Consider the following 72089-nt stretch of genomic DNA (forward strand, 5'->3'; position numbering starts at 1 on the left):
TGGTGGAACATATTTTTGCAACAGAGTTGTTGCATCTCTAGTGAAAAAGTATGGAGTTACACATAAGGTAGCAACTCCGTATCATCCACAAACTAGCAGACAAGTAGAAGTTTCTAATAGGGAAATCAAAAAAATATTAAAAACAACTGTAAATCCTGATATAAAAGATTGGTCTAAGCATCTAACTGATGTCTTATGGGTGTACAGGACTGCTTTTAAAACTCCTATAGGTATGTCTCCCTTTAGACTTGTATTTAGGAAACCTTGTCATTTGCCCATTAAATTAGAACACCGTGCTATGTGGGCTATAAAAAGCCTTAACTTCAATTTTGATGATGCGGGTGTCAAACGCAAGTTGCAATTGAATGAGCTTGAAGAAATATGTAGCGATTCTTATGATCTCGTGAAGGATTATAAAGCTAACATGAAATGTGTTCATGATAAGCAAATCTTGCGCAAAGAGTTTATAGTAGGTCAAAAGGTCTTGCTTTACAACTCCCGTCTACATATTTTTCCAAGAAAATTAAAAACCTGTTGGTCTGGTCCTTTTCTAGTTACTGAAGTCACCCCTTACGGGGCAATCACCTTTGTAAAGCCCAAGGACAACATTACCTTTCAATTCAATGGCCAACGGTTAAAACATTTTCACGAGCTAATGTCCCCTGATGTGGAGGAAGTCCTTTTACAGGACCCTGTCTATGAGGACTGACCTTTGTTGCTTGGTGTACTTCCTTTCACGTCCATATATTGGTAAGTGCATCATTCAGGTAACCGGGCCCTCCCTATAGAGTGTGTGGCTGTAAGTACCGAATCCTAAGTCCACATTTAACATAATTCACGTTTTCCACTCTTGCATATTTTCTTGGATTTTGAATCATGTTCCTCTATGGTGTGAATTATGTCCTTATTGCTTTTTGTTTTTCCTTATATGAATCCGTAGTTATAAAAAATAAAAATATATATATATATATTAAAACCATAAAAATAGTAATCTAGGAAGTCTCGGGAATCTGACTTTAAAAGACCCACGTTTAAAACAAATTTTCTAAACTCTATTGTCTAAAATTTGTTTGGGGGTGGGGTGTTGGTCTTTCCATCCGTGATTGCTCAACTTTCCATTTTGTTGCTTATGTCGTTTAATCATATTTTGATTCGGGTTGACATGATCTATAAATTTAGATTTCATTTGTTCGCATAACTTACGTCACGCACGCACTTTGAGATATTTTCCATCTTTTTATATGTCACCCACGGTTAGAGTAGCATGTTTTATAGATCATTGGATTGGAAATTCTCTCCTGATCGTTTCCATATCTCATTCGCAAAAATTGACTAGTAACGAATCGGCAATCTTAGTTTGAAGTTGCGCAAAAAAATCGGAAAATTTCGGAAATCAAATTGAGCTTGGGCCCAAATACCGCACACACGTGCGTCTCCTTCCTCAAAACAAAACAGTTCGCGATTCTCTTTTCTCACTTCTGCCATTAACAATTTTAAACCCTAAAAAAAAAAAACCACACCAAAAGTTTTAACCCACTCCAAAACTTCTCCACAACATCCCCACCACCATTTCCAACCTTTTGCACCACCAAAACATAAAAAGTTCAAAAAAAATACAAACCACCACCGCCACCACCGCGCCACCTCCCAAATTTTTAATGAGTTTGGTTCAACACCTCTCCTCCACCTTATACAAACCCACAAATCAACTCCAAACTTCAATGGCACAAAGACGAAGAATTTTGCCAGAACAAGCTTTTACTGCCGCCCACTTTACGCCGTTTTTTCGTGACGAGATGATTTGGTGGGATTGGAATAGGTTGTAGTATTCGACAGATGATTTCTACCACTCTGATTTGGTCGAACAATTCTATAAGAAGAGGGAGTTGGAGGGTCAGAAAATTTTTGTGAAGGTGGCTGGGACGAGGAGAGAGGTTTCTAGAGAGTTGTTGGCTCATATTTTAGGCATTATGCCTGAACGCCACCTCGAAGCCACTTTGCAGGAATCCCAGTATACTGGAGTTCCTACATTAATGAAAGACACTGTCATGGAGGGTCAGAACAATCCGAATTCTCATTATGTTCGACAGTCATCTCTGCGAACCAACCAACTAGCTATAGCTCAGTGGATTGGTAAGAACGTCATTAGGAAGGAGAAAGTCAGCAACATCAGTCTGACATGTCTGCACGTTCTCTGGATATTGCAGGAGAAGAGGTATAACTTCTGCATCCTCGAGTTTATTTTAAATATGATTAGAGGAGTTGGAAAGAGTATTGCGCCCTTCCCGATATTGATCACTAAGATCATGATGTCTTTTAGAGCTGTTACAAAATATGTTCGTATTATGATAAAATTGCATTCAAATGCAATTATTTATACGGAGTGTATCTAAAAGACTTGGAAGTTGCCAGAGGATAGGGTGGTTGATTCAGATGATGAGATGGAGGATATGACATGTTTGGATGAAAATGCTTTGGAAAGTTGTACTTCTGACTTAGAACGCATGTCAATGCTGCATAGTGGCTTGCGTTGCGTTTATGGAAAGATTTACGGGCTAGGCAGATTATAATTCGAAATAAACAAAAGAACCTTCAAACGAGTTATGAACTGCTCGACAAGGGTTAGGCAGATCTCCAGTATAATATGGAGACTCTCGTCCAGCGTCAGGATGCACATTGGGTAGAAATGAAGGCAGAGATGGAAACACAGCGCCGATTCCGAGTAGAGATGCTAGAACGCTTGCCACCCCAGGGGGTTTTTCTTTTGAGGAGGCGTCTGTGAGGCATGAGCGTCGTTGCAGAAGGACGGATGGCTCGGGCCCATCTTCATCCCAGGCCCCATCTTCATCCCAGGCCCAATCTTCATCTCAGGGGCCATCTTCATCTCGTGGCTAGTTGTTTAGGAATTTGTTGCTTTGATGTTTTTTTTATTGTTTTTATTTAGTTCGGATGATAAGTTGTTGAATTCAGTAGTTAAAATTGAATTCAGTAGTTAAATTTGAATTCGATAGTTAATCGTTATTTGAATTTTGATTTTAATTTAATGTGGTTATTTTCAAATTATGCGATGATTTTTGTGTTAATCCCACCTTCCCGAATTGTTTGGGGGTGGTATTATTTCTTTTATCATGTTTTTATATGATCCACGATTTTAGCAGAAATTTTGCGATGATTGTTGGGAATGTTGCCGAGATTGGCATGGATATGATTAGATATTGTGGTAGGATGAAATTTCAATGAGTTAGGAAGTTGCTAATCTAAATTCAACCTAAAAGATATTATGTTTGTTTTGGAATAAGGAATATGGGTTGTTTCCGTTTTAGATTTTGGAAATATTTTGTTTCCGGCAATTGCCTTAAGTTTTTTTTAGCAACTTATTAATTCGTTTTAGAAACTAAAACCCTATATAAACTTCCTTCATTCTCCACACAAAACCCACACATCTCACTTTCATCTCTCACCTTAAACCTCCAATTTTTCCTTTTATTTTTCACTTCACCATGCTCAGAACACACGGAGCGCGATGATAAGTGCTCAAAAAGTGCAATTTAATCCTCAATTATGCCTCTTGTTTAGCCATCTTAGTTGACTAATAGTGTTTATAAGTTATATTTTATGATTCTATAGGTGAAAAAGAGAGTTTTGTGGAATATTAGAGAAAAAAGGGTAAAACGGAGCAATTCAGAGCATTAAGGATCACATAGGAAGCCCGTGGACAATTATGGAGAAGGCCAATGAATTAAAGCTATTAAAGATGTGACTTGGACCTATTTTAAAGCCTATTCGGAAGCCCAAGGCCAAAGGATTCATTGCTTGGACCAAAGCCCGCAAAAGAGGATAGAATGATAGAGCAGAAGAGACAAAACAGACTTCCGCGTCTAGGACGCATGGATCGTGCATCCAGACGCATTGCTTGCGTCTGGGATGCATAGATCGTGCGACTAGACACATTTCTCGCATCTGAGATGCATGGATCGTGCTTTCAGATGCATGAAACGACACTGTAGCCAATTCCTTCTCAGTTTTGGAGACGAAGTTGGACTCTGAAAGAAGTCTATTTGTATTAGGAAACAAATGACGATTTGGAATGCTTCTAGAACTCATTGTAACCCCTATAAATAGAGGACCTAAGTACCTCATGTAATTTGCCAATTCACTTATATTCTTGTCTCCAGAACTTGAGGCAGAGACAGATTAATAATAAAAGATCGGTTTTAACTAGTTGAGTCTTAATAAATTAGTCTTTCTAGTCTTATGTTCTTCGACTCTTCTTCTTCTCGTTCTTCGTGTTCTTCCTTCTTTATGGAAGACTAATCTTCTCCTTCAAGGGGGAGATGAAGCCAATGCTTAAGGTTTAATGTTTCTTCCGGTTCATGGTGTTCTTTAATCGGGTTAGTTTTTATGTTTTTAGTTATTAGTTCCGCTGTTCCCACACTAGGGATGGAAGTATAGAATAGGGTTTATGTTTTGCAATATTAATATCATGCTAGTGTTCTTTACTTTTCTTCTAGTAGTATAGTTCTTTAGAGTTAGAAAAGTATTCTTTGTGTTGCCTTAGAAGGGGTAGCTCAGGGAGTGGCTGCCTAGGGGAAGTATTCTTTGTGTTTGCCTTAAGTGGTGATTCACTGAATGGCCGCCCTATTAGGAAGTACTCCTTGATGTTGCTCTCGGTAATACATTGAATGGCTGCCCGAGCTTACATAAAAGGAAAGAAGATATTAATAGCATAAGGAACAACCTTAAGTATAGTTAATTATTAACGATGTTTCGTCCAAGAGGGCATCGGCACTCGCTCGATTGCCTAATTATAGTCTACTTGTAAGAACAACCATGAAGCAGAAGGTCATAGATTAAAAGTATTGGTGGATTCTAATCTCTTGAATTCCCTCTCTTATAAATTCTCAATAGTTTAGTTAATTTAGTTTAGTTTAGCATTAGAATCTACAATATCTATAATCTTAATTTTTAATCCCTCAAACCCCCTTTCCAGTCCTGTCCTTCACATAACATACACTTAAAAGTGGAACGATACCCTACTCATCCTTTACTTCTTGAGGGATAATTAGGTTTTGATACGCTTCTATTTTGTTCAACGACCATCATCCATATACCATCTACATCATTTATCTATATCATCCATACACCATACACATACACAAAAAGAGGCAAGGTCACGCTACCCGCACCCTCCCAAGACAAATTGTGAGAGCGCCTAGCGCTGACACACCTGTTACTCCATTTTCACCTGAGCGCAACCCACGCCCATACAAGGCATAGTTTGAGCTCCACCCGCGCTCTGACCTCTGTAGGCACGAAAAATTCTGATTTTTTTGTGGGTTGTTCTAGGATCGTTTGTAGCTTTTCTAGATAGTAGTTTTGTGATGACATCTCCTACAGTCATACCTAAGCAGTCTTTCAAAAACTTGTTGGGAAGCGAAACCTATGGAGGTTGGTTCCGCGATAGGATCTTGCAGTTAGGATGGAGGCATCTACTGGTAAGTGATGACGACTCATATTCACCTCAGCTTACTGCATATTTATACAATAATATTAATTTCTATTGTAACCATGATGGAGAACAAAAATTTTCACTTGCAATTAATGACACAACAATGGAATTTAGTAAGAATTTGGTAGCTTTGATTTTGGGATTGCCTTTGCCTAATCCTACACACACGTTGGGATATATGACTGATAATGTATACCTCTATGACTATGCATATTTCCAAGACTATGCCTTTGCCTAATCCTACACACACGTGAGCCCAAAACTGTAGTTTTAACCCTTTAACAATAATACTTTTAGACCAATTATGCAAGTAATAAATAAGAGTTAATGTTGATTACGTGCTTTTATGTATTTCAGGCATTGGAGTCAATTATGTGCAGAAATGTGTCACTTTTGCAAAATAAAGGAGCAAGGGTTGGTTGCTAAGAATTTCTATAATTAAAGGCCAAGATTCAAGGAGAAAAGCCTTTTTAAATCCCAGTCAAAGTTGAAAAGTCAAAGTCAACACGGGTAGAAACAACGCACAAAAGTCAGCAGAACTTTCGAACACCGTATCATTGGACTCAGACCTCGGAATTGGGCCTACCTTATGTCAAAACGACCGTCATGGAAAGAGCTTTCCAATGGTCTAAACCTTGACCCAATCAGAGGAGCAAAAATGGATGAAACATCTGTTGAAGGAAAATCCAACTTAAAAGACTTCTGTGGACTGAAGAAATTGGGTTTTGGGCTCGATTTTCCATCCCAAAATATAGCTCCTCAGCCCATGCACGAAAAAGTGGATCTGGACTCCTCCATTTGAAGACACAAGACTTAACTCTTAAGCATAGAGTGGATTAGCTAGATCTATATTATAAAATAAAATTAGTTAGACTCCATTTATTAGTTTTATTTACTTGTTTTTAATTCAGTTGTTGAATCAATACTCATTTATTTCATTAGATCAATAAAGTTAGTTTGTTACTCATAATCTAGTTTTAATTATTAAATCACTTAGATCTAATTTCGATTATTTAGTTATTAATCATTTCTTAGATATTAATTTAGTTTTGAATTCTTGATTAGATCAATATAGTAAATTTATAATCTTTATATCATGTCTTGCTTAAATTCATATAGAAATGATAGTTCAATGACTCAAGGATAAAACCTCCATTAGAGGGATTTGAGGAAGCCTTGATGAAAACTTGATTTTGTTAGCTTAGAAATCATCGTGATAATCTATTCAATTCTAGAAAGTAATTAGTTCACCATGAGAATGGGTTTGATGGCTTCACATGTTAGTTATTATTTGGTAGAGATTGCCATGAATAAATAGGGATTAGAAATACCAGTTTGTTATGCGAAAGCATTGAATATTGGATTACGACATTTCTTTGTTAGTTGATTAAGTTGAATCAAGGTGGAATCGAATTCCCCTAATTCATTCTCTATTGTCAAGTTAGTATTTGAATTTCGTCATTTCGTTATATGCATATTGATTAGTAGTTTCCCATCGTAGTATATTTCTGTCGTTACTCTCATTGATTTTGATAGACTGATAATCGTAGTTAACTTAGAATTCTAAAGAACTAGGAGTGGAACGAATCTTCTATTCCAACTATATTGCAATAGCATCGAGAGTAGAAAACTTTGATAATATTAAGGTAGAAATAGTTTTAGTTTTACTTACGTTTGAGTTTCATCACTTATTAGTAGGTAAAACTATTGTTTTACCTTTTATCAGACAGCTCCAATAGCATAGTCGCTCACGTCACACATTAATTCAAAAGGTTTAGATTAATCCGGTGGTTGAATTATAGGAGCGGTAGTTAGGGCGGATTTTAAGGTCTCAAAAGCTTGTTGGCAATTGAAAGTGAAGTCAAATTTGGAATCTTTAAGCAGGAGATTTGTTAAAGGTCGAGCAACCTTAGAGAAATCTTGGATAAATCTCCTATAGAACCCTGCATATCCTAAAAATGCATGTATGTCGCGAATTGTTTTTGGTATAGAAAGGGAAGCAATTTTTTCAATCATAGCTTTATCTACTTTGATTCCGTCCTTTGAAACAATATGACCTAGAACTATTCCTTTTGTAACAATAAAATGGCATTTTCCCCAATTAAGAATAAGATTTTTCTCTTCACAACGTGCAAAAATCTTTTCAAGATTTGATAGACAGCTATCGAAAGAATTACCATATATTGAGAAATCATCCATGAAGACTTCCATAAAATGTTCTACCATGCCATTGAAAATGTGAAGCATTCAACGTTGGAATGTACTAGGGGCAATTCAAAGGCCGAAAGGCATTCGTTTATGAGCAAATGTACCAAATGGACAAGTGAACGTTGCTTTTTTTTTATCCGCAGGATCTATGACTATTTGAAAATATCCTAAATAACCATCAAAAAAATAGTAATATGCATGACCCGCTAACCGTTCAAGCATCTGGTAAATGAAGGGAAGGGGAAAGTGATCCTTACGAGTGACCGTATTAAGTTTGCGATAGTTAATGCATATTCGCCACTTTACTGGAATACGAGCGGAGATGCATTCATCTTTATAATTTTGCACAGCTGTAATGCCAGACTTCTTGGGAACAACGTGTACTGGACTCACCTAAACACTATCAGAGATAGGGTAAATAATACCTACATCGAGTAACCTTAAAACTTATTCCCATACCACATCCTTCATGGTGGGATTTAGACAACGTTGCAATTCACGTGACGTCTTTGCATTTTCTTTAAGATGTATGTGATGGGTGCACACACTAGGGTCAATGCCTTTAATGTCATCGAGAGACCATCCAATAGCAGAACGTTGTTTTTGAATGACATTAATTAAACAGGATTCCTGATCGTCAATCAATTGTGATGATATGATAGTTGGGTGATTACCATCTGGATCAAGATATATGCATTTTAAATCCGGAGGAATAGGCTTTAAGTCAGGAGTGGGAGGAGTGGGTATTAAAGATTCTTGAGGAAAGTCGCCTTCCATAAAGCAAACAAATTGATGTTCATCCAAGTCGCTTGATAGGACGGTAGTAGGGTCAATTAGTGGTATTGACTCTAATAATGCGTTTACTTCCTGTGTATAAGCATCAACATCAAATTCATAATCACCAAAGGAAAGAAATTGGTGTACTTCATCGTCAGGAAAAGAGTTTGTTAAATTTTCTTGTACAAGGGTGTCAACTAGGTTAACCTCACCATCATTATCAACCTCTGGAATTTGTTTCATCAACTTGAACACATTAACCTCGACCGAAAGATTTCTGAAGGACATGGCCATGGAACCATCCCTACAGTTTATGAGAGCATTAGCAGTTGCTAGGAACATATGCCCTAATATGATAGGAATGGAGTCACAGGCAATTTCTATATCCAAAATGACAAAATTGACAGGGATAGTAAAAGTTTTGGACTTTTACAAGGACGTTTTCCATAATGCATTTTGGATACTTAATGGAACGATCAGTTAACTGTAGAGTCATTGTGGTAGGTTTAAGCTCATGAAGACCTAGTTTTTTTAATAAATAATATGGAAGTAAGTGCACACTAGGCTTCTAGGTCTAGTAGCGTAGTAGCCGTATATTTGTCACCTAATGTGCATGGAAATGTTGGTCTACCAGGGTCCTTGTATTTTACTATACCATTGTATTCGGTGATAGACGGAAACTGTTTGGTAAGTAATGTTTGTTGAGGAACATTTGTTCTCCTTTTTGTGGTGCACATATCTTTCAGAAATTTTGCATGTTTTGGCAATTGTTTGAGGGCATTGAGAAAAGGTAAGTTGATTATTAAATTCTTAAAAGTTTCTCGAATTTCATCAAAAATTTTGTCAGGTTTATTCTTTGTCAAACGGGTAGGAAACAATGCCTTATGGTGGAATTTGGCATAAGGATCTGCATGCTGGTTTCCTAATTTTTGAGTTGTTGACTTTGTTGGACTTGGTGTTTCCATCGTCGGTTCATTATCGGAAGCAGATTCATTGGAATCTTTGGTTACCTTTGTTTGATCACCTGGCATACGTATTTGATTGTCAATGGTTTTGCCAGATCGAAGAGTATTTATTACATTAACCTCACCTTCATTTGGAGCATTTGTACCAGGTGCATTAGTGAGTTCAAAGGCAGTGCTTGCTGGCTCGGGTTCGAAATTGCTTGGCCAGGAAACACACATTTCTGACTCTTTTCTTGCGCTAATTGTTGAAGTGATTGTTCAATAGACGTTAGTATTTTAGATTGTTGGTTCATGTAAGCTAAGAAAGTCTCACTTGTCTTATCAGTAGCGAGTGGCATAGGTTGTGCAACAGGGACTAGTTCACAATTATTGCTGAGAAGTTGTTGATTATAGCCAGAACTGGGATTGGCTTGAACAAGGCTGCGGTTGTTTTGGTAGTTAGCATTGGAATTACTTTGAAATTGATTTTGACTTTCTTGGTATTGCTGATTATTTCCTTGGCGGTATGGAATTAAGTTGTTGGGTGGTCTAACAGGTGGATTGGCGAAACCTGGAGGCGCCATATGTTGGGTATTCGGGTGCCAAGTGAAATTCGGATGTTGTCTCCAAGGTGCATTAGGAATGTTGAATGCACATGCCTCTTCTGATGGTTGGGTAGGGGGGGCATATAACAAGGGACAATAAGCATCAGGATGGTCAAGACTGAGACAAAGAACACACGGGGAGGTGTTAACATTCATGACCTATTTTGGGAGTTGATCATTTACTTGAACTGCGAGGGCATCTACTTTTTTAGTGAAGGATTCTATCAGATTTTTTAATTCGAGATCGGGTTTTACCTCAAAAATAGATGTAGCTTTTGTAACAGTGTCCTTAGATGACCTAGAAGAATCATTGTTACCCCAATGTGTGCCTCTTATTGCTTGTTTTTCAAGAAAAGTATATGCTTCAGTATCTCCTTTGTCCATGAAGCAACCGTCGTTCATTATATCAAGGGTTTCTTTTTGATGATCGGAAAATTCATTAAAGAATGAACAAACAAGGACAGCGGTGTTGAGCTGATAATGAGGACATTCTAAAAGAAAATCAGTAAATCGACTCCACGCCTCTGTAAAGGATTCATGAGGATTTTGGCGAAAGAATTGTATTTTCTGAAGCATTTCAGTAGTTTTCTTCTGAGTATAAAATTGTAGCATGAAATCTTGCTCAAGTTTATTCCATGTGTCTATAGACTGTGGTTGTTGTCCTGCTAGCCAAACTGAGGCTTTATCAGCTAAAGTGAAAGGAAACAACCTAAGCAAAACTTGTTCAGTAGAGACGGATGGATGGTGAAATTTTGTGGCTACTTGTTAAATCCTACGAAGGTGATTGTATGGTTTCTCATGGTCTAAACCATGATAAACATGTAACAATCCAAAAACGTTAGCCAAGATTCTAAAATCGTCGGCAATATCCTCGAGTTTTATGCAGGAAGAAGGTCATTCCTGTAATGCAGTATAGAAGTCCGAAAGGGGCTTCTTAGTTGGTGGATTTTTGTCAGCCATAACGAATGAAGTTAATGGTGACAAGGGATCTTGATGATTTTTATTAACAGATGAGGAACTAGTTTGTGGTCAGACCTTACGCAAATGCTTATCGTATTTTCTCCTACGATAAGTATGTTCAAATTCTTTATTGTTACCAAACCGTAATCTCATGCAAGCATAAAATTAGATTTTATGCACACAAGGAACTTATTATTACTTGAATTTTATTATTTTTGGAAGCATTCAAAGTAAACAACGTAGGCCTAAGCTGCTGCTAACGTAGTAGTGAAGCTAGGAATACGTGTGCATAAACCAACAGCCAGGTCATAAAAAAGATATGAGGGAGGATTTCCATGCAAGCACGGCTCTAAATAAGTAACCTCAATCTTTCAAGTTTCCTAGACACCGTTGGAATATAATTAAGATTTATGGGATTTTTTTTTTAGTTAAAATTTATGCAAGGGATAAAGCCACTACATATTTATATTATTATTATTATTTAAAATTTATGCAAGGACCTTTTTTTTTTTAGTTAAAATTTATGCAAGGGAGAAAGTACAATCATACAATCATGCAAATATAACTCATACGTATAGAATTTAAGTACAATCATGCAAATATAACCTACTCATACATTACTAGATACAATAGCATATGAAGATACTCTACTTATACGTATAGAAATACTAATAGGCAAGGTTGTATCATCAATAAATACTTCAATACGTACAGGCAAATACACATCAGTAATACGTATATGTAGCCTAATAGGTAGATATATATTACGTATATGTATATCTACACTAACAGGCAAATTGTAATTACTCATACGTATCTAGATACGGTAGCATGCGAAGATATTATTCATACGCGCATATATACTAATAGGCAAAGATGTAACAGATACGTAAAAACTAAATAGGCAACTTAACGTATTATATATAGACTAATATACTACTCGTGTTTTGCATAATAATTTGATTTCGTCAATACTCATTGAGATTGCGAATGTCATATAGATAGCAGCTTCACCCCGTAGGGTTTAGAAACAACTTACCTAACTCATATTTTAACCCTCGTTGGAATGTTCTCCTCTTTCATGACAAAATCGACTTATTAAACAAGACAGTTTGCTCCTACATAAATAGATACTAAACATGCAACAATAGTCACTTATACGTATAGATAGATATAACCATGCAAAACAATACCACGGGCATGTATATATACATTAATATACAATTCATAATCACTTAACCGCATATATATATTAACGGGCGTATTCACATGATTCATATATATTTCTAACCTAATACGCAGATAATAGTTCATTACCTATGACATAATAAATAACACATGTGAATCATACAATAGAATATTAATATTAGAACCTGTTAGCATCCCGCAAGTCCGTCTAAGAAATGAAACAGTCGTTTCAACCCGTTGACGTCTCGAACACCACAAGGAATTGTGAAGTAGTTGTTGCAGTTTCAAAGACTTAGGCCCTTTCCTTGAATGAGAAAGACCAGTAGGTGCTGGTGTTGAAAAACAAGCAAGAATTGATAACATCAACCAGCATGCACGAGGTAGTGTTGGCGGATGCGAGTCAGGTATCGCGCACACGTAGTATTCTTTTACAGTAGGCTCAAATTTTTACAAGAGTCTTAGGTTAGTATGTAGAGTAGGCTCCAGGTCCTAACTTTTGTTTCCTATAAGTGCCACCAAAAAATAGATTTCGGATCAGTACCAAAACGCGGGAAAATTTTTAAAAAAAAAAAAAAAAAAACGAAGAAAAACGCAAGAAAATGAAATGAAGGAAAGGAATGAGATTGGGGGGGTTTCCCCTTGGAGAAATTCCAATTTGTAATCAATGGTCCTTTGTTCTTTAGAACTGCAGCGGTGCCATTTGATATTAACCCTTTTTGCAGTGTAAAGAATTGATGATTATTCTCCGTTCGGTGTTAACTCATGTCCTTACTCACGGTTCTTCGTTTGTTTAGTTCGAGTAGGGATTCGTTCCAACCTAAAGTCTAGGACAACATTACAACTTTATTGTGCTCTTTAGGAAACTAGTGAGTAAGTTTTTGATATATGCTAAGTCTTGATTGTTTTAATTCCTATCGGACACTTATCATGCAAATTAAATATACGAAAATAGATCGAAGTTGATGTTTGACAAGATAAATCAAAAGAGAGAAAAGGTAGGGGCTTATCCTACTCATGCAAGGTCTCACTATATTTCTTCTAGAATCGGATTACTACAATTTTTAATCTGTTTTGGGTTCATTAACAAACCCCAAACGGATTAAGAATCGATCCCTAGCGAGATAAACTCATCTCTAAGTCCATCTTGCTAGCATGAGGAGTTGAACTGATATTTCATCTCTGAAATACCATTTCAACTCCTAGACTCATACAACATACTCCTATCAATTAGAAGAACATTAGGTCAAATAGGACTCGCACGCGCGGCTATCCCAGGAATGAAAAGGGTGGCGCATGTGAGTCATTCTCAACCTCCGGGCATCAAGTTTGGCCGAACACTACCATTTTGGGGTAGGGTGCTACATGGGTCCTAAGTTCTAAGCAGTTAATCCTATTTCTAAGAAACATATATGAATCCTCATATGAGCATCATTAATCCTCCACCTTTGAGAGTTTTAGCTCATGATCCTTGGATTATTAAAAGATATGATATATGTATGTTGAATTTCAAGAAAAGAATAAGAATAAAATACAAGATACAAACTTTTAAGCTAGAAAGGAATGGCTTTTATTTAGAAACCTCATTTACCTTCCATTAACACTATTACACTAAGCTTAGTTCTAAAAAAGGAAAAATTACATTCCAACAAGAAATGAATGCTAGCTTTCTTTCTCTCTACTCATATGAGAGAATTCCTTCTTCATCCCCCCCCCCCCCCACCCACCCCCATATTAACTATTCTTTTATCTAAAAACTAAAACCATTTTGACACCTTGCATTTTCTTCATTATTAGCACCTAATTCCATCTAACTCCATTAATTGCATGCAAGGTGTCCACTTTGTGCCAATTATTTGCACATTTGTCTTGACTTGTATGATGACTCATCAAATCTTGTGGGTCCACGTGCTGTGTCCTGTGGCGGGCCGGTCTTTTGGCATTTTTACAACTTCCCGCATCTGCATAGAGTTCGTCGAACTGATCGTCTAAGCAGCTCACTTGCCAAATTCGGAGTCCTAGTTCAAGAGATATGAGCTTCAGAAGCTTGCAGTTTCTGTGCACGTAATCCCATTTCTGACTTGATTCTGTCCTGTTTGAGTCTTTGGGCTGTAGTCCGAATTTGTTGGGCTTCACATGGCTTAATCGGAAAGCTTTATGTATACTCCCTATTCCTTGCTTAAATACTGGCTTTATCATCATTTTTACGTTGGTTGCTTTAACCTGCAAAAGTACGAAAATACGATTATTTTTCATGATTATTAAGCACAAAATTAACCGAAATGTTATGTTTCTACGGGGTTTTATAATACAGTTTTTGGTGCTTATCAGTATTCATTGAATGTGTCATAAATGACCTGAGATTTTATGCCCAAAGAGGTTGTGATTATGTGTATGGAAAGCCCAGAGATGGTTGTGACTCACAAGTTACGAGTTTACAAGATGAAAATATGTTTCCTAGAGGCAATATCCCTGCTTTGGACATATGTCTTGTATTGGTACTTGGTGTGAGTGAGGCACACGAATATGTGTGATTTGACAAATGTGTGAAGTGCAAATCGTGGAGTAGGAACTAAATGTTGGGCAATGTCTATTTATACAAGATAATTAATAAACAAAGTAAAATATTAATTTTACGTATAACTGAGTTATTGCATATGAATATTTATGTACTATTATGTACATGATTTCTTACAAGAATTATATATGTGGTTTGTGTGAGTTGATACTCATGAGGGATGTGAATGTACTCCCTGGATGTGATTTTCCTCGTTCTCATAACTAGATGAGTGGTTTTAAAGAAAAATATTGGCTTTATGTATGAGCGAGTTGTTGGATATGATTTGTTGTGTATTATGATATGATACACATGATTTCTTACGAAGGAATATAAAAAAATGTTGTTAACGTGATATAATTGATACGGTGGTGTGACATGAATGTTAATATTGGTGATATATTATGCCAGATTGTGTATTCTCACGATTATTGAGAGAGAAGTAGATGTATAAATTAAATGTTTATGTTTGGGAAACCTAACTTTGCTTTGCAGGAAGGTAGGACTTATTAACATCTTATGCAGGGACGTTATCCTACCCTAACACGTAAGCAGTTATAGATAATATTTTAATTAAATTAATTTACTAGATAATGGGATTGAAATCTTACTTGGGAAGAAATTATACGCCGTTTTGGAAAATGGAACTATCTTGTCTTCCAAGTTGAAATGGTTGGTAAAGTTATGTTTATCTATTAGAAGATTAAATGTAGTACTGTATATTTTATTTTATTTTAGTATTACATTCAATCTTCTAATAGATAAAGGTGGCCCATGTTTGCTTTGTTTTGCAACGTGGATGTGTTCTTAGAAACATAGATGGTAGAATGCATGCAGTGGATGACGACGTCTGATTTGGATTCGTTTTTGGAGCTTTCCTGGTTTAAGTTTTCTGAAGTGGAAAGTTTTGATTTGAAACAGATGTAATAGAGTTGGTTAGTAATTTTTATTTGTCAATGAAGAGTTGTTCTTTCGGTTTTAATTTGATCTCATTTTTCTATATCGTGTAATAGAGTTGGTTAGTAATTTTTATTTGTGCCTTTGAACATTTTACTTTTGTTATTAGGATTTCGTTTCACCCTGGGTTTTTAGAATATGGAATAGGGTGACAATTGAGATAATTATATCTTAGATAATTCCCTATTTTAATTTTCTTGAAATTTGGGGTGTGACACTATGTCAGCGAGTTTGAAATTTAGAACAGAAGGTTCAAACTGATGTAATGGACGTCTGGGTGACCTTCGAAGTTTATCCTCTGTAAGAGCATTCCCAATGAAAGTCACTATGAGGGAAATTGAAAATTTTCACCTTTGAATACCAAAAACCCTTTGAATGACAAAAACTTGTAACTAAGTCACAACGAGGGTAACACTTCCGTCTCATCAGTGTTTTTTTTATTCCGTCTCAGTTTTTTTTTAAGTTTTTTTTTTTTCGCATCTAAATGTTTCATTAAATCATCTCGTTTTTCAATTTTTTTTCGGTTCTTTTTTTTAACTTCAAACGGGATGTTTCATTCCGTCCGGCACATTTTTTCGATTTTTACATTCATACGGAATCAAATATCCCGTCCGAGATTCAAAGTCACCTCTGTATTGGGCACCCTCACCTTGTTTTTCACCAAAACAGTAGCAAAAGGGGGAAATTGAGCCTACGTGGAGGTGAAAAACACGTACTTGCATTGGGAATGATCTAACTAGAGTGAAATTCGCGGCTATTTCAATTGAACTAAGAAAGTATTGAAAACTATAAAAAGAATTCACGGGCTTCAACAACACAATACTCTAAGCATATGATAAGTGGAGATCCAAGCTAGCTTCTGAGCTGCTAAAGAAAGGGAACAATTTAGTAAAACACAAAAGACATGGCAATAACTAACAGAAACCAGAGCCGGCTCAAAGCTTATCCATAAATAAACAACATAGCAATAAGTAATGCAAGTGAACCAAGCCGGCTCAAGTCATTGGAATTGTCAGCTTCCTTTTACAGGTAAGTCACAATCTAATCGTATTATGTGATAGTTGAATAGAATGTCCTATTTCGATGTTTTATATAACAAACATACTCATCATGCCTCAGAAACATTCATTATATTGCGAGTTCTCTAAGCTTTCATTTACAGTATGCTACTCGCTGCTTTTTATCCACCTGTTGGTAATCTGGTATGTCCTTAATCTATATTGTTTTCAAGTTTTCTTGTTTGTAACGTATCCAGTGATTTGTCATTACTGCATTTCCAGGTCCAGAAAGTGAATGGGAGAATCTTATCAAAAGACCTTTCATACCGAACGCAGAATATAGCAATGGAATTGTATCCCTTATTCTCCAATGTCCTATTGCAGGAGGAAGTAGTTCTTATGCTCTGCCAGCTTGCGTAATAAAGGGAAGTGCTACACAAGCTGAAGTGAAACTTGGGAAGGCAATGCAGGCATGCAGCAGCATATACCTGAGATGAGTTCTTCACAAAGTACACTCATAAAATGTCAGGACGCGTCTCCCCATCTCTAGGTAGACCATTCTAACACCTTGGATCCAAATACCAAGTCAAAAGCACCTACACCCGAGAAATTCCATCCTCAAACCAAAGTTGAAAAACTACCTGTCACATCCCAAATTTCTAAACAATTACAAAGTGAATATTTGAAATATAAATATCTCAAACATCGTTATGTTCAATTGTCTAAAAACCCAGGCTATGACGAGGTGGATACAACACATGCCAAAATCCCCAAGTTCCAGAGGATTTACCGGAAAGACTATGTATGTACCCAACAAAAACTTCCATACCCAAGAATTCCTTAGGAAAAATATCCCAAAGAAAACCCACATCATAAAGAATCAGCTTCATAACAAAAATCTCCAAAATTTCTCTTATTATCACTTTATTAAAATACTATCTTCCGTCCAAAAACCATCAAAACAAACTCTAAGAATAAAAGCTCTTCAACATCGTATTCTCATTCCATGATGAATATGAAACTACATTATTACATACTTCCAAAAAGATCAGACCTAATAAAAATAAACTCCTGGACTGCTCCAGAAACAAATCCAAATCAAAACACCTTGGTTCCACTGCCTTCCACCTATGTTCCCAAGAACACACCCACGTTGCCAAAACAAAGCAAACATGGGTCAGCAAAATGGAATTTGCTGGTATGAGTAAACTAACCACATAAAAACAATGTCATACTTTAATTATCCAAACAAACACTTTATATTTTCCCATAACTTAATCATTCTCAACTTGGAAGACAGGTAGTTCCGTCATTTCAACCGGCATAGTTTCTTCCCAAGCAAGACTTCTATTCTATTAACTCATTATAATAACTCATCTTAATTACTTAATAATTGAATTAAATCTCACCGCTATCCACTTCGGTATAAGGGTAGGACAGCGTCCCTGCACAAAAATTATTAAGTTTACCCTCCTGCAAATAGAAGTTAGAAATTTTATATAACATATGTAGATATCCTATAGGTATTCAAATGTAAACCCAAGCACACTCGCACAATCAATTTAATTTCTCTTATTAATTAGTCAATTACTTGTCGTATACACCCACCTTTTAGTACTTATGTACCTCAGGTCATTCCCGCCACATTCAAATTAATACCCGGGTCATTCATGGCACATTCAATGAATACCCAGTTATCACATGACACCTTCAGTCATAAAATCTCATTTCCAAAACTTGAGGCGTGGAGAGATTCAAAGAAGGGTGTGGTAAATTTGTTGAGAACACTATTAAACTTTATTGCTTATATTATTTCAGAGAATGGAGGAGTATCTTGTTTCTTGGATTACTGTTTATACATTATTAATATATCGATGTCTAAGTGTCATAGCGTTGTATATCATAAAAGGCTGAAATATCACATAGTAGTTAATACACGTACACACGTATATATATATAAAGGTCTTAGCCTAAATCCAAACACGCTAATAGCCCTAGACCTATTCTAATAGACTAAATCATAATCCGAGTTAAAAGTCAAATTGGGTCAACTTGTCAAAGTCAACCCTGGTCAACAGTCAAAATCAACCTGTCAAGGGTCAACAGTAGTCAGCCAGCCAGGTCAACAGTAGTCAACCAGTCCTAAACTCTTCTAACCCAAAAGCCCAAAGACTAAGGCCCAAAGTCTAAAACGTAAGCCCAAAATTGAAATAGAAAAAAGAAAACACTCAAGCCCACATTCACATTTCGGCCCAAGCCCAACAGCAAAAAAATGAATTTCGCTGTCATCTTCTTCCTCACTTCACCAGTGCCTCCACCACCACAACCACCACTCGCCACCACTACTAAACCACACAGTTTTAATCCCTACCAAAAACCCAAACTACATATACCACAAAATCGTGATTTCCTCTCTTCTCAAAATTCGCGTTTTTGTCTGCCATTGATGCTCCTGTCAACATTCACAGCACTCAAACACAATTCAACCCATACCTAAACCACTCGGTTTCAATTCCCAATCAAAACCCAACCCTATTATACCATCTACTTGTTTTCCCCACTCACGAAAAACATCCAACGACCATTAAAGCTTTTTCAGAGTTTCAACAGTATCGCTCGGCACCACAGAGCAGTGTCCACTCAACACTTTACTCGACATCCACCATGTTCAATTCATAACAATTTATAGGATTCAAATGAAAAAAAAAGCAGTTGATTGTTCAATTTACAATGTCGACAAAAATGTTCATTCCAAAGTTCGGTAGTATGTGAACTAAACAGAACGAACATAAAATAATGAGCAGTGGAGTAAGTTTCGTAAAAATTTTAAATAGCAAACTAGGAACCAAACTATGAGTTCAGTGTAAAGATCAAACTATCTACTCACCCGTGATTAGCTCCGACTGTCAGCTAGTTATCCGTAGATTTCCAGAAAAACTTATTTTCCTCTCTCAGTAAAACTCTCCATTTTTTTGTGTAAAACTCTATGTGTTTTTCCAAACTCTCCGTGCAAAACTCCTTTTTGTTTTAAAACCCCGTGAAAAACAAGGAAGGAAGGTTTATCTCTTAACCTACAGGGTTTCCTATCCTTAACAAAAGTTTATCCTATTTTTTTTGTTTTACCTAATATTATTATTATTATTATTATTATTATTATTATTATTATTATTATTATTATTATTATTATTGTTATTGTTATTATTATTATTATTATTATTATTATTATTATGGTAATAGGAAAAGTAAAATAAAAACACAGGGTGTTATACTACCAGTTAAACATGTTATACAAAAGCAGGAACGCCACCCATTGTTACATCAGATAGGCTCAATCAGAGTTCCTCGGGAAAGTGCAACAAAGACAAGTTGGTCAGTAACATTTTGAATCCCCAGGACCTCGTAAGTGAGCCTTTGTGTTCAGAGCGGAGAATCTTGCAGCTTCAAATGGAACCACAATTTCTGCAGCAGCAGTTCGGAACCAATTACTATCAGTCCTCATCATATTCGTGCCCCCAATTTGGGACAAGTACCCAAAATGGATTGTTTTCATACCCAAATCAGTTCCCATCCCAGTACCTGGATGTTAATGATTGGCTGGTGCAATCTTCTACTTGTCATTCTCTTCCTGGGATGCTTAAATCACCTCGCCATATCTCTACTACGTGTTCTTTACAAGACTTTTTCATAGATTACCTATAACACCCCTATTTTTATTCTCCTTTTTAATTAAATATATATAAAGTTAAATAATAATAAAAATAGATAAAAATAAAAAGGATAAAGATTAGAAAGAGATAGGGTAAAGAGGATAAACCCTATTCCCTATTTTTAAGGGGTTTTTGAAAAAAATGGTGTTTACACAGGAGTTTACACGGAGAGTTTTAAACAGTGGAGAAAGAGAGAGAGTTTTACTCAAAGAAGAAAAGGGAGATTTCTTGTTGGGGATTTGCTGGCAACAGGAGTGTATCACGAGTGAGTAGTCTAAATTTGTATATATATATGTATAATTAATTGATTATCATGTGGTTTATAATAGTTGTGTATTGATTTAATTGTTAGAACTTTGAAGTCGAAAATTATTGAATTGAACAAAGACACATTTGGTATACTGAGTTACATACGCCAAAGTTTATTTAATTGTGGAATATGGATTTCATGGGCTTTGTTTATTTGCTCTATGGGAATATGGTGAAGTAAAGTGCATGGCTTAAAGTGTCCATATATTCATGTTAGAAGCTTCTGGACAGGATCTGAACTTTAAAGGTTAAAGGTTGAAGTATATATATATATTATATATATATATATATATATATATATATATATATATATATATATATATATATAGGTTGTTTATAGCTACAGGTGTGAACTTTAGAGATTACTACTTTAACTAGTGTTATTAGGTTATAAGCGGAAATATTTATTTGCCATGCATGAGATAGTTATAGGTACAACCATATAGAATATTTTTGGATCCGACTTTGATTAACGATACGTGCTCAATAGCAGAAATGTTTGGCTATTATACATGAAAATATTTCTCCCTGTTCAATGATTTAATACAATGTTGTCTTATTTGACTTGACACACAAGGTGATATCTAACATCTGGAAAGTGATGATTATGTGTGCTTGAAATACACTGCCGACTATTTGTTTATCTTGCTTGTGCACGTGAATGTTTATAAGAAATAAACCATGACATGGGATGCCAACCTATTGGTATTTTAGACGAGTTTTGATTACTCATATGGATTGTACAAGGCTAAGTCGTCACACTTTAGTAATGCATTAGCTTAACCTTATTTTAGTTTTGAACTTATCTATTACCTTTGTTTTTGTATATAGACCCTAGATGAGCATGACCCTTACTATTAAATCTAATGAGGTCTCAAATCGTATATATATATAATACTAATAACGGATGTATAAGTACTGACATGGGTGTCTATGTTGTTGCAAAATTTGGTGTTGTTTGGTCATGTTCAAGTCATGAATTTTGTCTGATTTGGAGACGAATTTAAGTGTGTTTAAAGATTGATTTTGGTTTTCTTTAAAGCATTTTAACTAAGTGTTATCCGCCCTCTTTCAAACTCAAAAAGTCCCATAGTATTTCGGTTTATGTAGAAGGAGCTACACCCTTCGGAAGTTGGCACGTCAAAATTTGTTGACTGCAGAAATCTGGTCTGTGCCTGGTTTAGAATTAAGTTTTCACCTAGTTAGGGTCAAATTCAAACTCTCACCAAAACATTAAAAAATGAGTTTTTTGTGTCTTCTTTCTATTCCAATTTTCCTCATTGCATTCCGAGGTCTGTGGTGGTAGATATGATGTTTGGAAGTTTGGTTGACAGAAAACAATGCGTCAGAAATCAGTTTCTGCGCACTGTGTTCAAGTCCAGCTTTAATTTAGTTAGATTTTGAACTAGATTTTTATGAAAACATGAAAAAGTAATATTTGGAAGTCTTCTTTCTATTCCAATTGTACTCATTGCATTCCGAGGTCTGTGGAATTAATTATGGTGTTTGGAAGTTTGATTAGCAGAAAATAGTGTGTCAGAAATCAGTTTCTATGCACTATGTTCAAGCCTAGTTTTCAAACATTTCGAATGAGATTGAGTATTTTTGTAAAACATAAGAAAGTAAGTTCTATGTGTTAGCTTTTCAACGCAAAAATCCTCGATGTATTTGGACACCTTTGGAAAGTGTTGTGTCATTCGGAAGATAGTCCGTCAAAAATCTAGTTTGCTGAAAAATTAGGATTATTACCGTTTTCAACTTAAGTTTTCTTCTAGATGGGATGAGGTTGGGACTTCGAGCTCTACATGAAAAAGTATGTCTACATACCCTAGTTTCTAAATATTTAAGTTATATGTCATTTGGATGAATGTTGGAAAAACTATAGCATTGACTATGTGGCTGATAAGAACTACGAAGGCTTAATTCCAATCTTAAAAGATTTGGATACGTAGGCAGCTTTGAGCAAAAGTGCAGCCACTATATTATATATTACTTATTAGTTATTAGTTATTGTGATAACTATATATGTACAATGTTAGTACTTAATTGTGTACATGATTGTGGTTGTTTAAAATATATTCACGAAACATTTAACTAATGCGTTATTCCTAATTGATCCTTTTGATATCTATGATTTATATAATTGATAATGAGGTGAGTTGATTAGTTATTGTGTTTGGAATATTAAGTAATGATTCTATTGTTTGAGATGATATTTGTTTTGTAATGAAAATATTATAATAAATGAGAACTCTTGAGTGCTAAAAATCTGGTGTAAAAGTGTCCGGTGAAAATTTAATGTGTCGTCCACATCTTTAGATCTCTCCACGCCTCTTTGATGAAAAGAAAAGAAATGAAATATTTATGACTAATGATGTCATGTGAAAAGCCGCATTAGAGAGGAACTAATTCATTTGCCTTGCGGGTTGGTTGTATTCCTTGAATGTACTGGAATGTAGGTGGGTATTCTTTGAATGTAGCGGGAATGACCCAAGGTATTCATTGAATGTGTCATGAATGACCTGTTAGTGCTATGATAGGTATTCCTTGAATGTGGAGGGATGACTTAAGGTATTCATTGAATGTGCCATGAATGACCTGTTAGTATTATGATGGGTATTCCTTGAATGTGGCGGGAATGACCCAAGGTATTCATTGAATGTGCCATGAATGACCTGATATTTTGTTATGCCCAAAGGAGGCTTTGTGATTATATGTATGGAAAACCCAGAGATGGCTGCGACTCACAAGTTATGAGTTTATAAGATGAAAATATGTTTCCTAGAGGCGATATCCCCGCTTGGGACATATGTCTTGTAGTGGTACTCAGTGTGAGTGAGGCACACCGATATGTGTGATTCGGCAAATGTGTGTAGTGCAAATCGTGGAGTAGGAACTAAAGGTTAGACTGTGTCTTTTAATAAATGAGTCAACGAGATAATTAATAAGCAAAGTAAAATATTGATTTTACGAGTGATGGAGCTATTACATATGATATATATATGATTTCTTATGATAAATGTTTATGTGGTTTGTGTGAATTGATACTCACGAGGGATGAATGTACTCCCTGGTTGTGACTTTTTCCTCGTTCCCATAAGTAGACGAGTGATATTAAAGTAAAACATTGATTTTACATGTGACTGAGTTATTGCATATGAATATTTATGTATTGTGATGTACATGATTTCTTACAAGAAAATGTATACGTGGTTTGTGTGAGTTGATACTCATGAGGGATGAATGTAGTCCCTAGTGGTGATATATTATGATATGATACATATAATTTCTTACGAAGAAATGTGAATATGGTTAGCGTGATATGAAGGATATGGTAGTGTGATATGATTGTTAGTTAATATTGGCAATATATTATGTCATATTATATATACCCATGATGGTTGCAGTGAGAGTAAAATAAATGTATACTATAAATGATTACGTTTGGGAAATCTAACTTTGTTTTGCAGGAGGGTAGAACTTATTAACTTTTTATGCAGAGACGTTGTCCTACCCTAAGACAACGTGCTGGCTTAAAGGTACAGTGTATCAAACTCATATTTAAATAAGTTATCATATGTGTATGTAATAAGTTGAATGTAAGTGGAAATTATATTGTGAGTTATTTTGGAAATTGAGCATGATAAATACTGTTATCTGAGATTTCTAGGAAATGTATATTGGGGGTTGAAATTTTACTTGGGAAGAAACTGTATGCCATTTTGATAATACAGAACTAACTTGTCTTCCAAGTTGAAATGATTGAATAGTATATTTCTTTATTCGAAAGATATGAATGTATTGCTATTTTATATTTAGTCTTACTCATACCAGCAAATTCAATTTGCTGACCCATGTTTGCTTTATTTTGCAATGTGGGTGTGTTCTTGGAAACATAGATAGTGGAGTGCAGTGGTTGAGGACACGTGATTTGGAGTTGCTCTTGGAGTTTTCTGGTTTAAGTTTTTTTGAAGTGTACGGTTTTGTTTTGAGACAGATGTAATAGAGTTAGTTAGTTTCTTTGTAGTTTAATAATGTGATGAAGAGTTGTTCCTTTTAGTTTTCTTTTGATTTTAGTTTTTTTTATATCGTGTTTGATAACAGGGTATTGGGTTTTGTTGCACCCCGGGTTTCCAGATGATTGAATATCACTGTTTTAAATATTGTCAGGAAATTTGGGGTGTGACATTACCCAAATTTAGTAAACCCGACAATGCCTACATTTGATCAAGAAATTGTCGGCCCAGAGATGAATTCTTTTCTCAAGCAGAAGAACTTACTCAATTTCCTCGGCAAGATACAAGCACCTTACTCATTGCAACTAACTCGTGTGGGTTGAGAGATCTCTCCGAGGACAGTAAGGAACATAGTGAGATATATGACGGTCTTCCTTTTGGATCAACGAAAGATGAAGGAACAATTATTGATCCTTCTGTTTCAAGCACTCTCTTAGATAGATTTGGTTCACTGGGAAATGCCAGTTTAAGAATCAAATTTTTTTTATGGGGAAGTTCGAGCCAGGATGTTCAGTCTCAAATCACGACAGCTAGCCTTGCTGATTCTCATGGTTTCTATCTGCAAGAGTTTCAAGACAACTCTGGTGGTACTTCTTCAAGCAATGTGGATTTTGATGAGTCCAGCGTTTTCCATCAAGGTGCACCATGGAAACAAGTATCTTCACCTCTAAGAACATATCCCAAGGTGTGATTGAGACTGTGACTAATAAATTTATATATTTAGTAACGCATGATGTATTTCATGCATTAGAATATTCCTAAGGGCACCCCCACCCCCCCTCCCCCCCCAAACACCTCTCTCTTTCTCTCCCCTCTTCGCCCCTTTTCTGCTCGTCCTTTGACATTAACTACTAGTATTATCAATTCACAGGTACAAAAAACGGGGTCAGTTGGGAGGTAGATCGATGTTACCCGATATAAGGACTGCTTGATGATCCAAGAGGCTCTGAATAGAAACTCGTTTATGTGGATTATGAGAATGATGTTCTTCTTGTGGGGGATGATTCATGGGAGTAAGTCTCTATTTCCTCGTATTAATAATGAAGGCAATAGCCATCATTACAATCATATAGCAGGCTTGCAGTGCTCTTAATTATAGTGAAAAGAATTATTAATCTAGAACCCTCCTGATGGGAATTGATTTCAAACAAAATAGAGGTAATACGAGCTGAGTTCTTGCAGTATATTAGACAGAGACAACGGAACCTAAACTCCATATAGGTTCACCTGTAGCTTTTTTTGTTAGTTGAAAACAGCAGTTAAGCACGTGTAAGATCATCCACTTTGGTTAGCGGTCTTAAAGTGCTGTCTCGGTTCTTTGATTAAATCGTTTTTTTTCTCTTGCAGGGAATTTGTTACTTGTGTCCGCAGCATTAGAATTCTATCGCCCTCTGAAGTTCAGCAGATGAGTGATGATGGGCTGCTACAATGATTGGTTCTTTCTCAATCAGAGGATATTGGTGACTAGGTAGCCCAACCTAAAGGAGTATCGTTAGCAAACAAAAGGCATATCAAAGTTGCACAGTCGGGACTGTAGATCGAAATAGCTAAAAACCGTTTTAGACCTGTGATGAACATCTACATACTAGAACACACGGGTGGTGTAAAAAACTGGGATTGAGATAAAATTTTATATGCTGAAGCCTGAAGGTTTAGGGCGGTGTTTGTTTTTTGTTTTTTTTGAGATACAAGTCAATGTAAACTGTGTTACACACTTACATGAAGCATTTCCAGCGCCGTCTTTATGAACAGAATTTAACTCTGAAATTGTTGGATTGCAGTACATGCATCGTTTTTGACAAAAAAAACTGAAAGACCTGTAGGAATACTTTGGTGTTCGAGTGGTTGACGATGCCACGGCTTTATCAGCTGCCATAACTTGCTTTTGGAACTAGTTTGTTGTCAAGTTTAAGTTGTTTAGCAACCCTTTTTCTCGATTCCAGTGTTCCTAGTGTAAGAATTGCTCCTTCCACGTTTTTTTACCAGCTCACTCATGAGCAAGTCCTTTTTCACAAGAAGAGTTGATATGTTCAATTTACGCAACTCTTCCTCCAGTTCCCCCTCATATCAACCTTTGCCTGAAAAGAACCGAACCAAGCAAATAAGAAAAATATTAGAGCTCAAACAACTATTAAAGAATTGCTATTGTAAGTACCCTCCGTTCTACATTTCATATCACTACACCACACGTGTCTACAACCCAGGTCGTATCTCCACCAGCTTGTACCACTTTACCAACACGTCATGACAACCCAAACTCAGGTTGTCATGAATCTCAGCTACAACCATATATGGAAGCAAATCATCCAGTGCAGTCCTATAGCTCAGTCAATTCACCAATCAAGGAGACATTAACTTTGTAACATCAGGAGTAATGGCAAATCATCAAGATAGTACACAATGTGGATCTACACTTGACAAACGGCCTGGAGCAAATATGGAAGGTCAGCTTAAATATCTATAAGTAGAGAGAGATGAACTACGTAAGGCTTGATTCAAGTTTACCCGTAGAAACTTGATACGTAGGCAACTCTTGTCCCAAGAAGAGTGCAGTCATTCCCTATCAAACAAAACATTAGGTCGTTCACCCCAAAACACCAAACCTCTACATTGGCACCATCTGCCAGTTTGTTTTTTTAAGAAAAGAACACACACTCTTTTCTCAGGCCCACGAAGCTGGTCAGAAAAACCACCATGGACCCATCACTTCAAATATTACCAGATGAAGACGCTCCAGGAGGCCTTCATCACCCTACAACAAGAAAACCAAACGATGCACGAACAGGCCACCTCCAACGCCAACAACAAAGACTCCGGGCGCGATTGAGAACAACGCGTCGTCAAACCCCACCACCACCACCACCAATCAAAGACTAGAAGACTTCGCCCAAAGGTTGGAGAAGTCAAACGACAAAGCCAGCGTGATCCAGATCGCTCAGAAGATACTCCATACGTACAAAGCGTCATCATTAACCACTGAAATCAGGGACAAGCAGCCTCCCTCAAAATTCATCCAACCAAAGTTCCCGCTGTACGATGGTAGCTCATGTCCAGGCCAGCACGTAGCTCGTTTCATCCAGATCCTTACACTATACAGCGCTCTAGAGTACAACTACCTGAAGTGCAAACTCTTTCCAACCAGCCTGAAAAATGGAGCCTTAGAATGGTTCTACACGCTCACTCCTGATTCAATCAGCAACTTCGACAAGTTAGTTTAGACGTTCGCAACAGAGTTCGTCCACAACAGGAAGAAACAAACCGACCTGGACTCCTTATTTCAACTCAAGCAAGCACATGGCGAAACGATCCGCGCTTTCCTAGGAGGTTTTAAGAAGGAACTCCTATCAATGGAGCTAGGCCCAAAGGACAGTTTTTCCACTTCTGCATTCACCAACGCCCTCCTAGACGACTCCGACCTAGCAGGGTCTCTACTGCGCAACAAACCAGAACGCTTAGACCACCTGTACCACAGAATTGACAAGTACATCAAGTACGAAGAATGGTTGGCCCAACGCAAGGGCAAAGAAGTCATCACAGTAAGCGACAAGCGAGGACCTAAAGAAAATAATCACTACTCAGGCAACAACACCAACAACAACAAGGTCTCCAGCTCCCACAAGCCCTCCTACACAAAACGGGAATTCTCCAACTTCTCCAAGACGCCAAGTCAGATCCTGAAGAATATTTATACAGCACCGTACTTCAAGCCCAACATCAACAACATAATAGCAATACAAGGACGTCCATACTGCCACTTCCACAAACTCCAACACCATGACATAGATGAGTCTTGGAGCCTCAAGCACTACCTCCAAGACTTAGTCGAAGAGGGAAAACTGAAAAAGTTCCTGCCAAAGCGACCTCAGGCATAAGCTGAATGCTAATTGCCACAGAAGCAAGAGCCAAAGCCATGAATGATCTGCTAACAACAGGAGCAGAAGTAGAACAGCCCGACGATCTAAATATCCAGATCGGTCGAGGCACAACAGGAGACATCACTCCTCCAACCACGATAAGAAAAAGGTAATCAACATGATTACAGACACCTCCAACGACAAAACCTCAGGTCGAGAAAAGCGCAGACGTGTAGGCGCGCTGCAAGAAATCTACCACCTCTCCTACAAAGCTGAAGTCATCACTCCTACCAGCTCTCAATCAACGATCTCCATAGCATTCACGGAGGACGATCTAGACAAGGTGTGCCGACCCCACAATGATGCCCTAGTAGTGCACGTCAAAATCAATAGGTGGACAGACAAAAGAGTCCTCATCGATCCAGGCAGCTCCTGCGACATCCTTTTCTATCAAACGTATAGAGACATGCACCTGCCAGACTCGGTTATGATAGAATCAAACGCACCACTCTATGGGTTCAACGGAGACCACACAGATATCATTGGAGACGTCATCCTACCAGTCTCCATTGGCAAAAAAGAGGACATGGTCAAAACCTCAACACGTTTCAGCGTGACTGATGTTAAGTCGTCCTACACTACCATCCTAGGGCGCAGGTGGATCCACAAGATCCAAGCAGTTCCGTCCACCTTGCACTAAGTGTTGCGGTTCCCCAGACTCCAAGGCATCATGGAGCTTAGAAGCAACCAACTAGAGGCTCATAGATGCAATCAAATCATCACAACAACTACGGCCAAACCTCAGGTCGTCCAAGCAAAAGAAAGCCCAAAGCTGCAAGATCCTCAAGCTTCCAGCCCTCCAAACATTAGAAGCAGACAAGCTCAAGGGGAGGTAAGCACAAATAGAACGAGGAGAAAAAGTCAATTTGGGCACAAATGATGACCCAAAGTTTGTTTATGTAGGGGCTGATCTAGACCCCAAGCTCAAGGAGCAACTTGTCAAATTTCTATCTCTTAATAAAGATGTTTTTGCTTAGTCGTATATCGATATGCCTGGAATCGACCCACAAGTCGTTTGCCACAAATTAAATGTTAATCCAAATGTAAAGCCTATCAAACAGCTACCTCGCAAACTGGCACTCAAATTTCAGAAAGCCATCAATGAAGAGATAGAAAAGCTAAAAAATGTGGGATTCATCAGAGAAGTCGAGTACCCGACATGGCTAGCTAACATCGTAGCCGTTCCAAAGAAGAACGGCCAGGTACGACTCTGCATAGACTTCACAAAAGTCAACAAACATTGCTCCAAAGACAGCTTCCCCTTTCCAAGAATTGACATACTGGTAGATCAAACTTGCGGACACGAACTCCTATTGTTCATGGACGCATATAGTGGGTACAATCAAATACCACTTGCAGAGGAAGACCAAGAAAAGACGTCCTTCATAACCGAACAAGGAACGTTCTGCTACAATGTCCTACCATTTGGTTTAAAGAACGCAGGTGCAACCTACCAAAGACTAGTCACAAAGATGCTCAAAGACTTGTTGGGCGACACCATGAAAGTCTACATAGACGACATGGTAGTCAAAAACGAAAAGGCTAAAGATCACATTTCTCACCTACAAGAAGCCTTTGAAAGATTGTGCCAAAACAAAATGAAGCTCAACCCAGCAAAATGTGTATTTGGGGTAGCTTCAGGGAAATTCCTAGGATACCTCGTTTCACAAAGGAGCATCGAAGCAAACCCAGAACAGATACGAGCTCTCCTTGGAATGCCAGAACCAACTTCCAAACAACAAATCTACAACTTATCTGGCATGGTTTCAGCCCTCAACAGATTCATCTCACGTGCATCTGACAAGTGTAGACGATTCCTACAAATTAATACTAAAGAAAGGCGCAACATTCACATGGATAGACGAATTCCACAAAGCTTTCAACGACCTGAAAGCTTACCTATCAACTCCGCTCATCCTGTCCAAACCAACTGAAGGAAAGACACTGGGGCTTTACCTCGCAACTACCGACTTTGCCATCAGCTCGGTCATATTTCGGGAAAACGAGGGAATTGAAAAACCAGTCTACTTCACTAGCAAGACATTGGCAGATGCAGAAAAACATTACTCAGCATTAGAGAAAACAATGCTGTCTTTGCTCTACTCTGCTAGAAAGTTCCGACCTTACTTCTAGGCTCACAGGATCAAGGTCATCACGGATGTACCCATCAAACATATCTTAAGTTCCAACAACAAAACAGCCTGCATGGCCAAGTGGGCTGAGGAACTTAGTGAGCATCACATCGAATTTGTTCCCAAAATGTCTAGCAAAGGCCAGGACGTTGCTGACTTTCTGGTTGAGTTCCCTGTCCAAGATGTCCACTGGGAATCCGAGACCATCACTACATTCTATCAACCAACCACCCCAGACACATGGCACCTCTACGTAGATGGAGCGTGCAATAATAAAGGTAGTGGACTGGGGCCTGTGTTAGCTTCACCAGAAGGAACACAGCTACAAAAGTCAATCAAGATCGATTTCGCAACATCAAACAATGAAGCAGAATATGAAGCATTGATCACAAGCCTCCGCATGTCACAACAGGTACAAGTCAAGAAGCTAAAAGCTCACAATGACTCACAACTCATCGTCAAGCAGATCACCAAAGAATATGTAACAAATGGAGCAAACCTGGCCAAGTATGCTCAGGTCGTCAATGACATCATCAACTCGTTCAAAGCATTCTCCTTGGAACACATTCCCCGAGAAGACAATAGACATGCAGACAATTTGGCTTTCTTAGCCTCGAAAACCCAAGAGGCATATCCCAGCACAGGCTACAATGACATCCTGGAAAGGCCAACCTACCAGCAAGAAAGTGTCAACATCTTCACAGACTTTTAACCATCATCCGAAGAAGAGATCACTCAATCTTGGATAGGCCCATTTCTGAAATTTATCCTACATAGGGAACTCTCAACATAAGCAAAGAACGTTCGTGCCATACAATTCCGAGCTCCCAGATACACCATAATCAACGGACAGTAAATCTGCAGGAGTACCCCACCTAAGGTGCATACCTCCACGCGAAGGCCAACTCATCTTCAATGAAATTCATTAAGGTGAATGTGGCAACCATGTAAGAGCACGATCTCTTGCTCATAAAGCAATTGCCCAAGGGTATTATTGGCCAGACATGCACATCGAGGCAAAGAAGTACGTTTTCAGATGCCACCAATGTCAAACATTTGGACACAACCATCTAAGTCCGGCACGGGAATTGATCAACATAGCCAACCCATGGCCCTTTCATATATGGGGGCTAGATATCATGGGACCATTCATTCCACAAAAGAAAACAGGACTCAAATACGTCCTAGCATCCACAAATTACTACACCAAATGGGTTGAAGCAATCCCAATCGTTCAAGTCAAAGAAGTCCACGTCATCAACTTCATATGGACCAATATCATTACAAGATTTGGTCTACGCTACACCCTTGTCATGGACAATGGAACCCAATTTGCTGGTTCACAAGTCAAGACATTTCTACAAAAATAGCGCATCATTCAAGCATTTTCTACACCTAGATATGCACAAAGCAATGGTCAGGCAGAGGCTACCAGCAAATCAATCAAAGAAAATCTCCAAAAGAAGTTGGAGAGCAAGAAAAGCCAATAGGCAGAACAACTCGAGAACATTCTATGGGCATACAGGACAACAGCCAAAGCCAGTACCAATGAGTTTCTTCCACACTTTGCTTCGAAACAGAAGCAGTCATACCATCAGAGCTCACAATCACAACCACATGTTCTGACATCGTCGAATCAGGAGACAATGACAACATCTTGGCAAAAGAGGTCAATCTCCTAGAAGTGCAAATGGAAACAGCTGCAATATCCCTAGCTCGGTACCACCAAACAATCCAACGATCTTACAACAAGAAGGTCGTCCCAAGATCTTTCCAAGCTGGCGACCTAGTCCTCAAAAAGACACTAACTCCAGCCAAGCTCGACCCAACATGGGAGGGCCCCTACATTGTTGACAAAGTCATTGGTAATGGAGCATACTGGATCAAAACTCAGCTCGGTGATATGCTTCCCCGACCTTGGAACACAGCTCTCCTCAAGCGATTTTATCAATAATCTTTCTTCAGATGTATCAGTCAATATGAATAAAATTTCATCAGCATTTCGCGTACAAATGTCATCTTTACATTACATGAGTACCACGCATCTTGTACTAAGCTACCCGATCTGGGACATCACAATGTCAGGTCGTATACCCCAACCGGAGTTAAGAACGACTCAACTACAATTACCATGCAGTGGTTAATTACCAATTAAATCCAACCCAAGGTCCCCTAAAAGGACTCTAAATCAACTTAACACCAACTCCAGGGTTAAGCATGATTCAACTGTAATTGCCACGCAATCATCAGTCAAATACAAACATAAAGGACCCCCAAAAGGACCCAAAGCCAACTTAAGGCCTTGGAAAAGGGTTAAGTTTGGCTCAACTATAAGTACCATTCAAAGGCTAGTTATCAGTCAATAAGAAGTTCCCCTAAAAAGAACGACCCAATCAACACACACGAGGAGACCTAGGTGACAGCTACACTCAGGTCGTGAACCAAACAATTACGACCTTCGAACATTAGACGATCTACCACAGTTCAACAAGTCGTCAAAATCTGCTACTATGCAGCACAGAGCGTCAAACAATAAGTCAAAACACAGGAAAAACAATCACACGCATGCAAATTCAAAAGACAAATATCAATACAGAACAAGTAAGTAATTTAAATATTTTACTTCTCACAAATTTGGTTAGATACTAGGGTCCCCCAGGTTTCCCCGAAAAATGACCTCAGCATCCCCATCAAAAAATAGAAGTATCAGTATCAACCACAAAAGATAATATTGTTTAAATACTTCATCCACCATCACTCAAAACAACTTACAAGAAGAACAAGATCAATTAACACAAGAAAGATTCTCCACATTCAAGGGCTCCAGTTGGCAGCCCTCTTCACCAACAGAGCTACTAGCCGGATCACCACTTGCATTCAACACTTCGGTGGCAACATCTTCAATGGGCTGAGTAGCAGCAGCAGCACCAAGGTCGGATGGTAGATCAGGTCGTCTACTAGCATCTACAACAGCGCTATCCACAGCTACTGTTGCAGCCCCACTTTCGATCCACCTCTTGAGGGTTTTGTATTTACAGTCTAGTTCCATGAAGTCATCCACTAGAATGTAAACATCCTCACTCTCTACCAAATCAACCAGGTCGTTGTATTTTTTTAAGCTATTTTAGCAACGTCCTGCGCTCGCTTGGCCTCATTAACCCAATGCTAAACCTCCACCCTAGAAGCATCAAGTGTTGGTTGTAGCAAAGCCACCTTCCCAGCCAGGTCCCCGACCTGCGACCTCAGCCCTATCACTTCAGCCCTCTCCACCTCTTGCACAACCACCAACTTATCATAAGCCTCATTGGCCGCATCTAGCTCTTTCTTGTATAGGTCGGAGATAGTGGCCATCTCCCTCAGCTTCCTGTACATGGCCAGAACCTGACAAACCAGCAAAATAAGTCAGATCGGAAAGATACTAACAGAGCACAAATAGAGATCGGATGGACAATTACGAAGCACAAGGAGCGATCCATATCTCTCAGGTTTGCCCCCAGATCCTTCCCAGTCTCCAGCTGGAGCTTGTCCCCATCTAGGGCAACACTCTCCAGCAGCCCTCCAACAACTAATGAAAACTTGAAACTATAATCCAAGTTCTTCACTAGCTAGCTTGGTCAACCCACTCACCGGGTCGTAGTAGCTGACCACCCGGTCCAGGACGGCATCACCACTCTTGTCACTTAGGGTCACACTATCCGACCCCTTGCACTTCTGGGCAGTTGGCTCAGTCTCACTAACCTTCTTCTTGCCCCGGGCATCAGCTACCCCCACATCAACCGCCAGCTCCTTTAGGTTCATCTTCTTCAAAGGAGCCCGACCTGAAAAAGTTCGACCTTCCCCGAATCCAGGGTTCCTCCTCGACTTCGCCGGACCTCTTACCCCCTCGGGCTCACCCACCTCGTGGCACCTCTTTCAGATGAAGCCTCCGGAAAAAAGTAGGAGCATCACCACCTCCCCTAGCACTTCCACTTACACCACTACCAGATTGGTCACCATCACCCCCCTCAGCACGTCTAGAAGCAGAATGGCTATCAGCAGCTTCTCCAATCGTTCTCACTCCAGAAATAGGTTGCCTTTTTGGCTCTCCCTCTCTATCTTAGCGTCCGAGCTAGAATCAAATATGTCAAAAACGAGCTTACGAGCCATCTTCTTTTGCTCCACCTTCTTTCGGTTGATCTTCTCCCCTCCATGCTTCTTAAAGTAGTGGGCAACCTCCCCCAAGACAGCTCGTTTCTCCTCCCAACTCAAACAAACAAACTTTTCTATAACGTCAAGCTGGGGACGACCCAGAATGGAAACCTCTTCACAAAAGGAAACAAAAATATCAGAACGTACAACATATCATACAATACTTACATACGACCTACAAAATAACTACATACCATCCCACTTTACAGAGCGGGTATTCAACTCACACCCATCGGGGGTGTAATTACCCACAACCAACAATGGCCTATGCCCCCATTCCTCCTTACTCACTCCCACAATCACAGCAGACTTCCCCCTTACGACCTGCAAACTAAAGTTCATTGCAAACGATCTCTTCACAGAGAAATGCTCCAACACATCCCCTAAGCGGATGTTATAACCCCTCTTATTCAACAAATCCAACTGTTTGATAGAATGAAGAGTGAAAAACCTTTCGCACACCAAAACCCCTGAGCTGCCCAAACTTCGAGAAGAGACAAACATTTTGTATTCCCAAAAACACAATCATAACTCGCCCACAAACCGCCGCGATTTTAGGCCCATGGGTCAAATCCAACTGTTCCCGCACATTTTTCCAAAATACAAAAAACCCATCAGATGGACACGTGTTAAAAAGCTTTGTTTTAACTTTTAGTTTCACACCTCAGCTATCCAAACAAGAAGCAAAACAAAGGGGGTTGTGTAAGTACCCTCCGTTCTACATTTCATATCACTACAGCACACATGTCCACAACCCAGGTCGTATCTCCACCAACTCGTACCACTTTACCAGCACGTCATGATGACCCAAACTCAGGTCGTCCCGAATCTCAGCTACAGCCATATATGGAAGCTAATCATTCAGCGCAGTCCTTAAGCTCAGTCAACGCACAAATCAAGGAGACATTAACTTTGTAACATCAGGAGTAATGGAAAATCATCAAGATAGCACACAATATGGATCTACACTTGACAAACGGCCTGGAGCAAATATGGAAGGTCAGCTCAAATATCTATAAGTAGATAGAAATGAACTACGTAAGGCTTTATTCAAGTTTACCCCTAGAAACTTGATACGTTGGCAACTCTTGTCCCAAGAAGAGTGTAGCTATTCTCTATCAAATAGAACATCAGGTCGTTGACCCCAAAACACCAAACCTCTACAGCTATTGATATATAATAATGTACTGCAGTAACTGTTCAAGGACATAAATTAATCTCATTACGGTCTAACTAAGAATTAATATATTGAAAACATCTGAAACACTGTTCAAGGATATAACTAAGGATTAACTAGGAGGTAACTATAATATATTAACTAGATAGTAACTAGATAATTGTCTAACTAAGAATGACATAAAAGACCTACATGCAATTATTATACATATTTACATTTAGAACATGTAATGTGCTTCTCGCCTATTAACTTAGGATTGGTGTCTAGTGGCAAACCAGAGATGGAATAAATGATGAATAAGCCTAGCTAGCGGTTAGGAGACCAAATCAGTTTCTATATAACCAGATGGAAGAAATGATGAAAATTCAAAAACCACATAGTTTTCAAAATATTTCGACAAATCAAATTAGGGGAACTGGTTTTTCACAGAGATAGCTTAGCAACACAAAGTAAATCTGCATTATGTTACGCAAGGAAGTTTCCATCAAACTGTAGCAGTGATTAAGCTTACAGAATTTACTGGCTGAAGAGTTATTTGAGCATACATTTCATCTGGGTCTTTCTCAACCTATAACAAAATCAATTGATATGAGTGACTTAAGAAAACAACAACCATCCTCGTTTTCCACTCCACATACACAAATGAAGATGAGTGTTAGCACGTACATGTAGTGTGGTGTTGGATTCTCTTTAGTATTTCAAACTACTTCTGAGTGTGTGCAAAGTGGAGGAGAAGAACATAGAGTGTTCTCTCCACTTTTGTGCCTTGAAGATAAGCCACTGCTAACCTTGTATGTATATAGGGGCTTTCTCTTACATAAGGGAGTGCCCTTAGAGAAATTTGATTAGTGCAAAACCGGATGCTGATTTAACCTTCAAACTTGGTGCTACCTCGATGAGGTTTAGACACGAAGGGTGGTTATATAGATTCACTCCTAGATTGGCTTTAGGTATTGAAGCAATCTGCAGTCGTCGAACGGTTGACCACTGTAAGTTAGGTGACAACCCGTATGGGGGTCATGGTCATAGGGCGACCAGAGCCCTAAAAGCTTTGGGTTTTGTGTGTAAGATCACAACAACGGCATTTCAGCTCCGTGCCGGTGAAATCAGAAAATAATGGTGCATGGTTCACACTGGGAAGTACTGAATCGAAATATTGCCTGGGACTGGGGTTGAGTACCAGTCGTATCATCCCCTCTCTAATAGGATGCAGTGGCCACAATATTGGTATGATGATTGTATTAGGTAGTTATTATAGCTATAGAGTATACGCATATTTCATGTTGCATGTGGCAAGAGGTGTATCAGGTATTGTTTCGACAGTTGGTGTTTTGTGAACCTCTTGTATTGTGAGGATGATTGGTTTTCTATATGGTGGATGCCAATATTTCTGTTAAGTGATAGAGTTGGTTTCCTTGCTCCGAGTTGTGGTGGGACTTTTATTCTCCGGATACGGTACAGATGGCTTCTATTTATTGGGGGTTTCGTCTTTGTGTATGGTTGGAAAGTGTTGATATATCAGCTGTAGTATTCTGATGGGGTCTTTATTATCTAGTTATTTCCTTGCATCTTATATTTGGTTATTGGTTCCAGTATCTCGGACGTTGGATTTCATATTGGAGCTGGATTCTTGGACTATATGATGATGGCTATCATGTGGCATATTATCTTGCTCTCCTTTTTCTTTTATTCGGCAAAGACTAATATTTCTTCATTGGGATTTTGCGAGATACACCGTTGATATATATTTTTTCTTCGTGCAAGTTAGAGCTATTTTTGGCAATGTTGTATATACTTCGTGTTTCTCTATTGGATCATCATATGGATTTGTTAAATTTGTTAGTTCTCTCTATATTATTGGAGCTCTCACAACACACTATCGTTCATGGAGTTGATATGGCTTCTATCATATTTCCTATTTCATCTGGAACTTCTTGCCACTATGGAGCTGACGTATGCTTAAAGCTTTTCAGCTCATTAAGTCCTCTACATCTATCATTGGATCTTATTATACACTTGGTAGATTATATCACTATCAAATGGAGTTCTTATAAACTTTATATATATGCCATATCGATAGGGCCAAGGCCAGGCCACGCGTAATTTATTGTTTAATTTACTCGTGTAACTATATTTAGTTAAAATAGTATGGATTAATATTCTTTTATGGGTATTGAGATTTTGTTAGGTATTAGCTTGAGGATTAGGAAAAACCTCGAATGAGTAGAAGTGAAGGGACATACCACAGTAGAATCTTGATTCAAGGTTGAGAATCGGTTAATTAGGGGACGTTACCTAATTAGAACATGAGTGAGGAACCCATACCGCCTTCATCATCGGAATGGCTTAATCCCTTCCCATAGATCCTTACCCCAATAAGAGAACTACGATTGGCTTGATCCCTAAATGAGTACGTAGGCAGCCACCTGGCTCAGCCTCTTCCATAGGAAACCTACCCTTTTGGAGAAAAGAAAACTGAATGTTTAATATTCTTATTCTTTGTTGAAGTTGGGCATGAGAAATATATAATTATCGTGTTTATGCATGGATATATTGAATTATATTGAATGCTAATGTTTTCTTGAGATTATGTTAATCGATGCACTTACGAGGATTTAATAAGGAAACGATAAGTGGTATTAAGCAGCTAAAGGTATGTGTTAACCTTGTCTTTTGTTTTCAATTTCATTTCAAGTTGATAATTATATATTGACTATGTATCCAACGTTGAGCATTGGAGTATCTTCACATGGATGACAGGTGCTCCCATAAAACACAAAAAGGTGTACGGGCAAGTTAAGAACAATTTAACATGAATGAAGTGCGCACTCTGATTGATACAACAGTTCTGTTACCTATGCATTTTATTTTCAAATTGATTCATTTCAAGTTGTTTGTAATAATTTAGTTATAATATTATTTGTCTTTTAAGAATGAATCCATATTAGGATGCATCTATTAGTTAGAAACTATGACATGGATTAAGCGTTCACTTGTGAAAGACCGATCACGGGGTATGAGATTGGTTTCAAAGTATTTTTCAACTACTTGATTTAACTGGCATTTGTCGAGATGGTTAAGTAGCCGGTGCCACGAATCAATATCTTTAGTAGTTGGGTTTATGGTTGAGGTTTTAATATGATAAATGGAAGTATATTATTTGATTTTCAGGTTATGACAAGTTGTAAATTTATGAAATGTTAGAAATACAGAGGAAACTCTACTGATTTTTTTTTAGAACGCGATGTTCAGAGAGGATTTTATATTTTAGTTCTAGTTTGGACTCGTATGAGTCAAACCCGCTCACATCTTGGTTTATTAGACGGTTGAATATTTAGATTGAGCTCTTTCATCTGAATATAACACAGTTTAAAATATCAAAGAATGTATGACCTTGAGCAAGCGCGGCTTGACAGCATTTTTAGATATTGGGGGGAAATGAAAGTCTTTACTAACTGACTGGGGTAGGGAACCCCGGGTAGGATGGTTCGGCCTGATTATAAGATGGTGGACCGTAGCCCTATTAGGTTAGTGGGGTTTCATTAGTGTCACAGCTCATGGGGGAAAATTTTCCATATAGCGCACGAAATCGCCCATTTCACACATGGCCAATAGTAGCGTTGAGATCCTATTCCAGCCATCCTTGTCGGGTCCCATTGCCTATCTTTTCCGTGATGGCCTAGCTGCTGACCTCACTGCCCATTCAGAACCAGAAGAAGGAGAGGAGCGATTAGAAGAAGTGAGTATTGGCCCGTCCTCTCTGGCTCGATATCCATTTTAGATATCAGAAGATCGGTGTTGGTCGCATAGGCGGTTGGAGAAGCTAGATCAGGTCCAGGGCCGGGTCAAGCGGCCCTATTGTTTTTTATATTACGATTTTCATTTCCCATTCAATGCCCTATCAATGAAACATTTATTAATAAATGTGTCGGGCCAGAGAGGAATCAAATGCTTCTATAAGGATGGGTGCTCAAAATGGTAGAAATGCAGCAGGGAAGGATACGTAGGTGGATCATTCATTTCTACTATTCTATCTGAAGTGGCTTCTTCCCATGGAGGCAAAGCGAGACGACTAGTTCAAGAGGTAATGTTTCAACACAAGAGGCGTGAGTCGACTCAATTCCCTCGCTAGCTATCTCTCTATCTCATTATGGGGTGCATGGATGCCAACTCGACTTATAGTTATTTTTTTTCTTCACCGGTATTTGTAGCGGTAGCGAGGTCTAATGTTGGAGACTTCGGATAAGTAGAAGCTTCTCCCGCCACCACATCCATTCATTGGTAATTAACGGCTGAATGTGGGGGGAGGGGGGTTTATGTCCATTCCAATGATTGGTCCATGGAGGTTGTAGCAGCAATTTGATTCCTACCGCTTCCATTTCTTTCTTAATCTCATTTAATCTTCTTCTGATTCCATGTTGTCCGTCCGCCCGGTGTACCTACTAGTTCAATACCCTAACTAAACGTTTAGTTCGAATCAAGGGAATGATGGATCCCAGCTGCCTCGCTCCCTCCCCCCAGGAAGTGAGACTAAGTACCATATAGCTAATAGAAGCTTTCTCTGGGCCGGGATCACCTAATTTAGACATTGAACTCGGGCCCCTTTCAGTCACTCCGTTCACTCTGTGAGACCAACTAAGGCGTACTTTCCTTCACTGCGTTCACTAAAAAAGAGAGGGTTCACTCATAATCAAAGCTAATTAATTGCGTATATAAATAGAAGGGGAAATTTTAGTTGGGATCAAAGGCAATTTTGGTGTGTGATATTCAACTTTTTGCCTTTTGCTTTGTTAGAGATTTGAATCTCTTCTTTGGCGAAAGTGTGAATTCAAAGATTTTCCTTACTCACGATCTTCGTGTTTATATAGTTTGGAATAAGGATTCGAACCAACCTAAATTCTAGGACCACTTACAACTTGGTTTTTACTCTTTTAGGGAACTAGTGAGTAAGTTTAAATATGATTATATTAATACTAAATATTTGGTTTATTTACTACACAAAAATTAAAAACATTAAGTTACGAAATCATGCAACTAAGACACAATAAAATTTTACTAAAACAAAAGCGGAGAGTTAATTCTCCTCATGTGAAGATTACTTTTGTTATTTGATTTTTATAAGTGCATTAAAATCTTCCTAGAACTCATAGACAAGTTCTACTAAAAGAAAACTTAATCCTTAACAAATATGACTCATCTCTAAGCTCATCAGTTGATCCCTAACTAGACTCTACACCAACTATCATTTTGGGATAGGATGTAGGCCTAGTTGTTCTTCCTAAACACCTACTAAACCAAATAACAAGACTTTTCCCTCACATGAGTGTTATTAACTCCTCACAAAGGGAAGGTTTAGCTCATGATCCTTGGGCTAAAACTAAAACAAGTGTGGAATGTAAACAGAGAGAGAGAGAACAAAAAGAAGAAACTATCTATTTATAAACTCACTTGCATGAAGAAGTGAGAATTTTTCAAGAGGAACACAAGATTTCCTCCATTAAAACTATTACAAGCTTTTGTTTCCAAAACCAAAAACTAAAAAAATATTAAAGCTAAGGAACTAAAATAATACATGGTAAAGGAAAAGAAGTCAAGGGAGTAAATGGATTGTCCCCCCCCCCCCTTGTTTTGTTTTCTTCTCCATTTGAGAGAAATCTCATTTCCTCCCACATGAAACACCAAACCACATTTACTTCATTTTTATCCACCACATTAAAACAAAGTGACACCTTGCCTTTGTTTTCACTATTAACACCTAATCTAATTAATTACATGCAAGGTGTCAACTTTGCACCAATAATTTGGCATTTTTGTCTTGACATGCTCCATGATTGATGACTCATCAAATCTTGCGGGCCCGTATAGTGGGTCCACGTGCAATCCCGTGGTGGTTTGGTCTTTGGGCAATTTTACAACTTCCTGCTTATGCGTAGAGTTCATCGCTCTGATTGTCTAAGCAGCTCACTTGTCGTATTCGGAGTCCTGGTTCAAGAGGTAGGAGCTTCGGAAGTTTGATGCTTCTGTGCGGATTTGTTGGGCTTTACATGCCTGATTTGAAAGAATTCATATATACGTCGTTCCTCGTGCTTTAACGCAGGTTTAACCAATATTTTCATGTTTACTACGAATACATGCAAAAATACAAAAATATATTTATTTCATGATTATTAAACACATAATTAACCAAATTTATATGTCTCAATGGGGTTTCATATTACAGTTTTGGGTGCTTATCACACTACCCCCAAACAGCATTTTGCTTGTCCTCAAGCAAAGAAAAGACATTAAAACAGATAAGTGGCCAAAATGTGTAGTCCTAACTAATTCTCGTTTCACAGAGTGCGGTTGCATTGACCATATGCAACAAGGCCTTAAACCACTAGGAATTCCCTAGTGGACGAGTTATAGCCTCGTGAGAGTTTTCTAGAGAAGATACTCACAAACTTCATTTATACTACAACGACTCAGTGACAAAAACTCGTTTCCAAAATTAATCTCAGATATCCATACATCTCCTTAGCAGGGAACGAGGATTGATTTCTTTGAAACTCAAGTTAATATGCATTCAATAATTAAAACATCTACATATGATAATGCATACAGTGAACTTTGCATTGAAATGTACTAGCAGGGCATTTCTGGATCCTTTGGAGAGCGTACCTAAATGGGTTCTCACAGGTATGTGTCAAAACACAATTCCACTCAAAATTTTACAACTCAGGTTTTGTTAACTCCAGTGGGCACACATTTCCTCACATCTCAATGACAGTCAGAGGAGCCAATGTCGATCAATCACGTCTACTACTTATTATCACACCACCCTACTCCTAATTGAGCTAGAGGTCTTTATTAGGTATTGTGGGGCTTAGGTGATGGTGTATAAGAAAATGGAAATGGATAATCAAAATTTATGAGTATGAGAGAATAGGGTCTTTAAGATATTTATACTAGAGAATTTCTTGTTTTCTTTCCTTCTTCTAACTGAATTTTCCAACCTTGTTCTTAAGCCTTGGATACTAAATTTTTTTTTATATAGATTGCTTAAGAACATGATTCTATTTTTCTTTCCTGAAGCAAGTAACTGACTTTTATTTGGGACAAGTCTTTCTTTTTATTTTTCCACATTTCATCCTATTTCTCATACTCATCACTTAGGTAGGTTCTTTTATTTGGTTTAATAGATGGGTAAGGAATTTTTTGTGAAAGTGAAAGGTTTGATGAAAAGTTCAATGGAGTGACTAGCAGTAAAATTTGTAACAGGTAAGAATTTTTAGCTATGTCGATCCAAAGAAGACCTAAATTCTCGCCTAGGGTTCGGGTGGTGATCAAGTAAGTAGACGTGTGATTTTCTCTCTAATCGAAAAACTACTCCTCTGTGTCATCACACACAAATCACTCATGTCAAGGCTTTTGGTTAGATTCTCACAGGATTTATAGTTTAAGTAACTAACCGTTGGTTCCAGAAACTTGCTGCTATGTACAATCGATGATACTTAGTGCATGAATGTTCATGAAAAGATGTATAAACTATTGCATACGTATTATCTTAAGTTTCTTAAAACAAATCCTAATTCGGATACTAATGTGAGATTTCTAGACAATTTTCATCATTGAGAAGGAAACCAGACTTTGTCACTAAGTACAATTATTAACAAGAAAATAAAAACTATATACAGTGTACAATATGCCTAATTTTTGCTACAGGTTTAAAAACACCCCCAAACTGGATGATGCTTAGTCCTCGAAGTATCAATAAATAAAGAGAGAAATTACCTGAGAACCGTGAGCAAAATTAGGGCTAGATTGCTGGAACAGAAAGGTTGGATAACATAATATATTATTCAGAAAAAAAAACAATAAAATGTTCAATAGCACACGAAACATAGCACACTAAACATAGCACACGGAATAATGAAAGACAATAGCATAAAAAAACATAATTTTTAGCTAGATATATGTACAATGACAAGCTCAAATTTACCATCTAGCGGGATGTGTAGGTATGGCGTCCTCAATAAGGAAATGCATTTCCTTAGCATCGCGCCAAAAGATAATAGTCTGCCAAATTTCTGCCCATTCTTTGTCTCTGGATTTCCTCAAATGTTTCTGCATATTTTCATCCGTCGGGTAACAACGAACATGCCTCAAGTACCGAGCGGGATGCTTCCATTGCCTAAACCTTAATGAACGAATGATTTTGTTTGCTGGGCACATAGAATCTACCTTGACCCAATCATAAAAAGTAGCTGCAAACTGTGGGAAATGTGTCTTCATGATTCAAAGAAGCGATTCTGAGGTAAAAGAATATACTTGATCCCGAAAAAGTCGCGAGCTCGTTTCAGGTTGGAGATAACACAACCTAAGATGTTAAATAATGTATGACCTTGAGCCAGTGTACTGAATACTACGCAGGCAGCCTCATTGGCAGTAGAAAAATGTCAATCTCCCATGATGTTTAGGAGTATAAACAACATCGCAGTCCCCATGTTCATGGTCATGCTTGCTAAGGGAATGGTGATGTCGCGCCATGGCACATGGCCAGCTCCTTCTCGTTTAATCTCAAGACCATCACCGTAAGTTTCGCAAAACACTTGCCACTGAAAGGAATGGTAAGAATTATGATATATATAATGTCATGATGCGGCCGGTTCGTGATATGGAAGATCCAAAGTTAGGGCAAGCTGTTGTTCAGAAAAAATATGATGTGTGTCACCAACTAGGATTGTGAACCCGTCTAAGTAGAAGCCATATGCATAATTGAATGCTGGTGTGTCCTCCATATTAGCATAAAAGTATGCGACCAAACTCGGATAATAAGTTTGGTCAGGTTGAAGAACTAGGGAAGACCACCCAATGTTAGTGATGTAGTCACGGAAGAGATGGCCATAAGTATTGGAATCCATCATAGACTGAAAGGATTGCTCAGGAATGAGTTTTGGAGGTGTCATGTTTGATGAAGTTGCAATGTTTGATGAAGATGCCATGGTGGATGAAGTAAAGAAATGGGCAATGAGAAAGGCAATTGGATGGATAAATGAGTATGGAAGAAAATAAACCCTCCTGTAATGACATTGAAAATCACATGTTAAAATTAGTTAGTCACAACGTAAATGATTCTAGCAAGCATTTCTTACAAAAGAAGACACAAAGATAAGAACAAAATTAATAATACGACAAAAAACGTAATATTATATACGATTATTTATTTATTCACTTAGTATTATTATTCCATTTTTATTAAATAAGAAAATCATGGATTATGATGCTACTGGAGACGCATATTGTGCACCACAGTGTTTAGTTCTTCAATTTGTTGTCTGAGCTGCATCTGAATCTCCCCTTGGCTGGCAGAGAGTGTAGTTTGATTCGCCATTAGGAGAGCGTGATTTTGCAAGGACTAAGAATGATTTTCCAAGATTTCCTCCTGTTCAACATCATGCATTGCTTGACGTTCTTGGAATTCCTTAAGAGTTGTAATGATGATATTCTGACGAGCGTATAGTTCCCTCATGCCGTGATGAAGAAATTGAATGCCTTCCATGGGATTAAAAATGTTTATCATGGCATTTTCATCAAAGAAAAGTTCAGAGTTTGAGCTTGGGTTGTTCTGTTCATCTGCCAGAGTGTCAGGACTCCAAAAACCAATGGAGTAGTCTGTTTGGAGCACACTAATATTTGCTCTTTGAAGGGGTGTCTCTGGAGAAATTATTGGATAACCCCAACACATCATAATCTGGGTGACTAAAGTAGGTAGAGGTGCTGACCTTTTTGTTTTCCTGGTGATCGCGTTCCAGAGGTGTTGGATTAGACAAAAATCATCCCTTTGAGTCTGCAAAACCCAAAGTAGATGAAGTTGAGACTTTGTGACTTCTGATTGGTATGATGTACCTACCACATTGTGTCCCAACCAGAGGAACACAACTCGTTGATTCTGTTTCAAAGAACGTTGAAGAACAATGTGATGTCTATTTCTGACTTCGCCATGGGATACGATAGCTCATAGTAAAGTTTTGACGGAATCAAATGATGACTCTAGAAAAAGGAACTCCTGGGTATTCATTGGGATTTGAAGTATGTCGGAGATAATTTCCCTAGTCAATTCCAATCGTCGTCCATAGGCATTGAAATAGCATTTTCCATTTTCAGTTCCGCTAAATTGGTAGAAAATCATAACCAATTCTTGGGAATAACTAGCTACTGAATGATATAGAAGAGGTGTCCATCCTCGACGTACAATTTTAGTGTCAAAATAAGGAGAAAACCGGCCATCTTCAAAAAAATTCAAGTAGTCTTTCTCAAGCGTTATTTTTCTTGGTTGATCCATTTGGAAGTATTACGGAGGGAAGTATAGTGAAGAATGCTTGAAAGAGAATGGCTGAAAAGAAGAGATTTATAGGCAATCTATGAGTCTGTACCAATCAAGATTCCAAGTTTAGGTAAATCTAAAATTAATATATGAAAACACAAGTGACTCATGTGTTGTTGTGACACCGACCTTTATGAACAGCAACAATGGGTATCCATAGTAACTCTTTTCATGTCAGATTTCCACAAACAATTAATGAGATGTTAAAATGATAGAAAGTATGGGGGAAGGTTTCACATTGTACCCATAATTTCAGAATTTATGTTCATGCCTCAGTAATAAAATATGGATAGAATAATCGAGTTGCGTGTGTGACAAGTGCTATGTGTACCGTGTAACGCGTCTTGATCTTCTTCTCAACAACACCATGAGTAGAGATAGAATTAGATGGTAATTTCTTTGTTATGGTTTTCTTAGTTTGTTGTTGTTTTTTTTTTTTTTTTTTTTTTTGTTAATAGGTAAAAATACAACTAATACACACAAATATTTAATACTGACTTCTCCATTTAATAATGTAACCCGCATACAAATGGTGGAGAATTATTTAACACACCATAGTAATATACAAAGTGACAAAGGGAAAGAAATATGTCGGTTACATAGATCTAGATATTCCGAGCATGTTATGCATGAGCGACAATGGAACAATGATAAACACAGCTTATCACGATATTGTTCTGACCCATTAGCGTTGCTCCTTTTCCCATCGCTCAAGTTGATTCATTATGTTGAAGAAAATGAGAATTTGTGAAGAGGAATTTGTGAAGAGTGAGAGAAAGGGATGAGTGAAAGTAAGAGGAGAGTTGGATTTATAATTAGAAATCTGACCGTTGGGCATCTGACCGTTTGGATCAGTCCGTTAAGTTTTGACCGTTGGGCTTTGAAAGTAGGCCCAGTGCATCAAGGAACAACTAAAATATTATGAAGTACAATAATTTCATATCATAAACAATTTCTCATTCAAACCGTCTGGAGATACAAAATTATGAGAAATCAAACAATATATAATTTTTTTTTATCACTAGAAAAATAAAAATACAATGCATAAGGGAAATAAATAACATAGTCATTTCTAAGCCAAGGAAAATAAACAACTACTATGAATCCTCAGGGTTAGCAGAGGATGAACTAGGGTTTCTACTTCGTTGGCTACGATGAACTCCTGGCTGAGCTGACTAGTCTGGAATGTGGCCCAACGACTCTAGCAATTGATCTTGGAATTGCTACTGATTTGCCATCATCATTCTCTGGAAACGGCCTTGGCGACACATTTTTCTTGGTTGGAAGTCATTTTGGGAAGTAAGCATCTCTTCCTGACGAAGAAACATCCTGCGCATGCTAGTGTTCATGTGTCTCAAAGCTTCCATGGGAGTGCTGATTCGGTGCATGTTATCCTCATTAAAACAGTTGGGTGGTGAAGGAGGAGGAGGAGGTACGTTATCACGCTCAATATCATCTCTAGCTACTGGGTCCTAGTGGTCCAGAACACAAGTCTCGAAAATTCCAAAATTCTCGAAAGACCTTGTTGGAATGAAAGGAGTAGCAAACTGGAATCCTAAGTTAAGCATAAGCTGAGTAACAAGTACAGCAAGAGGAGCTGACCTGTTTGACGCAGTTGTAAGAACATAGCCCAAGAAATGGACCATACATAAAGTATTTTTCTTCTCCTGGAGGATCCATTGCAGGTGTAAGAATGTCTTGTTCACGTCAGACGTCTTAGAAGTTCCAATGACATTGTAAGCCAGCCATTGAGTGACGGCTAGTTGGTTTCGTCTGAGTGAGTGCTGGTACACGCAGTTCGAGCCATTATTGTACTCTCCCTCGAGAAGCGTGTCAAACATTAAGTCCATCATAGTCGGATACTCTGATAACAACAAGGTCGGACTATCTAAGTTTATCGGAATCTGTGCTGTATTTAATATTAACTCCAGTGTGAGTTCACGGTCCATCCCATCCGCCGTAATCCAAAATTCATCACCCCGGAAACCACCATTGTTGTAAAACTTTAAAACCAAATCTTCCAAGTAATTAGCCGGTACCTTGTGCAACAGATACTCCCACTCCCTATTTGCAATTTCTTCATCGAAAAAGGGATGAAACATGCCCAAATCGAATAGATTTTTGAAATTCCTCTCAACTGTGATTCGTCTTCATGCTGCCATAGAGAGGTCTAGATGATTTTCTGAGGGTGGAAATTGCTAGGAGTGATGGAGGAGACGGTGCTGGAGCAAGGGGGTTTGAATTGGTAGAGTTATGCCCGCGTGCGCTGGTGAAAATCAAGCCTGTGAAGCCACATGCGCGAGTTGAGTGGGAGGGGGACCAAGATCTGGATTTTGGGGGGGAAGAAAAGTGAGGGGATGACGTGTGGGGTGGCCCGCGGGTTGTGTTTTGTGACCGGATCTGTGATTTTGGATCAAGTCCAATTTTTGGCCCAAGCCCAAATGATTTCCAAAAATTCTCCTTATGTACCGAAATGTTCCGAAATTTCAAACGTAGAATTTCGATTCGTTTGAACTCCAAATTGAACGAATGAGATATCAAAACGATTGGCATTAAAAATGTCATCCACTGGAATATGACATAATCACATTCAAACCTTTTTTTTTTTTGGGGGTTTGAATTTTGTAAAAACAGAACGCAAACCTTTTTTTTTTTTTTTTAAAGGAAGTTTATTTATTTACAAATTATATATACAAATGTACAAGGGGAGATGAACGTGTTAACAACACCGGATTTCAAGAAGAAAATCATTACTATAATATGAGGCAACTGTCATGTCGGCTCTGGGGCGAACCCAATCCAGCCAGACTGTGGCTTAACCTTTATGTTTTGGGGGCCTAAGGTTTAGGACGGTACCATCCCTGACCAATGTGCAATGGTCTAATAATAATATTACCCTTAGTACATATGGTATAGCCTCAAACCGCCCCGAACTATCATCAAATAGAAAACTATTCGGGGTTGGCCTGGTGAAATCCATTGCCCGTACGAACGAGGGACCATCCGATGTTGCATATCACGACTCTCTTTATGCACAACACTTAGTGCAAAGGTGAAAATAAAAGACATGAGTATAAACAAGTTGAGTCTTTTAACGTCAGATCCTCAAGACGAATGTGAGTCTTTTAACGTCAGATCCTCAAGACGAATCCCAACCTGTGGGAGCAATGGGACGACGACGAAGTTTACCCTGCAGAGCTGGTGTCAGACAATAATATACCTTATACCGGCTCATATCGGATAGTAGATCAAGACCTGGACAGAAAGGTGTTTGACAATTCATACACCACCCCATCCTTTTCGCCCGTTGCTTTCGAGCAAAAGTACTACGACCATTACCTATTCGAGATGGGTGAGATTTACACCAAATGATGAGCTGAAGTTCACGAGGAAGAGAATAGAAAAGGGAAGAGAAGGAAGGAGTTGAAATTTTTGGTACCCATTGTTTACCAAAAGGCACGTTTGCTCGATTAACATAAGACATTTATACTCAGTTCTGAAGTAGAGTTTTTGATGGACTAAGGTTCCAGCGCTTGCAACCACACACTCTAGAGATTTTTAGAAAAGAAAATAGAAGAGGGCCCGGCTACCCTAATGGCATACTTTTCCTATTTATATCACATGGAAAGAAGTACACCAGTGAATCTATTAGTCTGTGTAGACTGGATCTTTGAGAAGAGTCTCTTCGACATCTGGAGAGCTCAACTCATGATAATGTTTTACGCGTTGGCCATTTACTTGAAATTCCCTTTCATCATTTACGTTTTTCAAAGATATAGCCACATAAGGGGTGACTACAGAGACAATGAAAGGACCAAACCATCGAGTTTTTAATTTTCCTGGAAAAATGTGTAACCTTGAGTTGTACAACAAAACTTTTTGACCAACTTTGAAATCTTTTCTCAATATGTGCTTGTCATGCACTCCTTTCATGTTGGCTTTATAAGATTTCGAGAGATCATAGGCATCACTCCGAATTTCCTCGAGCTCATTTAATTGCAATTTTCTCTTTGTGCCTGCTGCATGAGTATTATAATTGAAGCTTTTGATGGCCCATAGAGCACGATGCTCAAGTTCAACCGGCAGGTGACAAGGTTTTCCAAAAATGAGGCGATAAGGAGACATCCCTATAGGTGTCTTAAAAGCTATTCTGTATGCCCACAAGGCATCAGATAATCGTAGAGACTAGTCTTTTCTAGATGGATTAACAATTTTTTCCAAAATGGATTTGATCTCTCTATTAGAGACTTCTACTTGGCCACTGGTTTGAGGATGATACGGAGTTGCCACTTTGTGCGTGACTCCATATTTCTTTACTAATGATTCAAAAATTTTATTACAGAAATGTTTTCCGCCATCACTAATAATAGCTTTTGGAACACCAAATCGAGATAAAATATTTTCTTTTACGAACAAAACGACCATTTTATGATCATTAGCACGACATGTCAATGCATCAATCCATTTTGACACGTAGTCAACTGCTACCAATATGTAAAGGAAACCATGAGAATTTGGAAAGGGACCCATGAAGTCGATGCCCCATACATCAAAGATTTCCACAATTAAAATGGGATTTAAGGGCATCATATTGCGTTGAGTAATGTGTCCTAGCTTCTAGCAGCGGTTGCATGCTTTGCAATGCTCATGTGCATCTCTAAACAGTGTTGGCCAATAAAATCCACATTGTAGAACCTTGGCCACTGTTTTCTTACCACTAAAATGACCACCACATGATTGTGCATGGCAGAAGGATAACATGTCAGTGTGTTCCCAGTCTGGAATGCAACGACGGATTAGTTGGTCGGAACAATACTTGAAGAGGTAGGGATCATCCCATAAATAAAATTTCACAGTGGATAAGAACTTTTTTCTGTCATTACGAGACCAAGATGAAGGGACTTCCTCGGTAACTAAGTAATTTACTATGTCAGCGTACCAGGGGGACGAAAAAATGGAATATAAGTGTTCATCCCGAAAGGAATCACAAATAGGTTCTGTATTAGTATCAACATCACTGACAAGTCTTGATAAATGGTCTGCAACCACATTTTCGCAACCTTTTTTATCTCTAATTTCTAGAGTAAACTCTTGCAAAAGGAGAATCCATTGGATCAACCTCTGTTTTGCATCTTTTTTCACTAATATGTAATGAAACGCCGCATGGTCAGTGTAGACAATTGTGGAAGAACCCACTAGGTAAGGACGAAACTTATCCAAGGCATATACAACGGCGAGAAACTCTTTCTCAGTGGTTGTATAGTTAGGTTGAGCTTCATTAAGGGTTTTACTAGCGTAGTAAATAACAATTGGCTTATCTTCTCGATGTTGCCCTAGTACAGCTCCAATAGCATAGTCACTCGCGTTACACATTAATTCAAAAGGTTTAGACCAATCAGGTGGTTGAATTATGGGAGCGGTAGTTAAGGCTGATTTTAAAGTCTCAAAAGCTTGTTTGCAATTGAAACTGAAGTCAAAAACGGCATCTTTAAGCAAGAGATTGGTTAAAGGTCAAGCAACCTTTGAGAAATCTTGAATAAATCTCCTATAGAAACCTACGTGTCCTAAAAATGCTAACCTTTGAGAGATTGGTTAATGTCGCGAACTATTTTTGGTATAGGAAGTGAAGCAATTTTTTCTATCTTAGCTTTGTCGACTTCGATTCCGTCTTTTGAAACGATATGTCCTAAAACTATTCCTTTTTTAACCATGAAATGGCATTTTTCCCAATTAAGAACAAGGTTTTTCTCTTCTCAACGTGTAAAGACCTTTTCAAGATTTGATAGACAGCTATCGAAAAGAATCTCCATATATTGAGAAGTCGTCCATGAATACTTCCATAAAACGCTCAACCATATCATCGAAAAATGTGAAGCATGCAGCGTTGGAAAGTACCAGTGCATTGCAAAGGCCGAAAGGCATTCGCTTTATATGGAAATGTACCAAAAGGACAGTGAACGTAGTCTTTTCTTTGATCGCCAGGATCTATGACTATCCGAAAAATATCCCCAATAACCATCAAGAAAATAGTAATACGCATGACCGCTAACCGCTCAAGCATCCGATCAATGAAGGCGAGAAAGTGATCCTTACAAGTTACTGCATTAAGTTTGCAATAGTCAATGCATATTCGCCATTTCATTGGAATACGAGCGGAGATGCATTCATCTTTATCATTGCGCACAACTGTAATGCCAAATTTCTTTGGAACAACATGTACTGGACTCACCCAAATACTATCGGATTTAGGGTAAATAATACCTACATCGAGTAATCTTAAAACTTCCTCCCGTACCACATCTTTCATGGTTGGGTTTAGACGATGCTGCGGTTCACGCGACGTCTTAGCATTTTCTTCAAGATGTATGCGATGGGTGCATACATTAGGGTCAATGCCCTTAATGTCATCGAGGGACCATCCAATAGCAGAACGGTGTTGTTGAATGACATCTATTAAACGGGATTCTTGATCATCAGTCAATTGAGATGATATAATAATTGGATGACTACCATTTGGATCAAGATGTACGTATTTTAATTCCGAAGGAAGAGGTTTTAAGTCAGGGGCGGGTGGAGTAGGTATTAAAGATTCTTGAGGAAAATCGTCTTCCATAGAGTAAACAGATTGATGTTCCTCCAAATCGCTGGACCTCACGGTCGTAGGGTCAAATAATGGTATTGACTCTAATAATTCGTTTACTTCTTGTGTATAATCATTGTCCTCAAATTCAGAATCGCTAAAGGAAAGAAATTGGTATACTTCATCTTCAGGAAAAGTGATTGTTAAATACTCTTGCACAATGCTATCAACCCTATTCACCTCACCATCAATGCCAGCCTCTGGAATTTGTTTCATCATCTTGAACACATTTACCTCGACCGAAAGATTTCCGAAGGACATGATCATGAAACCATCCTTACAATTAATAAGAGCATTAGCAGTTGCTAGGAACGGACGTCCTAAGATGATAGGAATGGAATCACATCCAACTTCAGTATCCAAAATAACAAAGTCGATAGGATAGAAAAAGTCTTGGACTTTTACAAGGACGTTTTCCACAATTCCTTTTGGATACTTAATGGAACGATCGGCTAACTGTAGAGTCATGGTGGTGGTTTCAGCTCATGAAGACCTAGTTGCTTAAATAAGTAATATGGAAGTATGTTCACAATAGCTCCTAGGTCTAGTAGTGCAGTAGTCGTATATTTGTCACCTAAGGTACATGGAACCGTTGGTTTACCAGGGTCCTTGTATTTGACTATACCATTGTGTTCGGTGATGGATGGAAACTGTTCGGTGAGGAACATTAGTTCTCCTTTTTGTGGTGCACATATCTTTTAGAAATTTTGCATGTTTTGGCAATAGCTTTAAGGCGTCGAGAAAAGGTAAGTTGATTGTCAAATTCTGAAAAGTCTCTCGAATTTTAGCAAAATTATCATCAGGTTTATTCTTTGCCAAGCGCGGCAGAAACGGTGCCTTAGGGCGGAATTTGGCAAAGGGGTCTGCTTGCTTGTTTCCTAAATTCTGAGATGTTGACTTTGTTGTATTTGGTGAATCCTCCGTAGGTTCATTATTGGAAATAGATTCATTTAAACCGTCGGATTCCTTTGGTTGATCATCTGGCATATGTATTTGATTGTCTACAGTTTTTCCAGATCGAAGAGTAGTGATTGGGTGCACCTCACCTTGGTTGGGAGTACTTTTACCCGGTGCATTGGTGAGTTCAAAGGCAGTGTTTGCTGGCTTAGGGTTTGGAACTGCTTGTCCAGGAAACACGCCTTTCTGACTCTTTTCTTACGCCAATTGTTGAAGTGATTGTTGGATAGATGTTAAAATTTGAGATTGTTGGTTCATGTAAGCTAAGAAAGTCTCGTTTGTCTTATCCATAACGAGTGGCGCAGGTTGTGCAACAGGTACTAGATCACGATTATTGCTGAGAAGTTGTTAATTATAGTTGGGATTTGGATTGGCTGGAACAAGGCCACGGTTGGTTTGATAGTTAGCATCCGAAGTATTTTGAAATTGATTCTGACTTTGTTGGTATTGTTGATTATTGCCTTGGCGGTATGGAATAAAGTTGTTGGTTGGTCGAACAGGTGGATTAGCAAAACCTGGAGGAGCCCCCAGCTGTTGGTTATTCTGGCGCCAAGAGAAATTCGGATGCTGTCGCCAAGGTGCATTAGGAATGTTGAATGCACATGCCTCTTCTGATGGTTGAGAAGGGGAGGCATATAACAAGGGATAATAAGCATCAGGATGGTCAGGACTGAGACAAAGAACACATGGGGATGTGTCAACGTTCATGACCTGTTTTGGGAGTTGATCGTTTACTTGAACTGCAAGGGCATCTACTTTTTTAGTTAGGGATTCTATCGAATTTTTTAATTCAGGATCGGGTTTTACCTCAAAAATAGATGTATCCTTTGTTACAGTATCCTTTGATGATCTAGACGGCTCAGTGTTCGCTTGTTTTTCAAGAAAAGTATATGTTTCAGTAGCTCCTTTGTCCATGAAGCAACCGCCGTTCATTATATCAAGAGTTTCTTTTTTATGATCAGAAAGTCCATTAAAGAAGGAATGAACAAGGACGGCTTTGTCTAGTTGGTGATGAGGACATTCTAAAAGAAGATCAGTAAAGTGACTCCATGCTTCCGTAAACAGTTCATGAGGATTTTGACGAAAAAATTGAATTTTCTGAAGCATTTAAGTAGTTTTCTTTTGAGTATAAAATTGAAGCATGAAAGCTTGAACAAGTTTATTCCATGTGTCTATGGATTGTGGTTGTTGTCCTGCAAGCCAAATTGACGCTTTTTCTGCTAAGGTGAATGGAAATAGCCGAAGCAAGAGTTGTTCCTTAGAGACAGCTGGATGGTGAAATGTTGTGGCCACTTGTTGAAGCCTACGAAGATGATTGTACGGTTTTTCGTGATCCAAACCATGATACACAGGTAACAAACTAAAAACATTTGGTGGGATACGAAAATCACCGACAATGTCCTCAAGTTTGATGCAGGAAGAAGGTCTTTCTTGTAATGCAGTATAAAAGTCTGACAGGGGCTTCTCAGCTGGTGGAGGATTGTCAGCCATAACTGCAGTAGAAGTTAATGGTGACGAAGGAACTTGATGAAGGTAATTAACAGAAGGAGAACAATTTTTAGGTGAGAACTTACGCAGTTGCTTATCGTATTTTTTTCGATGATAAGTATGTTCAAATTCTTTAGTGGAACCAGACCTTAATCTCATGCAAGCATAAAATTAGATCTAATTGACATAAGGAACTTATTATTACTTGAATTTTATGATTCTCTTAAAGATTTTGGAGTTGAACAACGTAGGCCTAAGCTGCTGCTAATGTAGTAGTGAAGCGAGGAATACGTGTGTATAAACCAACGGCCAGGTTACAAGAGAGATATGAGGGAGGCTTTCACGTGCAAGCACGGTTCTAAATAAGTAACCTCAATCTTTCAAGTTTTCTAGACACCATTGAAATATGATTAAGATTTATGGAATTAAAATTTATGCAAGGTCGTCTTAATTATTATTATTTTTTTTTTTTTTTTTTTTATGCAAGGGTGAAATTACAAGCATGCAAATACGATCTACTCATACGATACTAGATGCAGTAGCATGTGAAGATACTCTACTCATATGTATAGCTATACGAATAGGCAAGGTTGTATCATCGATAAATACTTTCATATGTACAGGCAAATATACATCAGTAATACGTATATGTACGCTAATTTGTAGATCGATATTATGTAGACGATATCAACAAGAATGAAAATTTGAATCACTCATATTATCTAAATACAAGTAGCATGCTTAATATAGTATAATGTCACGATATAAAATCACGACAATGCTAAAACTAAACATGCAACATATTATACATAAACTAAAATACGACTCTTGTATTGCATAATAAATCGATTTTGGCAATACTCATTGAGATTGCGAGTGTCATATAGAGAGAAGCTTCACCCCGTAGGGTTTAGAAACAACTTACCCAACCCAACTCAGATTTTAACCCTCGTTGGAATGTTCTCCTCTTTCTTGACAAAATCGAAGTATTATACAAGACGTGTACTTATACGTAGAGAAATACTAAACATACAACAATAGACACTTATACGTAGAAAGACAGATAACCATGCAAAAAATGTACCATTTATATGTATATATACATTAAGATGCAATTCATGCCCAAGACCGTATATAAATATTTACAGTATATGAACATGATTCATGCATATTTCTAGGCTAACACGTAAATAATAATCCATAAACTAGCACATAATAACTACGTACATGGCATTCATGCAAAAACAGTAAAAATTTGGAACCTGTTGCTTCCCGCAAGTCCGCCAAAAAAATGAAACAGACGTTTCAATCCGTCAACATAATTAATCCCAGAAGATATTCGAATTTTTTTTTCACGGTTCCAGAAAAGTTAGACCTGGATATGGATCAGGATTTATCAGTGGATGTTGGAGGTAGAATAGGAGCAACAAAAGAGAAAATACACCCGCAACGCGGGTTACACCTGCGGACGCGAGTCCAGTACCGCGCACGCGTGTCGATTATGCCACAATGAGTTCAAATTTTCACAGCAACCTTAGAATCTTGTGTAGTTTACTTTCCTCGGTCCTAACTTTTTGTCCCTAGAAGTACAACAAAAAATTCGAGAGAGGTCAGGTCTTTTGCGAGACAAAAATAACGAAAATAAAACAAAAATGTAAAAAAGAAACGAAAAGGAAAGAAGGATGAGAGTGGGGGTTCCCCTTGGAGCAATTTCCAGTCTGTAGCACAAGCCCTTAGTCTTTAGAATGGCAGCGGCGCCATTTTGATATTTCACTTTTTTCCTTTTGCTTTGTTAAAGATTTGAATCTCTTCTTTGGCGAAAGTGCGAATTCAAAGATTTTCCTTACTCACGATCTTCGTGTTCATATAGTTTGGAGTAAGAATTCGAACCAACCTAAATTCTATGACCACTTACAACTTGGTTTTTACTCTTTTGGGGAACTAGTGAGTAAGTTTAAATATGATTATATTAATACTAAATATTTGGTTTTTTTACTACACAAAAATTAAAAACATTAAGTTACGAAATCATACAACTAAGACACAATAAAATTTTACTAAAACAAAAGCGGAGAGTTAATTCTCCTCATGTGAAGATTACTTTTGTTATTTGATTTTTATAAGTGCATTAAAATCTTCCTAGAACTCATAGACAAGTTCTACTAAAAGAAAACTTGATCCCTAACAAATATGACTCATCTCTAAGCTCATACATGCTAGCATGTGGAACCAAGCAATGACTTATCTCTAAGCTCATCACTTGATCCCTAACTAGACTCTACACCAACTATCATTTTGGGATAAGATGTAGGCCTAGTTGTTCTTCCTAAACACCTACTAAACCAAATAACAAGACTTTTCCCTCACATGAGTGTTATTAACTCCCCACAAAGGGAAGGTTTAGCTCATGATCCTTAGGCTAAAACTAAAACAAGTGTGGAATGTAAAAAGAGAGAGAGAAAACAAAAAGAATAAACTATCTATTTATAAACTCACTTGCATGAAGAAATGAGAATTTTTCAAGAGGAACACAAGGTTTCCTCCATTAAAACTATTACAAGCTTTTGTTTCCAAAACCAAAAACTAAAAAAATGTTAAAGCTAAGGAACTAAAATAATATATGATAAAGGAAAAGAAGTCAAGGGAGTAAATGGATTGTCCCCCCCTTGTTTTGTTTTCTTCTCCATTTGAGAGAAATCTCATTTCCTCCCACATGAAACACCAAACCACATTTACTTTATTTTTATCCACCACATTAAAACAAAGTGACACCTTGCCTTTTTTTTCACTATTAACACCTAATCTAATTAATTACATGCAAGGTGTCAACTTTGCACCAATAATTTGGTATTTTTGTCTTGACATGCTCCATGATTGATGATTCATCAAATCTTGCAGGCCCGTATAGTGGGTCCACGTGCAGTCCAATGGCAGTTCGGTCTTTTGGCAATTTTACAACTTCCCGCCTATGCATAGAGTTCATCGCTCTGATTGTCTGAGCAGTTCACTTGTCGCATTCGGAGTTCTGCTTCAAGAGGTAGGAGCTTCGGAAGTTTGATGCTTCTGTGCATATTTGTTGGGCTTTACATGGCTGATTTGAAAGAATTCATATATACATCGTTCCCCATGCTTTAACGCAGGTTTAACCAATATTTTCATGTTTACTGCGAATACCTGCAAAAGTACGAAAATATATTTATTTCATGATTATTAAACACATAATTAACCAAATTTATATGTCTCAATGGGGTTTCATATTACAGTTTTGGGTGCTTATCAGTGTGAATTGCCTTTTCAAGAAGGAAACGCACTAGGTCAAACGACAGGTAGCCATGATATGAGAAGGAATGAGGATCTCAGTGCGTATGGTCGAAGGGAGGAGTAGGAGCAAGGGGGAAACAAATCGTTTGGTAGAACCCCGCAAAGCAAGGAGAAAATGATAAGAGGGAACATCATGATAATTGGAGTACAGGTAGAACAAAGGATCAGATTAGGTTATAGGGCGTATTGCTCAACCGCTAAAGAGGAGCTTTCAGCTACTACCCCGAACGAAAGACAAAGCATGGCTAAACAAAGAAGCAAAAGTAAGAAGGAAGATATGATGGAAAAGGAAGTGATCGGGAGTAATCACTAGTAATAAGGCAAAAAAAACCATTAGCTAGGTTTAGTACGAAGAAGTAAGCACCTACCTTGGACTGATCCCGTTAGCGATAGCACGAACTAAGCTAGCTAGTCACCAAAGTCATAGTTTCATTAGTCTAGGTGATTTGTTTTCAAGTGAGATTGATCATGAAATCCTTTGTAGAATCTCTTGTCATAATGACAACAACCGGTGCCAAAAGAATAGTCGTTAGGGTAGGTTGGGAAGAATCAATGGTCCACAATCTGTCGTATTCTTCTCTCTAGATATATGTTTAATGGAGGGCCAAACCACATGAAAGGAGGCTCTGTGACTATAATAGTAGTGGGAGGCATTGAAAGGATCACCAATAAGAGCTAGTTAGTACTGGATTTGCTTTCTAGCGCTCTCTATAGTCCCGGAAGTGCTATCGCGCTATTCACCAGATATTAAGTGATGAGTCTATCTGGCCTTATTATATATAGCCCATGATTCATAGTGCAACATAAGGATATGAGGGAGGTAACTCATGCATGACCGCGCTAACTTAATGACTCAAAATGAGGGACTACTGCCCTTTAGATCAACCCCGCAGAGCTTCTTCATCTCTGTTTGGTGACGTAAGGGATTTCGCTGGTGAAGGCGATGGAAGCTTTGATTTGTGGATTTCATTTCCTTCTGGGGGGCTGTAGCTATACTCAACTATGCTAGCCCAAGCGAAAGCATAGGCCATGACTAATTAGGTGGGGCTTGGCGGTCGCTATCAAGATTCTTATGACTAGTGAAGGAAGATAAGAACTCACTAATTGAAACCCTCATCAGTGGGTAAGTCGGCCTAATCGAAGTTAATAAGGACTTGACCTAAGCCTTTAGCTGGAGGATCTCAATCCAAAAGAGAAGGGAAAAGGAAAAGAAAGGGGACCTACCAAACAAAAAGTAACCCGATGAGCAAGTCACGCAATTCAAAACACATGAATAATAGCGAGTATAATGTTGTCGAGCAGTTGAATCGCATGCCTGCACACACAGATCTCCATCCTTGGTTAATGGCTTCAGAGGTGCACAGGGCTGCTCTGTTGAAAACTTTGAATGAGGCACACGTACCGTAGTTTATACCACACTTTTGATACCATAGTTTATACCATGCCCTACAACTTTACCTACAACGTGAATTATAACCTAGTTTTTTGTGGATGTGTTCAACTAACTATGAAGATCATCTCTATAAAATTTCAACTCATTTGATAATGTTTAACTATCTCAAAAGATGATTGCAAAATCGAAAATTTTGAGCCGTTAACAAAAATTCAAAGTTGACAACGATTTTTAGCTAGGTTAGATATTTCCAAATGAGATGAGTTTTTGTGTAGATGATATCTATAATTAGTAGATCATATCCACAAATTATAAGCCCTTAACTCATCTTGTAGGAGAGTGTGGTATAAACTATATATATATACAGTCATTCTCTTAAAAGTAGCTACCTTAAGTTAACTTAAAAATAAGTACGTAAGTAAAACTTCACCTACAAAATGAATTTAAACCTATTTTTTTGTGGATATGATATACTCAATATTAAGATCATCTCTACAAAATTTCAACTAATTTGGAAACCTCTAACATTGGCAAAAAACAATTACAAAAATTCAACATTTCTAAACCGTTAGATTTCTTTTTAAAGATGATAACAATTTTTATCTGTGTTAGAAATTTCCAAATGCATTGAAATTTTGTGAAGATAATCTTTATGGTGAGTGCTTCATAACTACAAAATATTAGGGTTGAATTCATTTTCTAGGTGAAGTTTTACTTACGTACTTATTTTTAAGTTAACTTAAGTAGCTACTTTTTAGAGAAGGACTGTATATATATATCAAAATACAAAGAGAAACTCATTTGATTATTATAGGTTTGATATTGTTATATATACAAAAAATGAAAATATATTAAAGTAACAAATGTATCTTTCTTGGTGATGAAAATAGTACATCCATCTTTGTTCAAACTTCTATAAACATACATAATTTCAACCCGATTTCTTGTTCTCCCTTTTAAAAGATTTAACAAAATTATGTTTTTTGTTTAGGATTAATTACATAAATATGCAACGTACTTAGGTCTTCTTAACACTTGTATCAACATACAATTTTTTTTAACAAACGTATCAATGTACTATGCCTGATTTCACAAAAATAGCAACATGTTAGCACCCGTCAGTTAAGTGATGATGTGTCTGTTAAATGATGATGTGTCCGTCACTTAACTAATAGACATATCATCATTTAATGGACACACATCACTTAACTGACGGACACATCATCACTTAACTTACGGGTGCTAACAGGTTGCTATTTTTGTGAAATCATGCGTAGTACATTGATATGTTTGTTAAAAAACATTATATGTTGATACAGGTGTTAAGAGGACCTAAGTACATTGCATATTTCTGTAATTAAACATTTTGTTTATCCTTGACATAAATTAAACCATATTTAAATAAGTAAATGAGATATAATATTGTACCCATGTCAAGAAAGAACACACGTAATAACACACTACAACATATGAGGCTTTTGGTAAGATATCAAAGAAACTCTTATCAATAGAAATCTTCATGAAGATAGAGTGATTTGGTCACCTCATCAGAGTGGTAAATATACATCCAAAAGTGTTAATGATGCTCTACGGCTTGTTTATGAAAAAGTGCGATGGCATGGCATGGTTTGGAGAAAATTGGTCATTCCCAAACATTCCTTCATAGTTTGGCAGTTGTTTTCACACAGTTTGTCCACACCGGATAGACTAATGCAGAAAATAAGTCTTTCCCACTCCTCTTGCTTGCTGCCTATGCAATGCTAGTACTGAGTTCCCAAATCACTTATTTTTTTTATTATCCCTTTTCAAGAGAGATACTGGAAGGTGTAAAGGGTATTTTGGGCATACAAACTGACACTAGAAGCTCAAATAGGGAGTGGTCTTTGATTCTTAGATTGTGCAAAGGGAAGAAGCTAGTGGCAAAAATATATAAGGTCTACTTGTTTTTTACTAAATAAGTTAGGGTTAGGCAGACCCTCACCTGCATATATAATTAAAATCTTTGATACACCGTGCTAGTCGCGTCTTCCTCCACCATTATATTTTAATGAGCATCTAGGGGAGGAGACCACCAAATACAATAGAACAACCAACCTAATATAATCCTGCCGGATAATATGTCGCTTTGTTGCACTCTTAATACACATGGGAGAAGGAGATATAATAAAAAGAACTAGTTAAGGAGTGGACAAAGTTGATCAAGTCCTCACATAACCATGGAGGGTTTTTACACTTGTTGATAGCTTGGATAGCATTCAGTGAATCATACTCCACAAGAAGGTGTTTATATTGTGAAGATAGGCTCAGAGTCATTCCTACTTCAATCGCCTTAAACTCTTGGTAAAGAATATTGCCTCGGCCTCCACTTTTAGTATATGCATACACTAACCTTCCTTCTTCATCTCTAATAGTGCCTCTATGACCAGACCCCATGGATTCCAATAGCCCCATCTACGTTTAGTTTCAACTGACCTTGCTGGAGAGGACTCCAAAAGCATTGCTTAATAGATGGTTGCTTGTATTTAACTGTAACACCAATGGCCCCAAAGACAAGTCTTGCTTCCACCAAATCATTGATCTCAATGGATAGAGAGTGGATATATCTTTTCATGAACCTGCATAACTTTTTAAACACCAATGACATTGATTTAGCTATGTTTTGGAACCTTCTTACATTCCACTCTTTCCATATAGCATCAACCCCCGCACATAAATAGGTTTTGTATATTTATGTTATCATACTAGACCTCCTACATAACCTTAACAATGATGACCATTCTCTTTGTGTACTTCTTGTGTCAGTAGTAATCCCAAGTAGTTGCTTAATGTCATTCAATAGCTCACTTAAATACTCGCATTCAAAGAACATGTGTTTAGAGAATTCTCTACTCCGATTGCACTTACAACGAGATGAGTGCAAAATAATCTTCTTCTGGACAAGCCAATCTTGTGTAGGTAGATTATTGGAAAGGCTGGAGTTGCCAACACATGAAAGAATGCCGAGGGAACACCCATTTCCCCCAAACTAACCTATTTCATATAACTTTCGATCTAGCAGTTCTCAAAGCCATATATGCACTGTTAAATATGTATCTTTCCGAGTGATGGGGAAGCCAAATAACCTTGTCATTATCGATGTTACAATTAATCTCGACCTCAAGGATTGCCTCTCTGAGTTGTACACTCTGAAGATTAGTGACTGCCTCATTCTATCTAACATTGTGCATGATGTGGCTGACTTTGGTATTGAGAGGGAAATCCCATTCTGCTACATCTAGCAGATTCTCAAGTAGTGGTGCTTGCCCACATCAGATATCATGCCATAGAAAAGTATTCATCCCATTAGCAATACTATACTTGATAAGGTTTTGAGCATCCTTCCTTGCTTGTAGCACATTTCTCCAAGCCCATGAGCAATCTCTTGGAATTTGCATAGTTCAAAAAAACTTGTCTCTGAGGTGTTACTTCCAGGTCCATTGAACCCAACTACTCTCCTCTTTCCTTGCCACTTTAAAAACTAGCCCACATTAGGCTCCCCTATTCCAACATTGTAGATTCATAACGCCAAGACCCCCTTCATCTTTGAGTTTGATGGTGCTGAAACTAGCTTGGTGGAAAACTTTCTTCATATTTGCACCACTCCATAAAAATTGTGCACAGATCTTCTCAATAATTTTTAAACAAGACTTAGGGAGTATAAACGTCCTTGCCCAATAAGTGTAAAAGGCCATAAGAACCGAGTGGATGAGTTGTAGTTTTTCAGCATGGGATAAGAATCTTGATTTCCAGTTTGTGATTCTAGAAGATACTTTCTCAATGAGCGGCTGGCATTCTTTTTTTTCCTAATCTGGAAGAAAAAATAGGCACACCTAGATAGCAAACTGGGGGGGTCAATCAGATCCAATCTAAGAATAGAGGTGAGTGCAAATCCATCTCGATAACTCAAAGCTCCAGTAAGTAGTGAAGACTTGTGAGTGTTGATAATTAATTCTGTTTTTTGCCCAAATTCCTTTAGTGCTTGTGTCATGCCTGAGATGGAATGAGTGCCACCTCTACAGAATATAAGCACATCATCGGCAAAATCCAAGTGAGATATATGGCTTCTTTTGCATTTGGGATGATAATTGATCAGTTTTGACTCCAACTTCTCTTATAAAATGCAACTCAAAATCTCCATGACTAGAATAAACAAATATGAGGATAAGGGATTGCCTTGACACAAACCTCTTTGTCCAGGAAAGAAACCTTCGGGGGCACCATTTATAAGCACTGAAAAAACAAGAGAAGCAATATACATTTCTATCCATTTCCTTAAGGCTTTAGGAAAGCTAAACTTGACCATCATGGCATTGACTGCTTCCCAACTCACCATGTCGAAGGCTTTCTTGATGTCAAGTTTGATGGAGCATCTAGGGGTGCCATATTTTCTTCCATAGCCTCTTAGTAGTTCATAAGAAAGCAAAATGTTATCCTGTATATCTCTACCAGGAATGAAAGCACATTGGTTAGTGCACCAGATCATCTATGGTCGTTTTAAGCCTATTAGTAATCACCTTGGATATACATTTATATATGGTATTACAAAGAGCAATAAGTCGATAATCTTATACTTTTGAAGGGTTCATGATTTTAGGTATGAGACATAGAAAGGTAGCATTGATTTCACTAGGCATTTTACATGTAAGGAAAGCATTTTTAATGGCAGAAATGAAATTCATACCTACCACCTCCCAACAACTCTTGAAAAAAAAAAAGAGTGAAACCATCAGGTCCTGAAGGATCATTATCCTCCATGTTGAATAGGGCACATTTTATCTCTTCCTCAGTGACTTCACATTCCAAGGCCTGTATACAGGTACTTGAAACTCTGCCTTTGGTCTGAAGTGAATTAAAGAACTCATTCCCTCTAATGGAGGGGCTTGAAGATCCCAAAAGTTGCTTGTAATAACATATAATTATTTCAGAAACTTCCAGTTGACTCGAGAAAGTATCCCCATTTTCGTTCCTTAATTATCTTCCATACAACACTTCGAGCTTTTCTTTCTTTGATGGCATTGAAGAAGAAAGTCGTACGCTTATCTCCTTCCAAAGTCCACTGTCTATCACTTTGCTGAACGATGTCAATTTGTTCATCTCTAAAAAGCTCAGTGAACTTGTTAAGAGCTTTTATCTCTTTTTCACATAGGAAAGGCTCATGCGGCTTAGACTAAAGGAGCATTTGAATGCCACATAATTCATGTTTAGCCTCTTCCACTCTATTATGCAGATTTGAAAACCTTGCAACAGCCCATGGCTTTATTTTATGTTTGAGAAGTTTCAATTTCTCAATCAAAACATACATAGGATTAGTATAAATCTTGGTCCTCCAAACCTCCAACAACATCTCTTGAAACTCTGGTTTTTGCGACAAAAAATTCTTAAACTTGAAAGGGGGGAAATTTTGTGGTGTAATCACTCCAAGATAATAGAACTAGGGAGTGGTCTGAAACACCAGGAGACAAAATTCAACATTGGAGGAGGGAAAAAGACCCATCCAAGAATGATTCACTAGACATCGATCTATTTTTGAACAAATTTTAGATCGACCCACTGCTTTGTTGTTCCAAGTAAATTGACATCTTGAGTAATTGAGGTCATGGAGTCCAGCTTGTTGTAACCAATCTACAAACTCCATTGCTTCATTGGGGTGTATAAGTGCACCACCAATTCTCTCATGAGAAAGCAAAATATTGTTGTAATCTCCAAGTACACACTATGGCAACTGAACCGAAATGGACAGTGCAATGATATCTTTCCTGAGTTCCAATCTCTCTCTTTTATTGTTCCTTGCATATATTGTGGTCAAGAGGAAGACTTCATTATTTGGCAGAAAAAAAACGTTTTACAGTGAATCATCTAATTAGTGACCTTCAATAGTTGCAAATCAATCAACATCGGGTCCCAACACACCCAAATCCTACTAGAAGGATCCTTGTTATAATTGCCAAACCAATTCCAGAGAGGGCAGCAAACCTTTCTTATTAAGTCAAAATTGTGTTGCCGAACCTTTGTTTCTAACAGTCCAAAGATGCACAGTTTCTTTGCTACTCTGATTTTATTAATCTCCTTCGCTCTTAACATGTTGTTAGCTCCTCTTACATTCCATACACTGATAGGGGGAATCATCTATAATGCTTTTTGTTTTTTGACCCTTTAGGTCGACCTCTCCCCCTTTTGCTAATACTAGCAAAACTCTGTGGTTGCTTGAATTCGATCCTTTGTTAAGTGGAGTCACTGTACTCTCTAGGATAACTTGATCATGGAAGTGTTCTATTTCAACCTCTGAAATATCATCCTCAAAAAACACATTGTTATTAGCATGTTCAGTCTCATTAAAGTCAACTTCCTCAAAGTTAAGAATTGCAAATTGAATGGGGTCAGCAAACTCCATGAGTTCAAGTAATGCTTCTCCATTATTCTCCTCAATACTTGGATTCCTAACTGTCGGTTGTTCCACTGAAAAAGCCCCATTAGAGCATATTTAGGAGAGAAACCAAGAAAATACCAAATTTTTTAACCAAGCGAAACACCAAACCAAAAAAACACCAACCAACTTTAGGAGAAACATTAAATATTCGACATCAAATGACACGGTTTTGGATAAACCGCACTATATAGCCCACGCGGCTTTCTTAAAACCGCGCCACTGAAACCCATCTTAAAAGTCCAAGCCCACGCGGTTTTCCAAAAACAACGCGATGTGTCGCACATCAACTTTCTTCTTTTTTCTCTTTCCAAATCTCTCGCGCGGTTTTTCCAAAACTGCCAGAGAGATTTGATACATCACCAAAGCTGGAACCAAATTTTGGTCTATTTAGTGTTTAGTTTGGTGTTTTCATCAACATGTGTCACTCCTAAAGATGAAAAAACACCAAATTATTGGAAATTTGGTGTTTGATGCTAGGATAGTATCTCACCAAAAGATGCTCTTAGTACCATTTTAGACTATTAATTGAGTATATGCCGTTACCAAAGACTCTGATAGTACTATTGCCACATTGTCTTCCCCAGGCTAGTTGGTTACTGCTTGCACTAAAGCCTCACTACCTTCGATGTTACCATTCACATTTCTAATACAGCTTGCTACAACACTTTCAAAAAGAATCCTATTACCAAGTGCACGCGGTCTCCATATTCTTCTGGTCTCATCTTCCCCAGTTCTATTACCATCATAAATTAAATGACAGTATTTGTTGATGCAATTTGGAAAGAGGGAATGCTCGAGGTTCAAATTTGATTTTAAACAAGATTAAGAGAGACGTGAGAAACTATTTACAGGTAAAGATATCTGAGATTCCTTATTCTCAAATTTCTAGATCTTTTTGTCAAAGAATCGGTTTGCAAGTTCTTTTCTCAGGTCAAATCACAAGAGAATGTAACTGGTGGTCACCTATAAGTCCAAATATCAAGTTAAACGCAGATGGTGCTTTGTCTTCAGATGGTATAGGGTGCAGGGGTCTGACAAGGGATTGTAATGGTGAGGTTCTCATGGCATTGTCTAGCCTAGGCTTGGGGGAATGTAATTGTCTAAGATTTGTTGGTCCTCCATTAGAAAATGGCTTAGATGACATTGTAAAGGAGGATGCAGCTGGAAAAAGTTACGTAAGATTTTGAAAAATATATACAGATGGAGGTCTACCAAACCTCAGATTACTTCTAAAAAAAACATATAGGGCCTTTAGCAATTCAATGCTTGCAAAAACTAGCCCATCTTATGCAAATACAGATCTTCTGCCACGCTCAATAAAGTGTATCATTGCGGCTTATGGCGGCACAAAAGCTAATTGGCAGCACAAACCCTTGCTAATACTTTTATTGTTCACTACACATAAAAGTACGTGTTCTTGAAAAAATCTCCTAAAGGCTTAGCAAATAATATTTTCATGTTCTCATTTTTTAAACGTATAATTATTTGTAAATACTATTAGCAACGATTTAAGCATAACTAAAAGAATTGGCCAAGCCATATTTTCGCAAATGATACTGCATTAGCAACTCTTGAAAGCGTGAAAATTGTTTTAGTTTCAAGTTCATTTGAGGTGTGGAAACGCATTAGCTATTGCAGAAGGTGGTATGTGATTCAATATAGTAACAGATTTTGGTAACACTGCACGTTATGTTGAAACATGGTTAAAAGTAAAGAAAATGGTAATTACATTAATCCCTTGAAGTGGGTTTTAAATATATATTCCAATAAACCTAGCTAATAAGGAAACTAGAATAACACGATCATAATTAAATCAATTAATTTATGATTATGATTATGATCTCCAATAGGAGATCGACAACTATTGCTAATAGTATTTTCTTTAATTTGACTATAGTACCCTTAAATGATTTCTGAAAAAACGAAGGAAGATGTTGAAAAAAAATCCCCATAACTATAGCATCCATAACTATATCATACGAGTTCAAACTTTTATTGCGACCGCCTTACTTGGTTTCTCCAGGTTTTCATATTTCTTTTACCATGAGAGTTCAAACCTCTATTGCAACTCCCTTACTTGGTTTTCCTAGGTTTTCAATTTTCTTTTACTATGAGAAGGTACGACTTTGTGTTTGAGCTAGCACCATAAGAATCAATCAAACCCATATTGCCTAACTCAGTTAGCAAGGGTCCAGGCACATGTAATTTTAAGGGTCAAATGGCACACCTTATAGTGTGACTATGAAACCTAACTTCATAAGGGCAGGCTCCAAGACTTGAATTCCAAGCTTTAGATCGATCCAATAAGTAAATTCATAAAAATATGGATGATAAATTGTACAAGAAGTGAATTCATACCCCATGAACACTATAAGTGCATATATTCATCCAATATCCAACAACTAATCATGAGACGACATGTGGAAGACAAGCCAACAACACATCAGATCAAGGCATCGATCAACACAAGTACAAGATACTCCACCTTATACTCAGCACCGCTCTACCAACAAAAGATACCTCACTTAGAGCCAAATGGGCTAGAACTCATATACTACGCCCTATCTCCCGAACCGTTTCATCTATCCAACTGACATATAATCCGCAATCACATGCATAAATAGAACACCCTAAACCAAGTCCAGAGCGTTCCCTCCTTCAACATGCATCAAGTACGGACCGTCGTCCACTATCCCTGTATTATTGCAGTGTCATTACCTCAACAACTATAATCATCATCCCTTATGCCAACTACTTCCACCATACCTCTCCACCGACTGCACTATTCAACCACTCCATTTTGTACTATTTGACCACTCCATTTTGTACTATTTGACCACTCCACTCCATACCATTAAGCCGCACTGATCCACCACCACAAGTCGCCATCATTTATGTCCTCACACCAGATCTATAAAAACCAATCCTAGAACTACGTTGGCTTGATTCCGGATCCTTCATTCTAACCGGATACGTCGTTGGCATCTTCCACGACAAGGAGAGCAGCCATTACCAAACACCCAAAACCTCCCCTGTTTACCTCATATTAGCATAACTCTAATCTCATTTGGTGTGATATTAGAGTGCGTGAGTAGTCCTAAATAGACTCATTTTGGTATTTAATTACAAACACCGACAAACTAAGACATAAGAAAATCCAATTTTGCTTTAGAAGAAAATTTTCAACTTTGCAATTCTGCTCGATCTCCTCGTAAGCTCTCTCACTTTTTGAATTATTGCAAGTCCATGAAGATCCATAATAATTCAAAAAATCTATTAAAATGGATTAATTAATTTAGTACTAGGAGCTCCTTAGTAGTAGTTTACAATAGTTTTGTTTGACAATATGGTTGAAGGAATGAAGCAACTGTGAAAAACTAATTATTGAAATTTCACTTATATCAAACATCTCAAGCACTTTCAGAGCATTACTCATTACTTGTGACCTGCTAACGGTTCATTCTCTTTCCTTGTATAAAATCTAAAGTTCTTTGACTAGGACTAATAAAAGTAGAGGCGCGGTATTGACACCCCACTTTATGGGATTAGCACCCATTTGGCCGAAAGTAGAATAATAATGATTATTCATTATATGTCCTTTTACACCCCCACATACCCGATAGTTCTATGGTATCGGGTTACCCCGAAATCTCATATCCCATGGTAGGCAATTGCCACAAGATTGTACAATCCACAGCATCGGGTTGCCGCGAGATCCCATATCCCACGGCAGGGAGTTGCTGCGGAGGATTTTTTTGTGTTTTTGTTTTTTTTTTCACTTCAAATTTTGCGTATTAAACATACACGACATATGGATACCTCATTTTCTTCTTTAGAGCTTCTTTATACACTCCAAGAACAATGCCAAAACCATGAAAAATATATATACAATCAAGACATAATTTTGCTATCTCGCAGCAAATATTTTCATATGCTATAAAAAAACTTGTGATCAAATTAATGAAGAAGAATTTTGATAATTAATACAAGAAAATACTCCATTTTAGTGAACACAACCATCTCGCAACAACTAACTTTCTTTACGGTGGCTATTAAAAAAAATAACAAAAAAGGATCCACAGCAACAACCTTCCGTGGGATATGGGATCTCGCGGCAACCCGATGCCATGGATTGTGAGATCTCGTGGCAACTTTTTACTATAGGTGTTTTTTTATGTGATTAATGGAGGGGTGCCAATACCTTTGAATTGGTCAAAGGGGTGCCAATCCCATAAAATAGGGTGTCAATACCACGACCCTAAAAGTAAAAAAAAAAAAAAAAAAAAAGAACAATGCACACGCACACTCTCTTCTTCCTCATTTGTTCTTCATTTTTTCCTTTTTTAACCGTTTACATCTACCATTGTAATGGGGGAAAATGAAATACCCATTTTCTTCTTTTGTTTTCTCTTTGTAAGTTATATCATATAAAAATCCAACGTAACGTAACATTGAAATTGAGGAGGACAAAATTGTTATTTCAAGTTGGGTTTTTTTTTTGTGGTGGTGTACGGCAGTGTGTAATGCCCAACACAATTTGGGGGTGCCAATAGGACTCAAAAAAATGAAGAAAAAATAGGAAAGGGATAAGAAAAGACACGTGTCTTGATATGAGAGGTTGGGAGGAGAGAGAGACAAATAAATGGGGTTCTTTTCTGTCGTAACTGGTCAAGTTGCTCATTTCGGTCGAGAGTAGTATTTTTTGGTTTATATGGGAGGCATGGTTTTTAGAACCAAATAGTGTCAGACTAGTTCCGGTTCAAACCACTGGTTCAATTAAAATCCGGTAGGTTCTTTGGTAAGTGAAGTCTTCTCTAAATAATATTATATATTTAAATTAATTAATGAAAGAAATAAAGAGACATTGTGTACCTTATTGAGATACTGGATTCAACTAATTTGAAATCTCTGAGAGGGCTTACCAATCTTACTAGAAATAAGTCACTACCAAAATTTTGGAAAATTGGGACGGATGGGGACCGTTCCTGTTTGGTGTATGTCAAAAATCAGCAAAAAATAAGCTACCGGATCAGTAAATTTGTTCATATATTAGCAACGTACCTAACAAGAACGGCTCCAGTCTATTCCAAATAGGAAAAAATGGTGTAGTGAGTATCCAATAGATACGTTGAACTCTATGACTTCTAATTACATTACCAGAAGGAAGTGACATTAGGTAGGGAACATGGACACAATAAAATGGGAATTGGTATTGTGATTTAGTTAGGATATTGTTTATGGATATAGACAGTTCAAATAGAAGTATAGAAGCACGCTAAACATTAGACATGCATCTCCCCACTACTATCCCATTT

General features: G+C 37.9%; 1 protein-coding gene and 2 long non-coding RNA genes across 3 annotated transcripts; all 3 read left to right on the top strand.

The window, feature by feature from the left end:
* The first annotated feature begins 25476 nt into the window (after positions 1-25476).
* On the top strand, positions 25477-26499 carry LOC147492894 (uncharacterized). The gene is made up of 2 exons (XR_015198574.1): positions 25477-25745; positions 26080-26499. It is a non-coding gene; the product is annotated as an uncharacterized LOC147492894 (long non-coding RNA).
* Positions 26500-30851: 4352 nt separating this feature from the next.
* LOC147492895 (uncharacterized) lies at positions 30852-31490 on the top strand. Its single transcript, XM_086567685.1, has one exon. The coding sequence runs from the start codon at positions 30852-30854 to the stop codon at positions 31488-31490; it is 639 nt and encodes a 212-aa protein (XP_086423811.1).
* An 8058-nt stretch (positions 31491-39548) lies between these two features.
* LOC147492896 (uncharacterized) lies at positions 39549-59178 on the top strand. The gene is made up of 2 exons (XR_015198446.1): positions 39549-40901; positions 58875-59178. It is a non-coding gene; the product is annotated as an uncharacterized LOC147492896 (long non-coding RNA).
* Positions 59179-72089: the final 12911 nt, after the last annotated feature.

This window comes from Coptis chinensis, chromosome 6, assembly GCF_015680905.1.
Source record: "Coptis chinensis isolate HL-2020 chromosome 6, ASM1568090v1, whole genome shotgun sequence".
Classification (NCBI taxonomy): Eukaryota; Viridiplantae; Streptophyta; class Magnoliopsida; order Ranunculales; family Ranunculaceae; genus Coptis; species Coptis chinensis.

Excerpts from the sequence above, each read along its gene's own strand:
- LOC147492895 (XM_086567685.1), top strand. The coding sequence starts at position 30,852 with ATGGCCAAGTGGGCTGAGGAACTTAGTGAGCATCACATCGAATTTGTT.